This window comes from Quercus lobata, chromosome 2 (assembly GCF_001633185.2).
Source record: "Quercus lobata isolate SW786 chromosome 2, ValleyOak3.0 Primary Assembly, whole genome shotgun sequence".
NCBI classification, from domain to species: Eukaryota; Viridiplantae; Streptophyta; class Magnoliopsida; order Fagales; family Fagaceae; genus Quercus; species Quercus lobata.
Genome location: NC_044905.1, coordinates 68727261 through 68782656, shown reverse-complemented (window position 1 = coordinate 68782656; position 55396 = coordinate 68727261). Strand labels below are relative to the sequence as shown.

The 55396-nt window shown below is 38.2% G+C and overlaps 1 protein-coding gene, 1 long non-coding RNA gene and 1 other non-coding gene across 3 annotated transcripts; 2 read left to right on the top strand and 1 right to left on the bottom strand.

The window, feature by feature from the left end:
* Positions 1-3044: 3044 nt before the first annotated feature.
* LOC115969284 (ethylene-responsive transcription factor LEP) lies at positions 3045-3875 on the top strand. Its single transcript, XM_031088907.1, has one exon. The coding sequence runs from the start codon at positions 3045-3047 to the stop codon at positions 3873-3875; it is 831 nt and encodes a 276-aa protein (XP_030944767.1).
* Positions 3876-23487: 19612 nt separating this feature from the next.
* On the top strand, positions 23488-23594 carry LOC115978497. The gene has a single exon (XR_004088768.1). It is a non-coding gene; the product is annotated as a U6 spliceosomal RNA (small nuclear RNA).
* Positions 23595-39503: 15909 nt separating this feature from the next.
* On the bottom strand, positions 39504-41800 carry LOC115976322. The gene is made up of 2 exons (XR_004088292.1): positions 41564-41800; positions 39504-40628 (listed from the first exon to the last, which is right to left on the bottom strand). It is a non-coding gene; the product is annotated as an uncharacterized LOC115976322 (long non-coding RNA).
* Between the last annotated feature and the right edge of the window lie 13596 nt (positions 41801-55396).

The window sequence follows — 55396 nt, the reverse complement described above, 5'->3', positions numbered from 1 at the left end:
CTTTTAGTGTTTTTTTGGATGAGCTTATTTCTATAAGCTTATTTTGGTTGTTTTGTTTAGACATAAGATAATTCGACATTTATAAATAGGAGAGGTGATTTGAACTTTGGAAAATTATGTTAGAAATGCTAAAAAATGTCTTTGAATTACTTCAATACTCTTGGCTATTTAAGCATAATTGTACTTAGAATAATGTAAACTTCTTCTTTTCTTTTCTCTTTTTTGAGAAAAATAATAATGCGAGATTCTAAAAATTAAAGTAGTTGCTTTTCATCCCTAAAATATTTAAGTAATCGATTTTGTCCATAAAATACTTAAAGTGATTGCTTTTAGTCATTTTGGAGTGATGATGTATTAGTTTATAATTTGGTATGTAATCTAAGAAACTAAAAGTTATGATTTTAAATATTATGGACTAAAATGTCTCATGAGCTAAACTTTAGAGAACTACACTATATTTAGAATTAAAATTCTCTAAAGTTCTTAGAATAATTTCATCGTAAAGTTCATAAAATCTTACCTATTCCTTTGGAAATGAGCTCATTAGATTTTATCATATCATTAATATCTTTAAAAAAATGTTGATCACCATTATAGTATCTATTTAATCTATGAATCTTCTTCTCTAAATTATAGAACTTCCATAAGGGAACATGTATTGAGTGTTAAATTCATTAATCTATATATATTCTTACTAATTAAGATGTCAAAATTTCATCCAATAGCAGAGATACGATTTTGTTGTAGGAAACAAATGGTAGTAATAAAGAATATCAACTTGATTCAAACGATTTATGAAAAAAAAAAAAAAAAAAAAAAAACTAAAAAAAGATAAGTAATTCAATCAATAAGGTAAGCATTGATAGATGTATAAGAGATATGGGGTTCAATCTCCACCTACACTAAAAGCTGATTGATGTCTTAGTCTGATGATAAAGAGCTATCTTCAGGAGCACCAATAAGTTGAAACTTTCTATAAAAAAAAAGGTAAGCATTGATGGCTTTTTTTTTTTTTTTTTTAATATTGATAAACATTTTTCCCTTATGTGTGGAATTTTTTTTAGATAGTTTCAACTTATGACGTTTGCTTCTAATGATAGTTTTTTATCATTAGATCAAGACACCAATTGGCTTTTAATGTAGGTGGGAATTGAATCTCAAATCTCTTATTTAATTATCAGAGACTTTATCAATTGAATTAACTGAAACTCACCATTATGCGTAGGATTAATTTAAAGAAAGGTAGCTAGCTAGGATCAACTAATGAATGACCCTTCGCATGCGTGAGACTTAATGGGACCCCATTAATGTACATGGGTTATGGGTCCAAATCAGCATACCAAGCAACAACATGGAAAATAAACATTAAAACTACACTAAATTGGTGTTTTAGCCCATATTATTGGGTTTTAATTAATTTAATTAGTAAAAAAATTTGTCATCGAATAAAAGAGATTTGGAATTCAAACTTTGCTTATACCAAAACCGAATGGACCTCATAAGTTAAAATTCTACCATATTAAAAAATAAATAAAAAAACTAACTGCACTATTTTTTTTTTTTTTTTTTTTTTTTTTTGAGAATAAAAAACTACACTAGGTTGCTTCTTACCAATAAATACATACATTGCTGCAGCCTTATCTTATAGAAAGTCCATGCGATAAGTGGTAACATACATGTATTGTAAGTTTAGGGTCGCTATCCAAAACAAGATAGCCTCTCAGTGACATTGTTCTGTCTCTCCCATGAAGAGACATATTCCTTATTCCGTTAACTAATGGTTTTATTTTTTTTAAAAGTCAAATTATATACTAATATTTTATTTTCCAAAAAACATGCATTACAGCTGGTATTGATTATTTAATATTTCTTAACATGTATCCTTAAGACATTCATTAACAACTCCCTTGAATCTTTATTATATTTTAAATAGTGCCTAAATTCTTCTTTGACCATGATTATTATACAACACTTGGTAAGTAGATGGCTTACTTCCCCAATAATTTCGAGGGAACAAAGGTAGCTATTTGTGTGATTGTTGCGAGGATATTGCTGCGACGTATGTAGTGCCGCGCGTAAACAAGTCAAATATTAGAAGTTTAGGAATATTTATTTAATTTTATTTTGAAAATGAATCAAGCTTGAGTTAATCAACAAACTATATTACTTGTTTAAGATTGATTCATTTTTTTATTGAAAAAGTTCAAATTTACTCACAAACTACTGCATTGACTTGTTCTTTCCTCATATATAATAAATATTATGACTAAAATTTTTTACCCTTTCATTAGTTTATGATAATAATTAATAAATTAATTATATTTGAAATTATATTATTTGAGTTGATAATTAGATAGAATGATTTTTATAAACTTATAAAAAACTATATATAATTTTTATTATGAAACAAACTATTTTTATTATCAATAAATTATAAATAATAATTTCATATATCTTATGAATTAATTTATAAACATACACGATCCAATATATATATTGCATCATATTCATGAGTTTGTTCATTAAGAAATTATTATGTTTGAATTTAACTCAAATAATAGTCTAGCCAAAATTTAGACTTAAGCTTAATTCATTTGCTAAATAAACAAACATAAACAAATTCTTTTCCAAACCCAACCTAAACTGTTATAAATAATTCAATTTATTTACGGCCCTATACACACGGTTCACTCGTCTCCCATGTATCTGTACCTCCATGTTTGTTAAAGAGAGAAAATAATTGTAAAATATGGTGACTAGCAAACTATTGTTTTTTTTTTTTTTTTTTTTTGTCACCGGCATTAAAGGTGAACATTCCAAATTCCTACATGGAATCACATGAAAAAGTGCTGGAAATACGTGGGGATTAGATGATATATATATGCGCAATCACTGTTAAAGAACAAGGTATAATTGAAGAGCTCCATTATTTAAACGATTCACATTAGTCACAGCAACCCCAGACAACGCCTCTAAATTAGCAAATTGCAGACAACACCTGGGAAGAGAAAGAGAAGAGTACTGTCATATCATATTATTCTATCATGAACTCATCCACAACAACTCCAAAGAGCAAAAAGAAGCAAACACAAACGCAAGAAACAACTACTTCAGGGAGGTTTCTTGGTGTTAGAAGAAGGCCATGGGGAAGATATGCAGCTGAGATTAGAGACCCTTCAACCAAAGAAAGGCATTGGCTTGGCACCTTCGACACCGCGGAAGAAGCTGCCTTGGCCTATGACCGAGCTGCTCGGTCCATGCGAGGCTCGCGAGCCCGCACCAACTTTGTCTACTCAGACATGCCACCAGGCTCTTCTGTCACCTCCATTGTCTCTCCTGATGAACCTCAACAAAACTTCTTTGATGTCCCTCCACCTAGTAGTACTCCCACTCAACCTGACCCAACGCCCCAAACCTTTTCAAATCAAGAAACCAACACCGAATTCTCTTATTCTTCAATGTCAGATATTGGAGGAGACCAATTCTGGGCTTCTTCTTCTTCTGGTGTTTATTATGAACAACAACCAGCTCTCTTTGACTTTGACAATAATACTAGTGCTACTGCTTCTGTGTCCCATAACTATTCCAACCAAATGTGTGATCAGCTCCCTCCTTTTCCTTCTGACATTTCGGGAGGCATTGGCTCAAATATGAGTGTGGCAGATTCTAGTGAAGATATGGGACAGGCCGCTTGGAGTGACTCAACAAGTCTGACCACAGGGTTCGAACCAGAAGGGAACGGGTCATACTCATACATGGGCATGGGGTTCGATTCAAGTGAGTATGTGCATAGCCCACTTTTTAGCAGGATGCCACCAGTTTCAGATAATGTACCTGAGAGTTTTAATTTGGGGTCTTCTGCCTTTTTCTTCTGAACTGAAAAAAAACTATTCCAAGGTTCTCTTTTCTTCTGAACTGAGAAAAACTTTTCCGAGTGTTTGCCAATGGTCCGAGTGGAACTGTTCCTTACTTCAGTTTCAGGTTTTTATTACTATTTTTTTTTTTTTTTTGGGTCTCTTTTGAGTGTATTTGTTGCTGTAAGTCATGCATTGTAATTGCAAACGGACATTTCTTATCCATGAGTTTGGAGTTGCATTTCTTTTTTCTATTTGAGGAGAGAGAGAGAAAGTTTAACTCTGATAGTTTATGTATCAAATAAGTTACAAGACACTTTTTTTTTGGACTTTTGAGTTACACAAAGTAGATTTGTTTTCAATTTTCACAATTGATGTGGATTGGTTTGGAAGAGTCAAAGTTGAGCTTTTATTTGAAGCCCAGTCGGAGAGCTTTGGTTTCTGAGTACTTTAGAAAACGCGCAGAGAGCAATAAGAACTAAGAGACCTAAGTTCAGCCCATTTAGTACCTTTCTCTTACTGCTTTCGTACTAGTAAAAACACACTGGGCCACTGGCCCAAGCTTAGGCATGAATTTGTTTGCATGCAAAAAGCCTTTTTTTCTGCTTCATAAACCCAAAATATACATTGGGCGAATCTCAGTTTGGAGTAGAGCCCAAATTTTTTTTTTTTGATAGGGAGTGGAGCCCACTTTTCTTTTTTGATAGGGAGTAGAGCCCTCTTCATTCATATGTAGCATGGCCCAGGTTAAATAGGATAGTTTTAACTTTTAACTTTTTAAGTAATAAAAGAGTTATTCTTTCTTTGTTTCTTTCTTCTTCTTTTTTGGCAAAAATGCAAATTATACTATTTAAATTGATCTATTGTCATTTTGGTCATTTAAGTTTCATTTTTTTTTTTCCAGTTTAGTCTTCTAAGTTTGCATTTGTTACCGCTAGTCCTTCCATCCATAACTTAAGATTACTATTAAAAAATAAAATTTTAAATTAAAAAACAATAAATATTTTTCAAACAAATACAAAAATACAAATTACACTCTTTAAGTTTGATCAATTGTCATTTTGGTTCATTAAAGTTTCATTTTTTTTTTTGGGTCATTTTTGTCCTATAAATTTACATTTGTTATCATCAATAATCCTCCTTGATTTATTGGTAATTGGAATATTATTCATTGCCATTAAAAAAATTTGTTAATTTTTTTTTAATTTGTTTCCTAACCACGTTTAAATGTCTATTAGCCTTTCATAAGTCATAACACACAAATTTATATATATATATATATATATATATATTTACATTTACATTTGTTATCGTCAATAATCCTCCTTGATTTATTGGTAATTGGAAATTATTCATTGCCATTAAAAACATTTGTTAATTTTTTTTTTTTTAATTTGTTTCCTAACCACGTTGAAATGTCTATTAGATATATATATATATATATATATGAAAACTCAAAATCAAAGAACTGAAATTTAGAAAGAAAAGATTTCCACAAATCCTATGTCATAATACTCTTCACATTGAAAATCAACAACAAAAAAAAAAAAAAAAAAAAATCTTAAATAACAATAAGGGTTTTTTTTGGGGGGGGGGGGGGGGGTGGAAGGTGGTGGAATAGCAAATCTGAAGGCATTTCCATTTTCTTAGATGCTCCATGGATCAAAACTTATAGCGTTTACTCACTAATGATCTCAATCTTAATGTAATCGTCACATACAAAATTTGTGAAGTAAACCAAATAAAACCCAAGTTTTGAAGCCCAGGGCCGACCCAACATATTTGGAAGCCAAAGGTAATATATTCAAATGAAGTATTTCTTTTTCTTTTTCCTTTTTGATGAACAAATGGAGTGTTTCTATTATCATTTAAATCATATTTAACTAGTATTTAATATCATAATTAAAAAAAAATACATTCTTTTTATTTTTTAATATGTTTTTTTTTTAAGGAAAAATGCTAAATCTATAACAAATTTTACTACAAAAAAACTTACACAGTAATGAACGTGATTAATGACACTTCAAGAAAATAATAAACAACTTTTTTGTTTTTTTGGATACAAAATAGAAATTCTACTCTAGTTTAATCTAAGTGTAAATATATGTGAAACTTTCTCCTAGATACTTGAACCCCGACCCTTGCCACTAACACCTCACAAGCACATATTCTTGTGGAGTGACCATCGCGTCAAGGGTGCGCAGTGATGATAATAAACAAATATTTGAATGAATGATGCTAGGGAGTAGGAATATTTTACATTTTACAAGGAGATTAAATTCCATAATGATGTGGTGTAAAACCCAAGTTTTACACCCTTCAATCCTAACATGCCATATCTTTTTATCACATATTAAAGAATAAGCACAACCACATCCAATAAATTCTAATACCAATTTAAAAAACTAACCAAATTGAGAGTTTATTGAGATGTTATTAGGTGTGGTAAGACGTATTGAATTTTAAATAAAAATCTAATGTCTTATTGGATGTGTAAAACATGAATTTTACACCCCTTCCTTATAAATTTTACAAGATGTATCACTAATCATAAAAAGAAATTTAAAAATGCATTTAATAGGTTGTTGAAGTCCACAAATTATATTAATTATCACATCAATTTATAAAGACTATGAAGTAAAATTTATAGTATTTCTAGTATTTTTCTATTTGAATTAATTCTTATGATTAGTGACACATATTTGTCAGGCATGTATTTAAAGTTGCCTTATCTCCAGGGTTACTCAATTATTTGGAACTTCTTATAAGTAAAGGAAAAATGTAAAACTAAACCTTTTTTTTTTCTATATCTCCACAAATTTATATATATATATATATATATATATTATTTATTTATTTATTTATATTTAAAAATCAAATTTTGCTCCAAAATTTGGGGGCCTTTCTCTAGTAGGGAGCCTTAGGCGATGGCCTATATGGACTAGGCCTAGGGCCAACCTTGTTGAAGCCAACATAAAACATACTGACTTAACCAATACCCCCACCACTTGGGAACTCTAAAAAAAACCATTAATGGAAGAGAAAACACCATGAAGTCAAGACCTAATAGGTGGTAAGGGCCATCTGAGTTGTCAACCCCAACCAAGCTATCCTCTTGACGAGTATCAAGCCTTGGCACATAAGAGAAAAGGCAACAACCTCAGTGGAGCCCCATCAAACCAATCTAGAAAACTAGAGGGCATTATTTGTTGATCGGCAAAACATCTTGTTACGCCATCTAGTTCTCTACCTAGTTCCTAGGTCGGATTGTCCGATTCTATTGTTGTTGTTGTTGTTGGTGGTGGTGGTGGTGGTGTAGAGGGTTGCGATTGTTAGGGATTGGCTTTAGTATAGAATGTCGTGTCGCAAGCTGCAATATTCTTTGAATTAGGAGTTTTCATTTTTTTAAAATAATGTACATAATTTTTTTATATTGAATGCACAAAAAATTTTAAATAATGTACACAATTCTTTATATTTAATATACATAATTTTCCAAAAAACAATGGTCTTGTAGAGGGTTGCGATTTTTAGGGATTGGCTTTAGATTAAAATGTCACAGTGTTCTTTGAATTTTTCATTTTAAAAAATAATGAACACAATTCTATATATTTAATATACATAATTTTGCAAAAAAAAAAAAAAAAAAAAAAGAATATACACAATTTTATATTCTACATACACAAAATTTTAAAGAATTTATACTATTCTTTACATTTGTTATATACAACTTTTCAAAGAATGTGTACATAATTATGTATATTCAACATATACAATTTTTTTTTTTTTTTTATGTATAACCATTTTTCTTCATAAATTATCGAGATTGTAAGGTCTCTATATTTAATATTAAAATCTTCAATGAATTTACAGAATTGTAGTTTTTAAACCTTCAAGAAATGTATACAATTTTTTTAATGAATGTTCATAATTCTATATATTCAATGTACACAATTTTTTGTTGTGGTTGGACAATTTTATTCACAAATTATTGAGAGTGCAAATGTTATACATTCAATATCTAAACCTTCAAAAGCATGTTCACAATTTTGTATACTTAATATACAAAATTTTTCAAAAATGTAATGTGTATACAATTTTCTTCACAATTATTGAGGGTGTAAAGTCTATATCTCAAATATCTAAGTGTTCAAAAAATGTTCACAATTCTATAAATTCAACATACACAATTTTTCAAAGAACTTACACAATTCTTTATATTCAATATACATAATTTTTGAAATAATATACACAACCATGTATATTCAATGGTACACAATTGTTTGATATGTGGACATTTTTTTTCACAAAATACTGAAAATGCAAGATCTATAAATTTAATATCCAAATCTTTAAAAAATATACACAATTCTATATATGTAAAGTACACAACTTTTCAAATAATGTACACAATTTTATATATTCAACATACACAATTTTATGATTTGTGGACATTTTTCTTCACAAATTACTAAGAGTCTAAATGTACAAAATTTTGTATATTCATATAAATTTTTTTGCAAAGAATGTATATAAATCTGTATGTTCAATGTAAACAATGTTACACAATTTTGTATATTCAATGTACACAAATTTTTAAAAAATGTTTACAATTCTATAGATTAAACATTCAATTTTTTGAATTGTAGAAATTTTTCTTCACAAATTACTAAAAATATTAGATATGTACAATCAATATCCAAACCTTCAAAGAATATACAAATTCTGTATATTCAGCGTACAAATTTTTTCAAAGAATGTACACAAATTTTTATATTAAATGTACATCATTTTTTAAAGAATGTACACAATTCTATATATTCAAAGCACACTATTTTTTTTTTTAAAGAATGTGAAAAATTTTGTATATTTAATATGCACAATTTTTCAAAAAATGTACACAATTTTGTGTATTTAAAGTACATAATTTTATGATGTGTGGCAATTATTCTCCACAAATTACTGAGATTGTAAAGTATGTACATTAAATATCCAATTATTCAAAGAATTTATAAAATTTTGAATATTCAATGTATACAATGTTTCAAAGAATTTACACAATTCTATATATTTAATATACACAATTTTTTTTAAAATGTACATAATTTTTCAAAAAAAGTACAAAACTCTGTATATTCAATGTATACTGTTTTTTCAAAGAATTTACACAATTATGTATATTTAATGCACACAATTTTTTTAAAGAATTGACACAATTATGTATATTCAATGTACACTATTTTTCGAAAAAAAAATGTACACAAGAGATAAAGATGGAATGATACGAGGATGTTTGGATGAACGTTTTTTATGCATTTTCTACATGGGAAATAATTAGTTGAATATATGAAAAAAGAAAAAGAAAAAAGAGAGGCACTTAAGAGAAAACAAATGCTCACAACTCACATGAATTGAAAGTCTTTTGAATGCATATAAGATTCGTTGAAGCTAGTTATATCTATGCCAATAAATAAGTGCATAAAGTCATCCAAAAGGTTTTATGAGGCAGAAAGTATACTCAACGTATGTAACATTCTTGGATTGGATGTAGCTGTCCGCCATGGACGAATTACCTCTTTCCTTTTTTCTTTTTCTTTTTTTGATAAAACAAAGGATTTATTTATTAATTAAGGAGCACTGTCACAAATATTGTCTATTGGGCACTCGTGAGGAGTGCCTAGTTGCAAAATATCACATACATATTTTACATAAACAAAATTTGGACATTCATTATATTCTCTAACACTACAATATTGTTGCTCATGTCCCCTCTTTGCTAGTTCATCTGCCACACCATTTGCTTCACGAAAGACATGACGTGAAAGGACAGTCCATTTTTGGCCGAGCAGCATCCTGCAATCCAAAATCAAAACAAAAAGTTCTAGTGCCAGAACACCCTATGTTGTTAGCCAATTGAGTAGAATTTGAGAATCAATTTTTAGATTTATATGTTTATACCCTAATTCCCAAGCCATTTTTAAACCATATCTAACAGCCCATATTTCTGCAATATTATTTAAGGCAATGCCAATGTAAATTGAGAAACCTTTTATCCATCTTCCCTTACTATCTCTTAATACACTGCCACCTTCTGCTTTACTAGGATTATATTTAGAACTACCATATGTATTTAAAGTGACAAAAAGGGGTTGTGGAGGATGCCAATATATTATTTTAGTAACTTTTGTACCTTTTGTTTTTCTATGATATGCAAAATGATAAAATTCTGCAGCTAAATGTAAAGTTTTATGCATAAGCTGGTTAAGTGTTTTTGAAGAAGGATTGAATATCCTATTATTTCTAGAAAGCCAAAGTTGCCAAATTCCATAAGCAAATAAAAAATTACAAGGAATCATTTGAAAAAAGCTAGGAGATATATTAGTCAAATTTTCATGTAACCATTCTGACAACGATTTATGGAAAAAATATATTACTCGTTGTCCAGGAACAGCAATCTAGAATTCCTTTGCTCAAGGATAGTCTCGAATGATATGTAAAGTACTTTCAAGATTTAGACATCAAAGACACTCAGGGCCAATACCATGTTGGTGGTGAGCAATAAAAGAACATGTCAGTAATCTATTATGGGTGCATTTCCATATAAAAATTTGAATTTTTTGTGGACATGAGGTTTTCCAAATCCATTTCCATCTACTTTTATCAAATTGAATCCCTTCATGTGTGTATATGAATTTGGATGCTTCTTTCATAATGCACTGGCCCTTACTCTTTGGCCAAATCAATTTGTTTGGTTGGATATGGTATTGTGCCAAAGGAATACCTCTAATGAGTTCCTTGATTTCATTAGGTAGTGGAATGGTTAAAGATTCTAGAATCCATTCACCTACTTAATGCATGAATTCAACTTTAATTTCATCTTCTGAATGGGATAATGGGCCCTCAATACAATACCTGAGAGGTCCTCCTCGTATTCAATTATCATGCCATACATTTATAAGGCGTCCATCTCCTATTAACCATCTCATCTTTAAATAGCCATTTAACACCTATCTCAAAAGATTTCCAAACATGAGATGAATTTCTAGAGGAGTGGGTGTCCATTAGGGTGTTATTAGGAAAATACTTGGCTTTAAGGAGTTTGGCCCATAGAGAGTTTGGATTTGTCCATAAATGCCAGGCTTGATTCATAAGTAGAGCTAAGTTCCTATGTCTAGTGGTAACAATACCAAGACCTCCAGCCTCTTTGGGTTTTGTGATCACTTCCCAAGATATGGTATGACAATTGCGGTGATGGGTAGAGCTTGCCCAAAAAAAACTACGAGTTAACCTATCTATTTCTTTACAAGTTTTTTCAGGAAGTAATGGAATAAATAGGAATTTTATTTGTTATGGATTTAATCAACGTAACTCTCCCAGCTACAGATAAGTACCTAGTTTGCCAACCTTCAATCTTATTTCTAATTTTGTCAATAATAAATTGGTATGAACTCACTTTTCTTCTAGATGTAAAAATGGGGGTACCTAAGTAAGTTCCTATTTGCTTTATAGTAGATACACTTAAAATACCATATATACAATCTTTATCCTGGCACCTGAGATTAGATGAAAAGAATAATTTGGATTTAGGTGTGCTAATCAATTGGCCAGAACAACTACAAAATTTATCTAGAATGTCTTTGAGATGAAAACAACAAGAACAAGTTGCTTTAGTGAATAAAATTATATCATCTGCAAAAAACAAATGAGATATTTTTATTTGTCCTCAAAACGAAATAGGGATAATTAAACGATTTTGAGTAGCTTCTTCTAACATTATAGAGAGCCATTCAAGGCATAAAATAAAAAGATAGGGAGATAAAGGGTCACCTTTTCGAGTTCCCCTAGAGGGAACAAATTCTAGGAGATTAACTCCATTCCATGTTCCACTGAATTTAGTTGAGCGAACCATATTCATAATAAGCTTGCCTAGATGATTCCAAATTTGAAAGAAACTCAATGTATTTTCAATAAAATCTCATTCAAGTCTATCATAAGCTTTTTCAAGATCTAGTTTAATAGCTAAATACCTCTAATACCTTTCTCTTTCTGTAAAGTGCAAATAATTTCCTGAAGCATTATAATAATTACCTCTTTCCTTTTTCTTTTCTTTTTTTGGTAAACATGATACTATCATTAACTAAAAAACATCAAAAACAGAGCATTTATGCTCATACATAGTTTCGACAACATCAAGGTTGGGCGAAAGGGAAACATCAATAGTGGGGAATGGAAAATTACAAAATCATGGGAAAGTAAGGCTCCTCTTCTAGCAAGGGCATCAACGCACTTGTTTGCCTCTCTCTATAGCAATGCTGAACTCTAGTTCTTAGGATTTTTGAAGGCCTGCCTTGCAGTAAGCCATAATAATATTATTGCTATTTGATCTACCTTTATCATTCTGCAATAAGTCAACCACAAGCTTGGCATCAAGTTCGATTAAAACATTAGGCAAATTTAACTCAACACATAGGTTAATGCCATCCCTCAGCACCCAAAGTTCCACTGCCACACTAGTGGTGTGCCCAATGGCTCTAGCATATCCACACACCCATTCTCCATGATGATTGCAGATAATTTCACCTCCACCAGCTTTGCCTGGATTTCCCAATGAGGAGCCATTTGAATTTAGCATGAACCAATGTTCTGAAGGAGGCAGCCACTGAACTTGAATAACTGTCAGAGAGCGTCGATGCCTTTCATTCAAGCCAAGAAAAGCAAACTCAGAGGCTTTATAAACTGTTTCAACCATTAATGGCTTTTGGTTGTGCTGATTCTTAAACATAACTCTGTTACGCCTAAGCCAAAGGCACCAAACACCAAACGTGAAGAGAGTACTCCAAGGAATACCCACGGAGGATAGTTGAAGGGAAGTACAGTTAACCCATAGCCAAATTGTCAAATTTGCACCATAAAACAAATTTGACTGAATTGGAGGGGGAAGGGAATTCCAAAAAGCCCAAGTTTGGTGATAATCTCTTAATATATGAATGATAAATTATGCATCAAAGTTGCATAAGGGGCAGCAAGGTGGGATATTTAGCCCTCTCACATTCAGAACCTCTCTAGTTGGTATGCTTCAGTGAAAGCATTGCCATAGGAAGCATTTGATCTTAGGTAGCATAGAAGTTTTCTAGATCCAATTACCCATGAAAGGATCGCAATGGGAGTTGTTATGAGCCATACACACTAGCTTATAAGCTTCCTTAAGATCGAACTCCCAATTAGGAGAAGAAATCCAGGAGATTTTATCCACCCCAGCTGCTGTCATGGGAATGAGAGTGGCTTTGATTTTCTGACTTAAGGAGAATGGAAGAATAAAGGAGAGGCACCCCAAATTCCAAAAATTGTGCTAAGTAATATCCCTAAGCAGAATAGCTTCCTCATTCCTCTGAAGAGGGCCTACAAGGAGGCTTCTAATAGGCCCATCACTCAACCGTTTGTCGTGCTAGAAGGATAAGACACTATTTGTGCCCGCTATCCACTTAATGCCTTTCTTGAATATTGATTCGCCTTTTTTTAGTGCCATCCATGTGGTTGAGCAAGATCTAAGTTTGAATGAGGATTGCCTACATCTTCTAGTGTATTTATGAGCAAGAACTCTAACCCAAGGTGAATCTTTCTCCTGATGAAATCGCCAGTTGAGTTTGGCAAGTAAAGCCAAATTCTTTTCTTTGGCTGATTGAAGACCAATGCCACCATCCTTCTTTGGTTTAGTGATTTTCTTCCAACTGACTAGATGGAGCTTCTTTTTGTCATCCGTTGTACCCCAAATGAAGTTGCGGCTCAATCTATCAATACTTTGGGTAATCTTTGATGGGAGAGCAACACATTGCATTGAGTAATTTGGGATAGTGGATAAAGTAGCTTGTGTCAAAACAAATCTCCCAGCAAAAGATAGGAGGTGACCTTTCCATCCCGCTAATTTTCCTTGAACCCGCTCAATCACTGCCCTAAAATCTTGAGGAGTTGATGTGTGCTTTAAAGGAAAACGAAGATACTTTCCCAAGGACGGGGTGGAATGGAACTCTAATATATTGCGTAGCTCCTCTCTACAACTATGAGCCAGATTAGGGGAAAAAATACCCAAGATTTCCCAACATTTACCTTTTGGTCAGAAAGCTCACAGGAAGTATCTAGCATATCTCTTACAGCCCGACAATTTTTAACATTAGCTTTAGCAAATAGAACTAGATCATCCGCGAAGAATAGATGAGAAAAAGACATGCCACCTCTAGAGGTCGAGATTGGATCCCACAGTTTATCATCACATTTATCTGTTATGAATGCCCCGAGGATTTCCATGCAAAGGATGAAAATATAAGGGGAAAGGGGGTCTCCTTGCCTAATATCCCCTGAAGGCTAAAAGGAGTCCAGAGCTTTGCCATTAAAGAGGATCAAGATGGATGTGGATGAGACACAGCTCATAATAAGGGAGATGAGATGGCTAGGGAACTTGAACAGAGTAAGAGTATCCTTAATAAAGCTTCACTCAAGACGATCATAGGCTTTCTCCAAGTCGATTTTAATAGCCATGACTCCTTCTCTACCTCTCCTTTTGGATATTGAGTGAATTAGTTCCTGAACAATGATGGCATTATCAACACCCTTCCTCTTAGGCACAAATGCTACTTGTAGTGGCAAGACAAGGTAATCTAGTGTTGGTTGGAGGTGAGCTACAATAAGCTTAGTTATTACCTTGTACACTGTGTTACATAAGCGTATGGATCGGTAGTTATTAAGGGCTTTCGGACTATTGCACTTAGGAATGAGAGTAATTAATGTTTTGTTGAGATACTCAGGGACTTTCCTAGTACAAAAAGTTTGTTTGACTTCATTCTTAACCGAATTGCCAACGATTAGCCAGAACTGTTGAAAAATCCCGTATGAAGTCCGTCTGGACCCGAGGCTTTGTAAGGTTTAAGAGAATGTAAAGCAGCAAGAATCTCCTCATCAGTAATTGGGCTCTCTAGCTTGGATATATCTTCAACTTTTAAGCTACACCTCCAAAATGGTGGTTGCCACTCCTGCCTGGGGGCACTGCAATGGGAAGTAGTGAAGAGGTGGATAAAACCTTGTCTAATATAATCAACAATTTCTCGATCCCCATTTAGCCAATTACCCATACTCTCCTTCATACTAGAAATATGGTTTCTACGCCAATGGATCAAAGCTGAATTGTGAAAGAAAGTAGTGTTTCTATCACCCTCAACTACCCAAGTAATTCTCGACTTTATACTCTAGTATTCTACCTCCAAGTTTGCAAGTGATGATAGATCAACTAAGAGGGATTTTTCCAGATCAATTAGGAAATTATTGGGATTATTCACCAAAGCAATTTGCACTCCCTTGAGCCTTGCACGGATTCTTTTCTTTCTATGGAAAATATTCTCAAAATGATCTTTGTTCCAAATTTTGGCTTTTGTGGTAAAGGAGCATATGGCATTAGGTAGGTTTGGAGTGCCAGACCATGAATCTTTTACCAATCCAGGGAAGGATGGATGGGATAGCCACATTGGTTGATACCTAAAAGGCCGAGGAAATTGAACCTCTTGATCATTATGTAAGGAAAGAACAACAGGACTGTGGTTAGAGTGGGATCTTTCCAGATGTGTGACATGGGTTTTCGGATATAGCACATTCTAGTCAAATTTACGAAAACTCTGTCAATTCTCTCTTAAATGAGAGTGGATAAGGGTTGCTAGTTTGTCCACGTGTAACACAGGCTCGAAAAACCCTAATCAATCATCCCACAAATATTCAAACACTCCTGAAAATTGATAGCTCTAGAGATGTTGATTGGTCTACCACCGAATTTATCTTCACCCACTAAAACTTCATTAAAATCCCTTGCAATAATCCAAGGAAGGGTATGGAGCTTAGCAACCTTGGTTAGATTTTCCCACAACAAACGCTTTTTTGCATATCTAGGGCTAGTGTATATCGCAGACAATAACCACTAGTTATTTGAGGAGAGGTCATGCACCAAGGTATGTATCTCTTACTCCATGGATGAGAACTTAAAGACATCTACTTGAGTGGTGTCCCAAAGAACCTGTAGTCCATTGGTGAACCTGATATTATTGGCATGAATTTCCCTATCAAAAGGAAACCTATCTAAAATATCTTTGGCCCTTTGGCCACTAATTTTTGTCTCAGTGATGATCATAATAGTAGGGGAGTGATTCTGAACCATATCATGAACAAAACATTGAAAAAATGGGCTTAGAGCACCCCGACAATTCCAATTTATTATCTTCATTATTAATGGTAATAATGGAAAAAGGAAAAAAAAAACAAGATTACTTAGAGGCAGGGGACTCACCTCCTTCCTCAACTTGCATTCCATTCATGTCCACATTTTGATTTTCCTGTGGGTTGGCTTAAGGCTCAATCTCTTGAATCATAAGGTCCATGGCTAGATTAGAGTTTAATTTAAGCCCTCCTCAGTCCCTATCTTAGGCGGTCTCAGCTTGGGATCAATACGCTTTAAATTAGCTCTAGATATATTAAGAGCTGTCGAAGCCACAATAGTTCCCACAGGGCTTTAGAAAATGCCACCTCTAAATTTCCAACGTCAAGCACTGCCTCAACCCCCTTTTCAGCCCCATCATTTTTACCGGCCATTTCTACATCCACCTAAGGTGATGGTGTGTCGTCATCGGAGCTACCTGCTTTGAAAACCATCAGCTTGTCAGGTAGAGCTTCAAAATCATAACCTTGCTTTGATTCCTTTTCCTTAGCTAAATGTTTCAAGCCATTCCCTTTCAAACTCGAAGCCCCACAAAGTTCTTGATTGGTTCATGAATTTCGAGAGCGGTGTTTGGCAGATGTTTGAGCTGTAGGGAGGTAAGATCTGTCCTTATCCTTTACCTGGTTAGGGTGATTTGCCACAAGCGCACTATCTTCTGAAAGAGGCCTAGCAGCATGCTTACTCACCCTTTCTATAGGGCCTGATGGGTCAAACTTTTGAAAAGGTGAGCTTTCAGCTTGATTTGGGGGCCGGGCTCTTGAATGTTAAGCCAAGCTAAGTTGGGAAATATGGGATGAATCTTTATATCCCTTCTTGCTAGATTGCTTTTTTCATGAAACAATAACCCAAGGCCTATAAGTCTCCTCACTAGGGGTAGAACGGTCCAATACAGCTGGGTCGGCATTCTTGGTTCTGTCTTCTCCATCTCTCTTTGATGCCCTAGTTGTGTACAGACAACTCTCCACCTTATGACCCACACGACTACAGGAAAAACATAAGGAATTGATCCCCTCATAATGTACCGGTTGTTCAACACCTCCAATCTTAATAATCTTAATGAGGGGGTTAGAAAGGTTGACCTGAACACAAATCCTAGCAAACTGTTCCCTGGTCTCAGATGTCGCACATGTATCAATCCTTAAGACAGGGCCTATGACTTGCCCAAGATCATGCAGCACCAACAGCTCGTAGTATTCTCTAGGGAGCTCAGGGAACCGAACCCAAACAACTATTGAGGATACACTAGCTGTTGATGGCTTGAAGTTTGGTTCCCACTTCCTGATAGAAAGGTAGTGCCCACCAACGAACCAAGGACCATCTTTCAGCACTCTGTCATAGTCCTCTTTCAACGAGAAGCGGATTAGGAAAAAATCCCTCTCTAGATCAATGCAATCCAATCTACCACTAGGTCTCCACATGGTCATGATCTACGGGGTGAGGAACTGATACCCCACAGTCTTGCCAACCACTTTAACTATTAGCACATTTGTCCATAGGGCTTTGATACTTGCTTTCGTAGCACCAGAAAGGTTAAAAGCTGCTATACGTGTTGCGAGATCAAAGCTTTCATCATCGGAGTTGTCTACCATGTCCATTTCATCTTCAAACCTGAATGCTCATTCATAAGCTCCGGGAATCTTGCCAGTGAGCTTCTCCTTGTAGGAGCTTCTTTTCCCCTCTAAACAGGGAGAGGCGTCCTCTGAGTTGTTATCAACTCTATGAGTTTCCTTATATTTTTTGGTGCTGCGTTGTAGCTCCTCATCTTCCTCCCTTAACCTCATGGCATCCTCAATGGTCATTGCACCGAGTGAGAGAGAAAGAGAGAGAGAGCCCTTTTGTTTTCTGCTACTTACACAATGTGATTAACATCTACAAACCTCAACTTTACCTCTTTCCTTTAAACTAGAGTTTCCCAACTTTAACTATTCTTGTTATGATGGTAATTAAATAATATTATTCGCTTGATCAAGAAAGCGACTTGGAAAGTCATGGATGCAGTCATTTTTGGGAGTGATAAAGCAAGCACATGTAAATAACTATGTCACCCACTGATGTCTATTTGGTGTTGTATAATAGATGAGAGTTGACATGATGCAATTATTAATTAAAGCTGCATCATGCTGACTACGACAAATCGCCTGTACTATGGTGTGCTCATTTGAGAGTGTTAAGTAAATGAGGGTTTGATTATAGTATAACACAGTATAACCTCATGTACTTTATACCATGAAATGATGGTTTCTTTCACAATGGTTGCATTATTTGGAGAATGATTGTAAACCTTGAGAGAGAGACACACACACACGCACGCACACAATTCTTCTTAGGGTTATGACTTTTCATGAAAAGGTTCAAATACTTTTTATAAAATAGATCAATGGTGCTCATAATTATGTTTAGATTCATTCTAACTCTCGGCAAACTTTTTACCGTATACAAACACTTCTGAAGTTCAAAAAAATGGTGTTTGCTCCTTTCATATTTATGATAGATCGATCTCATCATGAATTTAATGAATAGATCCCATCATGAATATAAGAAAATGAAGCATCATCCTTCGTGTTCCAAAAATACTTAAGAATTACTCATAAACACCGCACTCAGATGATGACCATCCTTATCTGGGACCATATCAATCATATCATTCAGGGATGCCAGTTAGGCCTTGGCCATTCTAGGTGACAGCAAGCGAGCTTGGGACAAAGAACCCATATCTGACAGAAGCGAAATTGATTGACTATGTATTTTGATTTATGAGTGATGGGAAAGTAATATGCAAATGCCAAATGCTGAAATGCATGTGCTTATTCAGTAGGGCTTATTAGCTTAATAAGAAACGTATTTAGGATGTTGATAATTATGAACCACTACAAATGAGAAACATGCTACATCTAATTGATTGATATATAAGATAGAGCAGTGTAAAACTGTGTAAAACAGTCTCTGTGTGCAACATATATATTTAACCCTATAAAATATACACTTCATTCGTCTAACCTGTTTTTCAAATTACTTCACCGATCATCTACCAAACAGTCACTAATTTAAGATGCCAATACTCCTTTGTCTTGATATCATTCATCAACAATTGTAGGTTCTGTTCCTGGAAGTTTCCAACCACATCGAGACACCAGAGTCATTTAAACCCTAGATTCCGCTATAGTTATTGTCTCTGAATATTTTGGAGGCTTGGGACCATTGCTGAAACAAAAACAAGACTTCGTTTCACCTAGTTTAAGAAATGTCCCTACACAATTTGTAACCTATATTTAGGTGGTTTTTATGAGAGTAAAGCAGACGAGATTTTTCAACCAAAAAAAATAAGCAGGTGAGATCTAAAATTCTATATTCTAATATCTATAATTGTCTCTATAATATATCTCTTTGCAAATTTTGAGGGGTTTGACAGGCAACATAGTTCATAACTATAAGATGAACAAAAAATATAAGCCAGCTCAAAATTGAACAATTTTTTTTCTATATCTAGTTTGTCTAGAATTAGGTTATTGGAAGTTTGGAACTAGTTTTTAGTTAACATGCAGTTTCTATAAACTTAGTCTAAAACTTCTTCTTGTGGTTTATTTTTAGCTTTTGTAGACTATGTATATTAATTAAATTTTAACAGGCACATGTGTTTATTGTACATATGATGTGTGTTTGTGTCTATTTAATATATATATATATATATATATTAATGGTCAAAGCTTAGAGAAAATTCAACTAGATTTTAATTGGATTCTCAGTTTTGCGTCACATGTTTCATTTAATTTTTAATTTTGTGCCAAATGAATTATTAAGTGTAAAAATCAAAGCGTCCAAATCCAATTAGATTTTAAATTAAATTTTAATTGGAATCCAATTTTCCGTCACATGTCCATCTAAATTTTTAATTTTTATGGCAAGTAAATTATTGGGTAAAAAACCGAAAAGTCTATATATATATATATATATATATATATGAAAAACCATTACATATTTTTAGAAATGTATGGTTTAAAAAAAGTGTAAGTTAATAGCATGTATAATTTGAACCGTATAATTGTGATTATTTTTAATTGTACTCATGTATATGCATGTGGCTACACACTAGTTTATATAGTGAAATTGTAACCATCAAATTAAGTTTATATTTTATATTCGACAGAGTTTAACTGCAAAATTAGTTGTAGCCCTTACTCAATATATATATATATATATATATATATATTTTTTATATTAAAGGTGAACTTTGACAAATGCATCATTGAATTACATTTTCTTAATTTTTATATCCTCCATGCTTGCAAAATTTCTAGAAAATTAAAGATTAATAGCTATATCATCAATAAATTGTTTAAATTGCAAGTTTTTGTAATTTAAAATTATGCATAAAATATAAATTTATAGTAAATAATATAAGATTGACGCAAAATATGACATGTGTATTAAGAGCGTAAAGAATATGCAATTCAATAGTTAGATTTTCAAAATATGAAGTAATATTAATTTTTTTAAAAGAAGTTGTAGTCTTAAGTTACAACTAATTTTGAAACTAAATTTTGTCATTTTATATTTACTGAAATTTTTGAGGTGGGGACTGGGAAGAAAATTAAAACTAGATAGTTTTGGGCTTACCTAATTTTTAGAGGTACATAGAATTTCAATATATGACGTATGCTCCATGATTGCTCTTCATTATAAGATGAAAACACTAATCACTTTTTAGTATAGACAATAATTGAACTACATATATTCCTTATTTGATAATAAAAAATTTTATCAATTGAATTAACAAGAACCCACAAATTTTAGGCTCACCCAACTCTATGATATACCAAACACTTAAAATTGAAAATACCATTTTTTTTTAAAAAAAAAAATACCGAAACCTCTATGCCCTGTCCATCCTTTTTGTTTTTGTTTTGTTTTTTCTTGTTTCGTTAAAAAGTAGAGACAGCCGTGTCTGTTCCCAATTTATCTCAACTATGCCAAATATTTCTAAACTTGTGATACTAATAACATAGAATTTTAATGCATGGCTGTATTTAAGTATTAGCCTGAGATCGATAAGCTGTCAATTGGCTTTAAAATCACAGATGATATCCAGCCACGTCTATTTGTCCTAAATTTAATGTACGTCACCCCTATATAAGTATTATAGCTTGAGTGTATACACCAAAAAAATGCTACGTTCACAATATTTTTATAATTTCGATTAAAAAAAACAAAATTCACAATTAAATCAACAAATTTCATGAGGAAATTCTTCTCAAAAAACAAAAAAAGGTAATTTGTTACTGATTTTCATTTTATCTCACTAATGATATTACTTTTTTTTATCCACCATTAACATTTTGTCACCTGAGATTTTTTTATAAAAATGTTATGAAAATGTCATGAATGTAGCATTTTTCTATACACAGTAGTCTTTACAATTATTATTTTTATTTCATATTATTAACATGACTTGTAGAGACTGGTATACAACAAAAAAATTGGTAATGTCGGAGTTCAAGTGATAGCTAGTTCTTTTAAATTAAAAATAAATAAATAAAGAAATGAATTGGTTATAACTCGTAATAATAACATTCTTTATATAGTTTCTCATGTTTATAGTTTGAATTACTCCTCCTTTCCTTCTTATTTACCCATCTAAAAAAATTATTGTATCATATCAACAATTAATTGTGGAAAAATATAAAAATATAGAAGAATTACTCTAAACTTTCATTACCATTGACCATTAAATGAAAGTAGAATTTTTTTTTTTTTTTTTTAATGTTTTCTTTTGTTTATTTAAGTGAAAGTAGAAGTTTAAGGTTTAAGCTTTTCAAGTATACATTGGATTTCGGCTATTTATATATAGAACATGATAATGCTTTACTCATTTAATTAAAATGAAAAAGGTTTAAAATTTGAAATAAATGATGAAATGAATGGATAGGATATTTTTAACTTCTATTCAATTTCTATCTTCTAAAATTAAAATGTTCCCTTTTTCCATTTGATGGTATAGAAATGCTGGGTTTTTTGTTTTTAATAATTTAATGAGAGTGAAGAATACAAGTTAATTATGGAGGAGCAAGTTGAATAAAATCACAAACACATCTACAGCTTGAGAAGGTTGTCTTTTTATGGACTTGGTTCGCGGAATTGGGATTCGAAGGAGCCAAGAAATTACGTGGTATGAGACAAAAGAAGCTCCATCAAGATAGATTTGAGCTTGAAATATTAGTATTTTTTTAATAAAAAATTAGTTAAAGAAATTCAAATAATGAAGAAGGCACACGTCACCAATTGCCCCCATGAATCTTACGTGGCATTAACTCGCATAGATAAACATAAAACGTCAATAAAAAACGAACGCGAGGCGAGTTCGTGCCAAAAAAAAGCCCATAGAAAAAGCCACAACTCAGGTGAGTTGTGGTTTGTGGAGGAGTTGTGAGACTTTTTCTTTTTTTTTATTTTTTTTGGTGGCACAAGGTTTTTCCAACTATAAGAGAAAACTGATCTCAATCCCATGGACTGCCAATTCCACGCTCGATGAATGCGTCTGTAATCCACGCTCTTCTCCTGTAGAAGCCACCGAAATCCGGCGTCCAATACGTGGGAATTGGGAATTGCTCTACCACTCCCGTGAATATTAAAAGTCGTAGTGCTTCTTCCAACTGGAGTTCATTTTGGATAAGTAATGGTAACAATATTCTTTTTTCTTTTTTTTTTGTGGTAAAACAAAGATATATATATATATATATATATATATATTCATATTTATATTTCTTATTAATGGAACTAAGCTCTGGATTTTAATTTGTACTTCTTTTAATGTTGCTTTATTTTTTTATTTTTTTATTGAGATAAAATGTTGCTTTATTTAATAGAGCAGTTAAGTTCAAGCATGATTTTTGAGTCAATTATTAAGGGAGTCAAGTTCAAATATAATTAGGAAAAATTTTGACTACAAACCAATTTGAAACTATCTTGCTATAGAAGTTATTATGTGGCAATTAAAAAACCGGGTTTGGCTTACCTCTATTACTTTTTTAACTGAAATTTCCTTTTATTTTAATGAGAAATTATCACATCATTCACTAACTAAATAAAATGTAGAGATTAAAACCCACTACCATTTGTTATTGTATATTTAAAATAAAATGACACATTCAGTTAAAAAAACACTGGAGATAAACCAAACCCAAAAACCATCCATGTGTAGTTTAAGTTATATGATTTTTTTTAATGAGTCATGTGAATTATTTAAATAATATACAAGGATAGTTATATAATTTGCCGTGTAATGTGTTGGAAAAGATAGCTCCATATCGGTCTAGAGTAAAGCTTTTTTATATAGTTATGTGTTTGTGAACAAATATGTAATGTGACTAAGGGATTCCACTTAAGTATCTTTACTATTAACTAGACATCTAATAAAATTGGAACGATACAATGAAGATTAGCATGGCTCCTTTGCAAGGATGACACACATAAATCGAGAAATGGTCCAAATTTTTTCTTCGAAAAAAAAAAAGACTCATCACACATGCTTTGCACGTACAATAATACTCTTTTTTATTTATTTTTTTTTTGGTTTAATGTTATAATGTTTAAAATTGATATATAAATAACTGTTTGTATTTTTTTTTTTTTTTTTAAGAAAGAAGTAAGGTAACGTGAAATAATGTTTAAAAATAAAATAAAGATCTTTTCCAAAAAAAAAAAAAAACTAGAGATGGTGTCCTAAGTTTTAGGTTGAATAGAGAAAATAAAGGAAAAAATCTAAAACTTAGAAACAGTAAATTACTCTTTTAATCGGTTTGTATTTTTAAATTTAAAATTATTTAACTAAAAGATAAGGGTATTTTAGAGAGTTTAAGAATTTTCGTGGGGGATATTTTAGTTCGTAAAATGTTGAAACCCAAACAAAAAAATTTTTAAATATTATTTCACGTTACCTTACTTCTTCTTAAAACCAAAAAAAAAAAAAATACACACTATTATTCATATATCACTTTTAAAAATTATAACACTTAACCAAAAAAACAAATAAATAAAAAACAGAATTATTGCACGCACAAAGTGCGTGTGATGAGTCTAGTATATTATAATAGTATATAAATACATATATAAGATATATTTTTATAAACTTGATATTAGATTAATAATATAAATAGCCCGTTTGAAGGCAAAAATTATTAACAATATAATGTTGTTGAATCTAATTTTTAAAGGTTCAAAAACAATAATTATTCTATCTATTAGCTCAAATACTATATTTTATTTATATAAATGATGAAACTTCAATCTATGGCATCCACTCTATGATGATTGCTCTAGGGACAAGGGGACCAAAAGTATATGTTGGGCCTTGGGCTTGGCTGAGGAGGCTCAATAGTTCGAGGACAAATCAACAATAAGGAAGATGTAAGACTTTAAACTTCAAAAGCAAATTATGACTGTGAAAGATGGGGGAAGTAAGCCGAGGAGGAGTATTTATTCAGCTAACGAGATAGAGGTCAGAAAGTGTGTTCTATCATCCAGAATGACGTTCCAGGAAGTTCTATTGATAAGGATATGCACTGCAAACGTACAAGACAAATGGGAGCTAGAAAATATCTAAAGGAAAGCTGCTGCCACCATATTAAATGCTTTGCAGCTAACTCTCTGGCTGCATTAATAAGGAAATTATGTCTGAACAGTAACTTTCAGCCTTATAGCTACTCTCCAAAGACTTCAGGAGAGGGTTGATGTGACAGGGATCAGGATCAACAATCTGATTTACACGTGGAGGTCAGAGATAAAGAAAGGGGGAGAGTATAAAATAGGGAGGAACCCTTAAGAGAAAGGGATTGAGAAATTGAGAGAGAAACACTGTAACAATCCAGAATTGAACTTGTAATCAAATTTGAGAATCAATATATAAGAATTGATCTCGAACTGTGTCGAGGACAACTTTCTTTAGATTAAACCAGCCTATCTCTATTTTCTTGTCATCTGAATCCACTTTACTTGTTGTCTGATTCATTAAAACCCAGTTTTCCAATCCACTCTCTATAAATTCATTGTATTGGGTTTTTTGGGCCTAGGTTCATTTATCCTTTGAGCTAAGGACTCAAATTGCATCCTTACAATTGTTATTGTCATCAGGCTAAGACATCAATTAATTTTTTATTTTGGTTAAATGTGGGGTTCACTCTACACATCTTTTATTCAATAACAAAAGATTTCACTTATTGAACTAACTAGGATCCACATTTTATTTAAAATATATTATTAATCTTGATATAAATTTGTGAAGAGAGTCTTTTTGTTTACAAAATATGAGAAAAAAAATTAATAAAATATCTTGTGAACAAGCTTGAGCATGTTTGATAGGAAAACAAACAAAAGTTGAACAAGTAATCTAGTTCATTAATTATTTATGAGTTCAAATTCGACTTGAATTTGAAATAGAATTAAATGAATAATTTTTAATTTTTAATACATGGTTCAACTTGACTCGGCTCATTTGCAGTTTTATCTAAAGCCTTCTAAGGTATCACAACTAATAGGTTATGTTGTAAAGAGTCTTATACCTTAATTGGCACATCCCTATGCACAAAGCACTTGGGAGATTAAAGAGAAAAGGGTTTGAGATGCACAAAAGCTAAAGAGAAAAGTGTTTGAACTGCAGGGTTAGCAGTATATTACAACTATATCAAAAAATACATATATCATATGTTGTGGCGGCTCTAAGATTTTTGTTTAGATTAATACAATGAACATACTAATTATTGTTGTTAAAATTAAATCTTGGAAGTCATCTATTGTTTCTAAATATAATAAACATATTTGTAGTTGCACGATTTTCCTGGCCCAAGTTCTATTGATCAGGCCCTGGCCCAAAGCGCAACCCACAATAAATATTTGTAGAGGATGGGTCAAAGAACTTAGCTTCAGTGAGCCTATTCGGTCTGATACATGGACAGTATTGTTGCAGAAAACCCAAGCACAAGAATGGATCTCTCACGTATATTTCTATTTCTTTAGTTCCTCATACAGTCTCTTTTCTTTTCTTCTTTGAGGGACTCCACTACATTATATATTTCCCCTCCTCTCATCTCAACCTTACACCTGTTGATTATCTAAGCATCTACTTGAGTGCCTGTCCCATCAAACGCCCTCATCTCTCCCCATGTGAGTTGCAGAGGCCAAGGCGGTACTGTTCAGGGGTCATTTCCTCATTAATGCGGCCAAGAGGGTGGTTGGGGCGCAATTAATGTGGTGGTAGCTCTCCCTGTGATATTTTGGATTTTATTCATTTTATATGTTGAGAGGGTGAACTGAGTTGGTTGGGGAGAGTTCCCCGTCTGGACTTCGTGACGTCCGAGGAGGAGTTACTCCTCGGAAAGGTTACCTCCTCGTTATTGGGATTGAATAGTGCTTCATGTGTGGTTTCTCTTCGGGCAGGACGCTCCTCGGACGGGCCTGATTTTGGAATAGCCCATTATTTCTGGGCCGGGCCCCACAATAGCCCCTCAAAACTCCGGTTTCTATCTCATTCTGAGAAGGAGAAAATGGGGTTTTGATGTTTGGGAGAGGACGGAAATAAGGAGAGCGTGTGGCGCGCGTGTGGTCCGTTACTTTTGACGCGCTACAATTTACGAGGCGCGGCCATTAACTTCTGGAGGCGTTATGTTCCCTCATCCAACGATGTGGCGTAGATCGAACGGCCATCGTTTATTCTCGTGTTTTTAGGCAGGAGCGATCTTTTCTCTCACCTCCTGGCTATATAAGACGTCAGAGGGGTTCAGTTTCTTCTTTTTATCTGCATTTCGTAAACCTTAGAGGACTCCAGAGAACCCCATCGAATCCCAGAGATATACCAGCACTTGCGTCCGTTACGCCACCGTAGCCGTTTTCTGTGAAGCATTTCATCCACGAGAGATTTCTAGGCGTCCCGTCGAGCGTTTTGCGGAAGTACCGGTACGTTTTGTTCATCTCGCCGTTTCAATTCCCTCCTCGGACTCTACTTTTCTTCTTAGTTTTTACTTTCGTTTCCCCAGTTCAGTTCTGATGGGTAGATTTGAGAAATTAGTAAAAACTTCAGCCGCTATGGAAGCCTTTAGGGCAAAATACCACATTCCCCCGGGGGTTGGGCTGCGGTACTGTCCTCTTGAAGGAGTATTGACAGATAGGCGTGAGGGAGAAGTCGTTATCCCCATGATTGCTTTCATAGAGGGAGGGATGACACTTCCCATGCGTAGGATTACAAGAGAGTACTTGTTCAACCATAGGTTGACGCCATATCAGTGTGCCCCGAATATGTTCAAGATTCTAGGCTGTGTAGATGTCTTAAACGAGCGGATGAATCTGGGCCTTACTTGGCACGATGTGGCTTATCTGTACGAATGTCATCGCCTCGGGGATGAGGGGTATTATCTTAAATCCCGGAACGAGGACGTTAGGTTGATCTCTTGTCTCCCAATATCCAATAAGACAGTGAAGAATGATTTCCTTATTGCTTCTGGGGAGTGGTTCGACGGTATTCATTGTCCAACTCGGGCAGGAAACCCAGATGCGGCGTCTCTAAGATCGGTCCCTTTTGTGATAGGATTTAGCATTGAGGGGTTACATTTTTTGCTTTCCTTATAATTGGAAGATTTCGTGAACTAATCCCCTTTTCCTTGATTGTTTGCAGATAAAATTCACGTCGCCCCTCAGCTAAACTTTGTGAACGTGCCAGCGTTGAACTACCTTCTTAGGTCGGAGATCTACATTTCCGAGGATGGGCAGTTGCGTGCTGCCCATCTGGTTCTGGGCTATCAACCTCTGAGCAGCTCTTTCCAGGCTATTGGTCACGCCATAAGGGCTGGTAGTCCGAGGTTGGCTAGGATTGACGTGTCCAGGGACGGGTTCCTAGCTGAACACGATCTGCCACCAGTTGTGCTGCCCGGTGTTAGAGATCCCTACTTGGCAGAGCAGCTACCTCCGCCAAACGAGCCTGGTGCTGCCGTTCAGGTTGAAGAGGAAGCTGAATCATCTCGTCTTTCCCTTGAGGCAGAGATAAACGAGTTTTATTTTGAGGAGGAAGTTCAGCAGACCCCCCTGGTGGAACTTTCCGATCCCGAAGGAGAGCGGGACCGACATTCTGCAGTTGGTGTTCCTTCCATCGTTATCTGCTCGGACGATACTTCGGGCGAAGAGATAGAGCCCATGGCAGGAAAAGGAAAAACTCTGAAGGAACTGATGGCCTCCCGAGGGAAAGGCCAGTCGTCAAAAGGACAGTCATCGAAAGGGCAGTCCTCGAAGGCACCAACTCCACCACAGGGCAAGACCTTCCCTCCTGTGGCCCCTACGGACACTTCGGAGCTTGGCCTTAAAGTTAATCCCAACCTAAAGAAGAAAATGCCGGCCGACACTCCTGAGGAGGGCGAGGTGGTTGCCCAGCCGACCAAGCAGCAAAAGACCACTCGCGCGCCAAGGAGCAGAAGGGGCAACTCCTCGGAGAGTCGGGACGAGGAGAATCTTGCGGAGGTACGTGCTGCCCCGCGTGTATGGGGCCCCAGGTTGGAGCTGGATGGGGTGGCCATCCCCTACAATACTTCGATCCGAGAGTACAACCGAGGCCGGGCGGGATACGTGGCCGAGGCCTTAGAGCAGCCCCTACTCCTTCCTCGGGATATGGAGGCTTATAGGCGGTTCTCTCAGCCTGAGATTTTCCTATCCCTTAAAAGGGATCTCGCGATGGTAAGTAATCCTTTTACTGTTTCATTGATCTATTTGACCTTGTTAGATTAAAGCAATCTTGCTTCGTTTGTAGATTACTCAGCAGGTATTCGTGGCTGAGGAATTTTACCGCGGTAACAGTAGTCGGGCTGAGGTCGAGACTCAGGCGCGGGCGGAGGTGGAGAAAACCTTGGGGTCCCTCCAGCACGATTACGCTGAACTCATGGACAAGTTCAAGGAGTCGAAGAACCGGCGCAAATCTACAGATGCTGGTTTGAAGAATGCTGAGGCCCAGGCGGAGGACCAGCGCAAGGAGCTGTTCGCGACCCAGATCAACCTCGCCACTGAGAAACAGGCAGTGCAGGACCTCAAGACTGCTCTGCAAAAGGTCGAGGATGAGTTGCTGCGGGTCAAAGAGGAGGCCCAACTGATCCGAGAGGCCATAGAGGCTGAGAAGAGTGCCGCTCGCCAGCTCGGGGCCGAAGAGACGGAGGCTAGGCTATCCGAGGAGATCCCCGAGGTATGCAGGGATTACTGCAGTATTTCATGGGCTCATGCTCTCGATGCTGCAGGAGTTCCTGCGGATTCAGCGCTAAGACTGCCCGAGAACATCTTCTATCCTCAGGAGATCCGAGAGAGGCTTGATGACGCCCAAATGGCTTCAGAGTAGGATCTGGCGACGCCTGATGCTGTCCTTATGCCCGATATGGCGAAGGATCCTGTCGCAGACTCTACCATCGAGGTTCCGCCTCTTCAGCCCGAGCAGAAAGAAGATCCTCCTGCTGAGGCTTAGCCTTCTAGGCTTTTGATCTTTGTTTTTTTTTTTTTTTTTTTTTTTTTTTGACCGAGAGTCGTCCTATTTTCCCGTTCTTTTGTAAGGACCTCTCTTTCTAATGTACTCGGAATATTAATATAAAATGTTCGTTTTGCTCACTATGGATGCACGTCAGTAGCGCTCTTCTTTGAACATTTGCAACTATGTAGATACAGATAAACGGTCAAAATAAAATGGGTTTTTGGGCTGCGCATCTGAGAGTTGCGATGGTGCCAGACTGCGCGCACGTATTAAAATGATTTCCTTTAAGTAATAATCTCCCAATCTATCATAAGCAATAATTTCCCCCAAGTCTGTGGTCCGAGGAGCCATGCAGGACTTAGGTTCTGTTTAAAGCTATGAATAGTTGTCTTAAGTAATAATTTTCCCTAAGTCTGTGGTCCGAGGAACCATGTAGGAGTTAGGTTCTGTTTAAAACTTATATGAGTAATAATTTCCCCCAAGTCTGTGGTCCGAGGAGCCATGCAGGACTTGGGTTCTGTTTAAAACTATGAATAGTTGCCTTAAGTATTAATTTCCCCTTAGTCTGTGGTCCGTGGAGCCATGCAGGACTAGGTTCTGTTTAAAACTTATGAGTAATAATTTCCCCCAAGTCTGTGGTCCGAGGAGCCATGCAGGACTTGGGTTCTGTTTAAAATTATGAATAGTTGTCAGTAGCCCAGCAAGCAGCGGATAATCATGAAAGAAAACGTATGCTAAGCCATTCTCATTAATAATAATATCTTCTGAGGTTATTTACATTCCATGGTCGAGGTACAGCTTTTTCATCTAAATCTTCTAGGTAGTAGGCGCCTATTCCGGCCACGGATGTGACACGGTATGGTCCCTCCCAATTGGGCCCCAACTTGCCCCAAGAGGGGTTCTTTGCGCTGCCAAGAATCTTCCTCATTACGAGATCACCTGGCCCCAGAGGCCGTGGTTTGACGTTAGCATCATACCCTTGTCTCAGCTTCTGGTGATAATAGGCCACGTGAATCATCGCTTTTTCCCTTCTTTCTTCGGCTAGGTCCAGACTCCGTTCCAATAACTCGTTGTTATCGCTTAGGGTAAACGATCTAGACCTCAGTGTGGGAAAGTTGTTCTCTATCGGGAGCACGGCCTCAGCCCCGTAAGTCATCGAGAAGGGGGTTTCACCGGTCGATCGTCGCGGCGTCGTCCGATAAGTCCATAAGACACGGGAGAGTTCTTCTACCCATCTCCCCTTCGCCTCGTCCAACCTCTTCTTCAGTCCGTTCACTATGACCTTATTCACGGCTTCGACCTGTCCATTTCCCTGAGGGTAGGCGGGGGTGGAATATCAGTTGATGATTCCAAACTCGCGGCAATACTCCCTAAAGTTTTTACTGTCGAACTGCAGACCATTGTCGGAAATGAGGGTACGCGGAGTCCCGAAGCGGGTGATGATATTCTTCCAGATGAATTTTTGGGCGTCCACGTCCCTAATGTTGGCCAATGGTTCAGCCTCCACCCATTTAGTGAAGTAGTCTGTTCCGACTATTATGTATCGCTTGTTCCCTGCGGCCTTGGGGAAGGGTCCAACTAGATCAAGGCCCCATTGTGCGAACGGCCATGGACTCGAGAGGGGGTTGAGAACTCCTCCGGGTTGGTGGATATTCGGGGCGAATCTTTGGCACTGATCGCACTTCTTAGCGTATTCTTAGGCCTCTCTCTGCATGTTCGGCCACCAATACCCTTGGGTAAGTGCCCTGTGCGCCAGCGATCTCCCTCCGGTATGACTTCCACAAATCCCCTCGTGTAACTCCTCAAGTAGAGATTCGGATTCTTCTGGGTGTACGCAGAGTAGGTACGGTCCAGAATAGGAGCGCTGATATAGTTTGTGGTCCTCTGACAGCCAAAACCGAGGAGCATTCCTTCGTATCTTCTCGGTTTCCAATTTTTCTTCCGGCAAGACGTCGTTTTGAAGGAAGTTCTTTATGGGATCCATCCAGCTGTGACTCTTTCTGATCTGATGGACTCTGGCAGGGCCTCTGCTGATGGAACTTGCCTGGGCTAGATTTTCAACCAGGATCACTCGCGGCAGATTATGTGCCGAGGACGTGGCGAGAGTGGCCAGCGAGTCCGCATGAGTGTTGACACTCCTGGAAATGTGTGTCAGATTGAAGGACTCAAAATTCGTCTGCAGCCGCTTGACTTATCCCAGATACTCTTGCATCCTAGTATCTCGGGCTTCCAGCTCACCCATCACCTGTCCGACTACCAGTCTGGAGTCCGAGAACGCTTCTATTATTCTTCCGCCCAACTTTTGAACCATCGTCATCCCTTGAAGTAAGGCTTCGTATTCGGCTTCATTGTTCGTAGCCGAGAATCCGAGCCTTAATGATTTTTCAATGGCAGCACCGTCCGGGGATATTAAAACTATTCCAACTCCTGACCCTCTCTGGTTGGCTGCGCCATCTACGTAGACCTTCCAATGCGTGTTCCTCCCTATTGAAATCGCACCAACCGACTTTCCATCCATGTCCCTCTTCTCGGTTATTGTTTCTATGGAGGGCTCAGCAAACTCCGCTACCAAGTCTGCGAGGACCTGTCCTTTGATGGAGGATCTGGGCATATATTTTATATCAAAGGCTCCCAAGAGCGCACTCCACATGGCGATCCTTCCTGTATAGTCAGCACTTCGAACCACTACTCGGAGAGGAAGCTGAGTCAGAACGATGACCGTGTGCGCCTGAAAGTAATGAGGAAGTTTTCGGGTTGCATGCACTATTACCAGAATTGCCTTTTCTAAAGGTAGGTATCGCACCTCGGCCTCATGTAGTGATTTGCTCACATAGTACACCGGTCGCTGCACCCCATTATCATCCCGTATCAGTACCAGGCTTACAGCGTGGGGAGCTACGGCGATGTAGGCAAACAGCACCTCATCTGCCTCAGGGCTGGACATGATGGGTGGTCGGGACAGGTAGTCTTTAAGTTGCTGGAAAGCTTGAACGCAATCCTCCGACCATGCAAACTCTTTCCACTTGTTTATCAGGAGGTAGAAAGGCCGACATCGATCCGCCGATCTCGATGTGAACCGGTTCAACGCCGCAATCATACCAGTGAGCTTCTGTACTTCCTTCGGATTCCGAGGAGCCTGTAGGCTGTTAATGGCTTTGATTTAATCGGGACTTACTTCTATTCCCCTGTGGGTGACCATATACCCTAGGAATTTCCCAGACCCGACCCCGAATGAACATTTGGAGGCATTCAGCCGCAACCGGTGCTCCCTTAATATGGTGAAGATTGTTCCGAGGTCCTTCACGTGCTCAGACGCCCTTCTACTCTTGACGACCATATCGTCTATATAAACCTCAATGATCTTGCCCAGTTGTGGTTCAAACATCCGAGTCATCATTCTTTGGTAGGTTGAGCCTGCGTTCTTTAGCCCAAACGGCATCACCTTGTAATGATAGTTTCTGATGGGCGTCATGAAAGCCGTTTTCTCTTGGTCCTCTAGCACAAGGGGTATCTGATGATAGCCTTGGAAGGCGTCCAGGAAGCTTATTCGAGGGTGCCCCACGGTTGCATCCACCAATCGATCAATTCGGGGTAGGGGGAATGGGTCCTTTGGGCACGCCTTGTTCAGGTCCGTGAAGTCTACGCAGACCCTCCATTTCCCTGTCTTCTTCTTTACCACCACAGTGTTTGCCAGCCACTCTGGGTAGAAGACCTCTTTGATAGCCCGTGCTCTTTTTAGCTTTGCCACCTTGTCTTTTACGGCACTAGCATGTTCCTTTGAAGGGCGTCGGGGTGGCTGCTTCTTCGGAGTGGAAGAGGGGTTGACGTTCAGGTGGTGACAAATAAGGCTAGGATCGACGCCCGGGGCATCGTAGGCGTCCCATGCGAACACGTCGACATTTTCTCTAAGAAATCTGACCAGTTCCTCCTTTTCTTGAGAGGGCAATTCCGAGCCGACCAGAAAGAACTTCTCCGGGTCGTCGTTGACAGCGATTTTATCTAAACTTTCACACCCTATCTCCTCGGCCAGTCCGTCGTCTTGCTCTGCCGAGGCGGCTGATTGCTATAAACTTTCAGGGGCCGAGGACTCGGCATGGGGCCGATGTAAGACGGCGGCCACCATACACTGCCTGGATACGGCCTGATCTCCTCGGATCTCTTCCACTTGTCCTTTGGATGGGTATTTCACCTTCTGATGAAGTGTGGAGGTTACGGCTTCCAGGGCGTGGATCCATGGCTTGGCGACTATCGCGGTGTAGGGTGAGTAAGCGTCGACGACGATAAAATTCACCTCCACCACCTCCGCCCCAGTCTGTACGGGTAGTCGGATTTGTCCTTTTGGCGTAACCATTCTTCCCTCGAAGCTAAGTAGGGGGGAGTCATAAACTGCCAAATCTTCTGACTTCAGGTTCAGCCCCTTGTATAGATCAGGGTACATTATCTCTACTGCACTTCCCGAATCCACCAACACCCTTTTCACGTCAAAGCCCCCAATCCTCAGAGTGACCACCAAGGCATCATCGTGAGGTTGAATAGTTCCTCTCTTATCCTCATCCGAGAACCCCAGTATCAAAGAGCTTCCCTTTTTTGACCTTTTGTGTTCCCTCTGCCTGCTCCCGGAGGGAAGCCGATCAACAGCTAACACCCTGGGGATGGGTGGTCCCGTTCTTCCTGGTGCGGCGAGGATGACATGTATCGTCCCGGTGGGTGGTCTTAAGGTCACGTCCTTTCGAGGCTCTTGTGTTGCTTGGCTGGTGTGGCCACTTGACGAGTGCAGTAGGTGACGTAACTTTCCTTCTCGGACCAACTGATTCAGATGATTCCACAGATTCCTGCAGTCCTCAGTAGTGTGCCCATGGTCTTGATGATAGTGGCAGTACAGGTTCTGGTTACGTTTGGAAGGTTCTCCAGCCATCTTTCCCGGCCACCTGAAATAGGGCTCATCTCTTACTTTCTCCAGTACCTGTTGTACGGGCTCTCTGAATATGGCATTCACTGTTTGCGGGTTACTCTGCCCAGCTTGTCGTGAAAAATCTCTCCTCGACTGACCATGGTTGTGCCGTTCCGACCTGAAATCATTTGCTTTGGGGTGGATAACCTTCTCCTTCCCCCTCCCTTGCAGCTGATCTTCCTCCACTCTTTTGTACTTGTCTATCCTATCCCTCAACTGATCAACGTTGGCAACTGGTTTACCAGTGAGGGATTTCCTTAAGCCATGGTCGGTGGGGAGGCCGCTTTTGAATGTGCTGATAGCGACAGCGTCGTGGTTATCATCCAGGTCATTATATACTTCCCAGTATCTATCGGAGTATGCTTTCAGAGTCTCTCCCTCGTGCATGGACAAGGACAATAGCGAACCGAGGGGCTTGGGGACTCTGATGTTGGTGATAAAGCGAGAGCAGAAATCCCGAGTGAGCTGCTTGTAAGAGCTTATGGAATTTGTCTTTAGGCCGTTGAACCACCTCATCGCCATTGATCCCAAGCTGGACGGGAAGATTTTACACATAAGGGCCTCATTTTGCGAGTAGATCGCCATCTTTTGGTTAAATTGACTCACATGCTCTACCGGGTCTGATCGACCGCTATAGATGGCGAATGCTGGTTGGTTGAACCGTCGAGGCAGCTCAGCCCCTTCAATTCTATACGTGAAGGGGGACCTTGAAACCTGATCCAACGCCTTTTTCATGGCGTCGTTTCCCGAACCCTTACTAGATGTGCTCTCATACTTCCGCATAGGGCGTGGTTCCTTTTCGTAGGTAAAGGTTTCACTTGGGGGGGTCCTTGACCTCCGTCGGTAACTCACATCCTCCGCATTAGAGGACTTGTCTGAGTCTGAAGGAGATCGCCTTCGCTGTGCTCATCGTAGCTTCCTCTTCAGATCATCTATCTCTCGCTGCATGGCCTGGTGACTATTTCGCTTCTGGGACACGTGACTACCTATCTGAGTGTGACTCTGGCTTGTCCGGATAGTATGCGCACTTCCCTCACGATTTCCCCTGTAGCCTGGGTTGACGGGATTATTTTGCCTCTGGGACTCGGCGGGTTGTGTCTGTTGGGAGTCAGCCTGGTGAGGATTCTCCTGGTGCGGACCTAGTTCTGCCATGCTTGACCGTTGTGCTAGCTGATGCTCTAGTTCTCCCCACAGACGGCGCCAATTGTAGTTGCACGATTTTCCTGGCCCAAGTTCTATTAATCAGGCCCTGGCCCAAAGCGCAACCCACAATAAATATTTGTAGAGGATGGGTCAAAGAACTTAGCTTCAGTGAGCCTATTCGGTCTGATACATGGACAGTATTGTTGCAGAAAACCCAAGCACAAGAATGGATCTCTCACGTATATTTCTATTTCTTTAGTTCCTCATACAGTCTCTTTTCTTTTCTTCTTTGAGGGACTCCACTACATTATATAGTTCCCCTCCTCTCATCTCAACCTTACACCTGTTGATTATCTAAGCATCTACTTGAGTGCCTGTCCCATCAGACGCCCTCATCTCTCCCCATGTGAGTTGCAGAGGCCAAGGCGGTACTGTTCAGGGGTCATTTCCTCATTAATGCGGCCAAGAGGGTGGTTGGGGCGCAATTAATGTGGTGGTAGCTCTCCCTGGGATATTTTGGATTTTATTCATTTTATATGTTGAGAGGGTGAACTGAGTTGGTTGGGGAGAGTTCCCCGTCTGGACTTCGTGATGTCCGAGGAGGAGTTACTCCTCGGAAAGGTTACCTCCTCGTTATTGGGATTGAATAGTGCTTCATGTGTGGTTTCTCTTCGGGCAGGACGCTCCTCGGACGGGCCTGATTTTGGAATAGCCCATTATTTCTGGGCCGGGCCCCACAATATTAATTATTATTGTTAAATGAACTGCAAGCGAGATATAAATACAGTAAACTTTTATCTATTGATTATTTCAAATTTGTTAAGATCTAAATGAGTTTTTATAAGGTTTAAGATGAACAAATTTTTACTTTTATTGCTGGGCTTACTATTTTTCCCCAAATTTAGATCAAATTAGTTTCTTTTTGGCCCTTTTTTGTGTTTAGAAAGACAAAAATATTGTTGAGAGGATCATATTTAAGCTTATTTCATCTAGGCTTAAAAAATATATATATAGGTTCAAACTGTTCAAAATTTTATTTTAGAAAGGTCACATAAAAAAAATTATATTGTCCAATTTATTTATTTATTTTTGCTGAGCTCAGGGGGTTCATTTGAAATTTTGAACGCTTAAACTATACCTAAAGCTGCTCATGATTATATGATTATCAGTAAAAAGCTAAAAATATTGTGGTATCTTTTTTTTTTTAAGATATATATAATTTTTTTGAACTTAAGGGAATTCACGAAATTGAAAACATATAGATTTCTATTCTCAAAAAAGAAAACATATAGATTTCCATTTTTATTAAGTACAAATATACGTGAGGATGTTTCCAAAAGGAAAGTAAGTTTGAATTGGGAGTGCTTCGGAGTACTGTTTGTTAATTTTGTTCCCTTTGCTAGAAGTTTAAGACTTATAATTGATTCTGGTCCTTCTGGGACCCGTGGCTTAATAAGCTTCTAATGCCCTTGGTTGAGGGGTCTTCTTCTTATGAAATCTTGAAATAATGAAAGTAGGAATCAGTGATAATGAAATAATATGATTTTAATTTTTGAGTTGTACTTCAAACACTATATTTAAGATGATAAATTGATAATTACTCTCAATCAAAACAGTTTGTTGCCGGGTTATAGATAATTCACCAACTACAGGCAATAATTATGAAATTTCCTTCTAAAAGAATTTTTTGTAAAATTTTGTATTTGTCCTTGTTTCGTACCCTAAATATATATAATGAAGAGTCATTTGAAATTGTACATTTCTAAAAATCATGACTTTTCATATTGATTCATCATCCTTCAAATAGTAATCTTTTAAAAAGTTAGTTACTTATGTATTAGAAAATAACTTGTATGTATTATGATCCAATATATCTCATCTAATTCCAATAAAAAAAATGGAAATTACTATCCAATCTTTGATCACACGTTACACATGCACTACAGCGTCACATAGGGATAGGGTACTCATGCCTGTTGTAGTACCATATGTCTCGATTTTCTTAATAGTTTTATGGGATTTAAACCCTAGTTCTTCTAATAAAGAAGAGTGAGTTATGTCATTGAGCTATAAGACTCTTAGGGCCCATTTGGTTTCCCCATCACTCAGTTTTCTTAACTTAGTTTTCAATACTCATATTTCAAATTCAAAACCCATAACTCATAACTCACTATCACTCAAAAACTCCAAAATTTTTGTTTGTTAACAAAACCCAGTCATATATTTCAACTTTTAAGTCCACATTTTGTCAAAATGGTGGAGCCCACCGATCAGTTTTTTTCAACTGTCTTCTTCCCTTACCCACGTGACTTACATGAAGAACATGAAATCCACACCCAAACCCAGTTTCATCATCACCACCAACGACAAACCCAGATTCCACTACCACCAACACCACCAACAACCACACAAAAAATCCAAAAGAATGCACAGGAAACCCACAACCAAATCCCACATCGACGACGAAGAAGAAGAACAACGTAGAGTAAAAAAAAAAAATTGAAGCCAAAAAATGGAGCTCCAACCCAAAACAATGAAACGACGGCCTTTGCTACTGCAGTTGTTGCTGCTATGCGACAGTGAACGTGAAGTACAAGCTGATGTTGCCGGCAAAGCTTCCGATCTCGAGGTCCACGTGCATAGCAAACCCAAACCACAAACATATCAAACCCAAACTTCTGATCTGGGCTGAGCTTGAACAGATCTCGTGGTTCCGATCTGGGCTGAGCTTGAATCGATTCGGTGGTTCCGATCTTCAGTTTTGCTTGAACCGATCTTCAGTTTTTCTTTAACCGATCTTCAGTTTTCAAATCTGGGCTAAGCTTGAACCGATCTAATGGTTGCTCGTGATGGTGATGACTGGGGTGGTGGTGGCGGCTTGTGGAGGAGTAATGAACGATCAGTGAGAAGAGAGAGCTCTGGGTAAAAGAAAAAAAAAATGAAGAAGGAGAGGTGACAGAGAACGGGTTGGAGAGAGACGTTACTTGATGAGACAAGTCATATGGGTGGGTCCCATTCTTTACTTAATTTTATAAAAATGCCACTTAAACTCAATTCTTAAAAACTAAAAACACCTATTTCTTGTTTTGTGTTTCCATCACTCTAACTCAAAATTTGTGAGTTTTGAGTGATGAAAACACAATGTGAAAATCAAGCCAAACAAAAAAATTTGTGTGGGTCCCATGTGTTTTGATAACTCAGTTATGAGTTTTGAATCATATCTGTCACACCCCAAACCCGGTTACCCGGATTTGTGACCATGACCGGTATGCTAATATCAAGCCTAAACCTGATATTAACAAGAACCAACTTAACTTTTACAAAACTTTTGCAAAAGCTTCTCTTTTTCATTTCAGAATAATTTTCTTGTTTCTTTACTTCTTGATATCATTTTTCACTTGGTAGTCAGAGCATCTATACTGTACTCAAAATATAACATAATCCACCAATCATTTAATTTCCACACTTTCACATAATGCATCTCTTAATACTTTAAGGTACACAACTTTCTTTAGATCCTAAAATACACAATACAAAAAAACTAAACATCAAATTGCTAATTTAGGATCTATGCATATAAAACTAAAACCAGCTCCTTCCCAAAACTCGACTAAGGCTCCCTCTGCTCCAAAATAAACCTGCTAACTGAAAGAGTGAAAGGGGTGAGCTACACAGCTCAGTAAAGGTAAGATATATGAGAATTCAATAAGGATGCATGTAAATCAAATCATTTCATTCTATGCATAATCAAATAGGAGAACAACTTTCCATGCATAGTATTTTATACTATTCAGAATAATAACTTATACGCTTTTCATAGGAAAATAATTGTTCTCCTTTTTCTTATCAGCTTGATATTACCAAAACCTTTCGGATTAAACTTCTATCATTTTCTACAAAGTCACCACATATATTCTCATTACAAAATCATCATTTTAACGTAAATCAATTATTCGGCAACTTTGTATTAAACTAGAAACATCTTGACCCAATAAGAAAACCTTTCTTTATAAACCTCTTCTCATAGAATACTATAACTTTCATGATCAGAAAACTTAACGTTTCATAAAAACAGATATCTGATACTTTTAAACATAAACTTGTACTTTTATCAGAAACTTTACTTTTATAGCATAACAGAACTTCAGAAACTTTTATCTTTAATGAACAGCTTTTCTTTTCATTAGAAACTTCTTCTTGCCATGAGAGCTTTCACTTTTCACAATGCATTTAAACAAAATAATTCTCTCATGATTAATAACATGACATAGCTGTTCATAACATATTGGTTAGTCCATGTCTGATAAGCTGTACAGAGAAGGCCTCATCACATTTGGAAAACCTCATGTGCATGATATTGTCCCCTTTGAGAGGCCTGATGGCACATCTCCTCTAGGTTTTGTTCCTCCCCGCCGTCCGTACACATTGGGGAGAAGGCCTTAGTCAGATTAGAGTTACAGGCAACCCCATTTCCTCTACTTTAAATGGCCTAGAGTTATGGGCAGCCCCATTTCCTCTACTTTAAATGGCCAAACAGATAACATATTTCCATGGAAAGCCAATAATTAACCCCTACTGGCTGAGTTCAAATTATCAGAGGACATAACCCGAAAACATTTCATACTTTACATCATACTGAAATTTCTTATTTTGCATAACATTTCATAATAATAGCATTTCCATTCTTTTCATTAAACATCATGTTCATGGAATCAATAATAGCATCAATATGCTTAAATCATATGCATAAGTTTTTCGAAAGCTCACGAACATATCATTGTCAGAATAATGATTACATGTCATACCTCTAATCAAAAACATTTTAATGCATAACATACTTTAAAATAACCTCATGACTTACCAAATGCTCATATAACTTATCCCTTACCTGAAAGCAGAGGAACCGAGAGCCTACAGTCGACGGAGCTTAAACTTGGATACTGGTAACACCTAAACCATAAATCAAAGCTTATTACTATCTATAATTTCCTTATCATAGACTTACACATTCATCTCAAAGCCTATCTCTTAGAATCAAGGAAGTCCTAATCCCACCTCAAAGAGGTTCCCACAAACACAAAATGCATTCATCAAACCACATGATGTACTAAATCATAGAGAAACCAATTCATAAAATTTATATATGATTCTAACATACCAAAGGATGAGCATATAAAATTATAGCTCAAAAAATTCATCTTAACTTTAGAATTTAAATCCTCAAAGTTAGGCATGTCCCTTACTGTTCACTGTGCTATTCCAGCAGCATATGCCCCATTTGTAAAATACAAACGGGCTGTCCAAACACATCCAATTGTCATGAAATTTTACATAACTACTCCTCTGTATGTCCAGTATATACCATAAAATTTTCGGAGTCAAAGCATAAACTCATGATTTACTAAAAATCACACAAGACAGCATACTCAAATCTGTCCTGTCAGAAATTCATGCAACTTATAAATTAAACCATTATTTTTATGTTCATCTAAATGCTGTGAGACCAATTCAATAACAACCAAAAGTGTCTTAAGTTTCATAGGAATTATCCCTAGCATCCAAATTCACTATATAAAATTTAATACATAATTTACCATGCATAAACACAGAATCTGTCACAGTGACAGCTTCAGAACATATTCTTACAAAATCATCAACAAATAGCAATAAGCCTTAATTTCATTTGGGTATTTTTATACCTATAATTAACATACTAAAATATGTTATTAAACATTAAATAAACCATAATGTCATTAAACCTTCAAATCACTAAAACAGAATCACCAATTCAACTTCCAAAAACAGAGCAGAGAACAAAGAGGGAAAATAAGCAAACAATTATACTATCCAAATACACAAAATCAGATGAGGTTTAACTTACTTACCCACACAATTTGAAGATGAAACCTTAGGGTTTATTGTTTAATTTCTTCTTTAAAGAAACTAAAATTTTTGGTGAGAGAGGAAGGGAGAGATGTTGCCGTGTAAGGAAGGAAGAAGAAAGAAGAACAAAGAAAGGGGAAATAGAGAAAGAAGAAAAGCAGCTGCTGGACTTCAGAAGCAGCCAAAAAAATCAGAAAAGTAAGAAGTCTTTTGGGGCTTGGATACGTGTATGGCTAGGGAAAAACAAATATCACACCCACTTTTTCCAAACTTTCTTGCATTCACACTTTTATATATATATATATATATATATATATATATATATATATATATAATATTTGCATTCACACTTACTTTTCTACCAAAATAATTCCTTGCATTCACACTTACTTTTCTACAAAAAAAATAACATCACTTTGCATATATATATATACCTCACAACTTAACCGCCTAATATAGTTTTGTACATGCTAAATATATATTTACAATACAAAATAGTCATTTCAATTATTTATAATCTTTAAAATTCACATTCAATGGCATTATAAAATAATATGCTTATTAAATACTCTTATATTAATTTTTTTGTAAGTAAGTGGCTTAAAATATTAATAATACTTAACCACTTAAACACATAGTTTAATTATAAAAATTGGGTCGGGGTGTTACAATATCACTCAAAACTCCTCTAAACCAAACAAGCCCTTAATAATTCTCTTTATGATTTATTTGTTAGTATTTGTGTTACTATATAAACCAACCAAAAGCTTTGTGAGTTTTTTTTTATATGAGAGACGTCTGTTTTAAAATATATACCTACTTCCCTCCAATTTCATATCACATTTTTACACAAGATTTCTTAACATGAAATTTATATCTGCGGTGAAATCAAATTGAGAATAAAGCATGTGTCAAGAAGTTAGAATAGTCACTTGGTATTTATTTTTGTAGCAAACGTTCACGCCCTTTTGTGTTTAGGGAACTTTGTGGTCCTTGGTTAAGCTTTATTTTTTTTTTTTTTTTTGGAAACCAAACTCAAACTTCATTCATTCATGAATAGAAAGAGAATCCAAATACAATGCCTCCAATGCTAGAGGAGGTGACTCTTCCAACCATACAGTATCCTCATCTACCTGCCTAGCATAACGAGCTAAAAAGTGTGCAACTGAATTCACATTTCAGCGAACACAGCGATTAAGCTTGATTGTTGAAACTTTTTTTTTTGAAGCTGGAACCAATATCATTAATTTAGAAAACTAGAATCCAAATACAAAGCATCTGCAGCTGGCGGAGGATCCTCCTCCAGCCAAACAATTTCATTGTCAAGTAATCTAGCAAACCTAGCCAAAGAATGAGCAACACTATTAGCACTACGCCTAATACAATTATAAGAAATGGACTTGAAACCTGCAGCCAAGCACCAGATGTCTTCGTAGATTAAACCAAGTCGTGATAGGTCTGGTTGGGCCTGAGAAATCATCTTCATCACCAAAGCATTATTGCCTTCCAGTATTATCTCTGTGAAGCCCGCATCAATGGCAAACTCAAGCGCTTTACGGCACGCCATCACTTCCACCTCCTCACTGTCACGCACAGCTCCTCCCCGTACCGCTAAAGCAGCCATGACTTCACCCTTTTCATTCCTAATCACTGCCCCATAACCCGACGCAGCACCCTCATCAAAACAAGCACCGTCGAAGTTCAGCTTGAATAACGTTTCTGGTAGAGGCTGCCATGTCTGCTGTACTGGAACATGATCCGGAATAGGCACACTCAAAGAATATTGTGCAACCGTATACTCCTTCAAATAGTCAACTGCACGTTGGGCTAATCTTGAAGGATGCTGGAAAACACCTCCATGAATGACCGTATTCCTCTGGTGCCATATCAGCCAACAAGAAATCCAGAATAGATTCCATTCCTCCTCAGAAAGCTTCACCAGAAGACCTGTGACCAACTGCAAAAAATCATTCTGTGCTGTACAAGATTTTTGAAGTCTACCTAAGCTCCCAGCCTAAACATCTTGTGCCGCCCCACAACTCCAAAGAACATGCAGAATTGTTTCAGTCTCTTGTTGACAAAGACAACAACGTGTATTCTCCATCACCCTTCTTCGAATAAGATTATCTTGTGTGGGCAGAATATTAAGACAAGCCCTCCATGAAAAAATCTTTATCTTGCTTGGAACAACTGCTTTCCACAGACGTGACCAAAGGAACCCAAGTGCTCTGTGCTTTGAAGACTCCCTATCATTTAACTCATCCTTCCTTAATTGCTTTGCCACAAAATACCCAGACCGGACTGTATATCTGCCTTTTTTTGCAAAAGACCATACAAGCACATCCTAAACAACCCGCCTACTCAAAGGAACTTGAAGTATAGCTTCCGCATCAAATTGGTGAAACATGGCCATAATTCTTTCTCTATCCCACTAATGAGTCTGCCAATCAACTAAATTAGAGACCCTTCATTCCCAAATTTCCTCCTCCGGTTGAAACAATATTTTTTTTGTTGGATGGTTTGGCAGCCAGCAATCCTTAAGCACACGAATTGAAGCCCCATTTCCTACTCTCCAAAAACACCCTTTCTTCAATATTGGTTGAGCCGCTAACAAAATTTTCCATACGTAAGAACTATTTTGGCAATCCGTAGCTTCAAGAAAATCACACCGTGGGAAATATTTGGCTTTAAAACAACTGTACAACAAAGAGCCTTTATCCTGTAACAACCTCCAACCCTGTTTTGCTAACATAGCTAAATTAAAAGATTTTAAATCTTTGAAGCCCATTCCACCCTCTTTCTTTGGCAGCGTTAAAAAACTCCAATTTTTCCAGTGTATTTTCCTTTCCTCCCCAACATGGCCCCACCAAAATCTAGCACACATAGAGTCCAACTCATCACATAATTTCCCCGACAACTGAAAAACCCCCATGGTATACGTGGGGATGGATTGAGCCACTGCTTTTATAAGAACTTCCTTGCCAGCCTTAGAAAGCAATTTCCCCTTCCAACCCTGCAATTTCCTCAAAACCCTCTCCTTCAGGAAAGCAAAAATCTCATATTTTCTTCGTCCTATCAAAGTAGGTAGCCCCAAATAAGTATCAAACCTTGCCACTTCCTTAACCTTTAATTTGTCAATTATCCATGTTTTCTACTCCACAGACACATTATTACTGAAATAAGCAGAAGACTTCTCAAGATTTATGCATTGGCCCGAGGCTTCAACATACAACTGTAGGGTATCAGAAACCACCTGCACTTCATCTTTATTAGCTTGACAAAAAATCAAAGAATCATCAACAAAGAGCAAATTAGAAATAGACGGCTTATTTCGACATAAAGCCACCCCATGTAGTCGCCCTTCAAGCTCTTCTCTAGCAAGAAGCGAAGTAAAACCTTCAGCACATATCAGAAACAGATAAGGGGATAGCGGATCACCTTGACGAATACCCCTAGAAGGAGTGATATTCCCATAAGCTTTCCCATTTATTCGGACAGAAAAGGAGGGTGTAGAGACACAACTTATGACCCTATCAACCCAAATCTCCGGAAACCCCAATTTAAGCATCATGCCTTTAAGGAAACCCCACTCCAGCCCCCTTCTTTCCCTTCTTTCGAATATGCATGGCATGCAATGTCTCATAGGCAACTAGCACATTATCAGTGATAAGGCGTCCAGGTACAAAAGCATTCTGAGTAGGGGAAATTAACTGTGGCAATATCAGTTTCAACCTGTTTGCCAAAACTTTAGAAATAATTTTATATATCACGTTGCAAAGGCTAATAGGTCTGAAATCTGCCATTTTCTCCGGTTTCTTAACTTTAGGAATTAAAACTATATGAGTATAGTTAATATCAGGCACCATATGACCAGTATGCAAAAAATATAACACAGCTTCAGTCACCCTAGGACCAACAATATGCCAAAATTTTTTTATAGAAAATGGCATTCATGCCATCGGGTCCAGGAGCCTTTATTGGTCCCATCTGGAACAACGTTGTTCTAACTTCCTCACTGCTGTACGGCCTGGATAGCACCTCCAACATATCAGCCGACATCCTCTAGTGAACTGCATCAAGGCATTCCTCCATTTTGTCACAAGTACCTGCTTTAAAAATATTCATGAAATAGTTAGAAGCTACCTCTGCTACCTCACCCACCTCTTCCACCCAATCCCCATCAGCATTCTTTATTCCCTCAATAAAGTTCCTACGCCTTCGTTGAGAAGCCTTGGAGTGAAAAAATTTAGTATTCATGTCTCCATACTTTAACCATGACACCCTGGATCTTTGACGCCAAAAAACCTCTTGCTTCAGTAATAAATCATCCAAACGTTTACTCAGCAAAAGAAAATCATTCCTGCTTTCCTCAGTCATCTCACTAGCATTCAAAAGCTCCAGCTTCTTCTGTAATCTTTTAATCTCCTCTGTTTCAGGTTTAGTTTTAGAAGAACCCCATGCATGCAACTCAACCCCACAACTTTGGATTTGGTCCCTCAAACCACTCAAACCCAAGTTACCATGCCCTCCTTTTGTCCATGCCTCCAAAACGGCCTCCTCACAATCATCCCACATCAACCAGCACTCCTCAAACTTGAAACCACTAACCACCCTACCCCTTAGCCGCCTATCATTCATGGTTGTTAACAGAATAGGAATGTGATCAGAAACATGGCTGAATAAATGGGAAACCAAACTTGCGGGAAACTTTTCAGACCAACCTTCATTAGCCATAGCTCTATCCAACCTTTGCTTTGTATGAGCTGAACCTGACCATCTGTTTGTCCAAGTGAACTTATGCCCAGTGAAACCCAAATCTTTCAACTCACAATTTTCCAAAGCAACTCGAAAATCTTCCATCTGATTAAAGTAAGGTGCATTGACACTCTATTTCTCCAAGGCATGAAGTATCACATTGAAATCCCCAATGCAACACCAAGGACCCTCAACAATAGTCTTTAAATGAGATAAAGTGCCCACGACTTCCTCTTTTCATTCGCCTCAGGCCACCCATAAAATCCAGTCAGATGCCACACAAAACCATCAGATTCCACCACTTTAGCCAAAATATGATTGTCAGTAAAATTAATCATGTCCAAATTCACTTCCTCCTTCCACATCAAGGCCAACCCTCCACCCGAATTTGGCTTTTTCACTATCAACTTATTTTTAAAAGGCACGTCACCACAATGTTTCTCAAAACCACTTCGATCCAACCTTGTTTCCATTAAGAAACAAACATCGGGAGCTTGTGCCCTCACTAATTTGTGAAGGCTTTGAACTGTCCAAAGGTTCCTAAGCCCTTGGCAGTTCCAGCTTAAAATCCTCATTGCTCTCGGCAAGGGTGTTGCAACACCCCCGCCGCTTCAACAATTTCAGAATCATCCCAAACCTTTGCTTTCTTCTCTGCATGCTCATCACTTTTGTCATGCATATCCAGCTACATTCCCTGGCTGCCTCTATTCCCCAAGATAGTCTTTGCCCCTTCTTTGAATAAATCCACAGGGCCAAAATCCATACGTGTAAGCCTTGTCCATCTGCTTTGTTTCTCCACTCTTTGAGGCCCACTAGCTTCAATCTGCTGCCGATTTCCTTGAGCATCAACCTGATCCATAGGCCCCTTAACATCAAGCTAGTTCGTAGGCCCAATGAAAGCCCCAAGCCCATCCTTACTTGGGCTTTGATCTTCACCCCCATACGTAGGCCCAGCCATCCCTTCCAGCTCCATGATCTCTATAATCTTCTCTCCCTAAAACACGGAATTGGGCAGCGAACTTTTTGGAAGAATCCTGTGTTTCCCGGCCATACTAGCATCCAGTTGTGTCATGCGAACCCTGCCACCAGTGACCCCGCCGCCGCCGTCATCCTCATCCGATGCCTTACCACTCCCCAGCTGTTAACTGACTGGCTCACTCTAAGTAGCACGTTCAATTTCGTCCCGATACCATCCTCGACTATTTGGTGATCGTGCTCTACTCCCAGTAGCCTTCATCCAGTCCCCATATTGACAATCTGCCTCCTCGCCATTCTTAGTTGCACCAAAATATTGGGCACAATGTCGAAGGTCATGCCCAAGCAAGCCGCAGTAATGGCAAAACAGAGCAAGTCACTCATATTTGAATGTAACCCAGTACTTCTGCCCATTCGAATCTGCTAAAAAGGCCCCTCTCTAAAGAGGTTTTGATAACGAAAGAGCAACCTTCACACGCATGAAAAAGTTTGGGATGTCCTGTTTCCATCACTTTTCCACGTCCTCTACAACACCTAGCCGTCCACCCACTGCCTCGGCCACTGATGGAGAAACCATGTCAAATGGCACCCCCCATATTTGCACCAAAAAGGAGGCCGTCTCAAACCTCACGTTAGCAGCAGTCATCCCTGGTTTCCACCGGACAAGTAATAACACTTGGTTGTCAAAGGTCCATGGCCCTCCTTTTAGAACCCTATTCATGTCAAACTCTGAGTTAAACCTGAACTGAAAGAGATTTGCCCCAACCTCTATCACTTGTACTCGATTCTCCAAACCCCAAGCCCGTTTAATAGTTCCTTGAGCAGCCCTTTTATTAAAAAACCTACACGTGAGGAACTTCCTTAACAAACTCTGAGAGCAACTTTCAATTTCCGCTATCCGTCCTTCATCCGAGATAGAGATAACCTCTTCCTCGTCAGTGGTCAGCTTCATGTTTTCCAGAATACTACTCACATCGTCCTCCATGATTCAAAAGTAGATGGCACCGAAAAAGAAATAAAGAAAAAATCAAACCCTTAGAGGAACTAAGGGAGGGAGAACCTCGTATGGGAACGAGAGGAAGCGCTCCTACCCTAGAGGAGAGTACCAAAAACTCTAAGTGATTTTTGAATATTTGTGATAATATCATTTAGGTTTAAATAAAATAAGTGTTTTAAGCCCCAAAAAAAGTTTTTTTATTTTTTTATTTTTTTTATTGTTATTGTTATCATTACTTATGAATATTACCATTGAAATTAGACTTGAACTCCAGCCTTTGCTTCCCTCTCCCCACCCCCACAATAAATTTATATTTTTAGAATGACCATCACATTAAAGGTACGCAATGGTAATATTTGAGTAATTAACTTCCTAAACTTTATGTTAATGACAAATCTACAAATCAAATCTTCTGTTAATATTTTTTGTTAAAAAATTAATAGATTTCATTACGTGACTTGCACATAGTTCTATTCATCATTAATAATTTTGAAATGTCATTATTACTATCATACTATGTGTACATCATTTAAAATGTTAGAGTGGGTTCCAGTTAGCTCAACTGATAAAGTCTCTGATAGTTGAATAAGAAATCTGAGATTCAATCTCCGCCTACACCAAAAACTGATTGGTGTCTTAGTCTAATGATAAAAAACTACATTCATGAATGGACGCTGTGGGGCCCAATAATTTAAGGACCAAGCCCGATTGCTCCTGGAAAATCCGAAGGCCCAGTCCGAGGAGAGCTGTGGCCCAAGCTCTACAGTACAGAGCACAAAACAATTTTGGAAGGCAGCCGAGGACAGTTTGGTCCTCGGCAGATCCTGAATCCCACCGAAATAAAGGGGTAAAACTGGTATAGGGACGAATTTGTAAGGAGATCCAAAATATCTTGGGGAAGTTATCCTTACTACCCTTCCAGATAAGACCCAACACATGACAGAGCCGTACTCTGCAGCCTTATCAACCATACCCAACAATTCTGGGATTAGACTGATGGGACAAATATCAGTCTTGTAAAGATTGACCCTACACGTGGACGAAGGACAATTAACGCAGACGAGTATAAAAGAAGAAAGCAAGTAAATCTAAAGGGGATCCCATCCCACCTCCGAAAAAGGAGGATCACATGGGAGAGAACATCTCAACAACACCGGACTTCACTGAAGAAAGTCCGTCTTTGGATAACCGGGGTTAGGCCTCAATGGTCCTCGGATCAACTCCGAGGAGTCCCATCCCATATGGTGCGACGTCTTAGGGCTTAAATGTTCAGGCCCAACACCTTTTTCTACCTGAATTCCTCTAAAACCAGGATCGGACATCACCCCGCGACCAGCGGCTAGCTTTTTAAGCCCACTCTCTACAAATTATATTGTGAGGGATCTTCCGTGCGCGAGCCCAACATCCTTATTGGGCCGCCAGAGAATCGTGTCCTTACAATTGGCGCCGTCTGTGGGAAAGCTTGGGCGTTGGCGCAGGTGGCGGTGGAATCAACTCATTGGCAAGCAGAAATTTCTGGGATCTCCTCCGTCTCTGGCGACATATAGTTGTTGCTCCGACGTAAACTTCTGCTAGGGGCTACGCCTCGCAGTGCTAAGGGCGCGGGCGTCTCTAGGGGCTTCCAGCCCCAGGCCAACTGTCCCCGCCTTGGTGTAGGGGCTGGTGGTTGAAAAATAAAACAAATAAAAAGATCGTAAGTTTTGGACAGAACCAAGGCCTTGCATGGTCCTCGGACTCAAGCCAAATAAAAAGATCGTAAGTTTAAAAAGAACATAAGTTTTGGACAGAAAGGCCTTGCATGGTCCTCGGACTCAAGCCTATGGGGAAACCAAGTACATAAAAGGATCATAAGTTTTGGACAGAACCAAGGCCTTGCATGGTCCTCGGACTCAAGCCTATGGGGAAACCAAGTACATTAAAAGATCATAAGTTTTGGACAGAACCAAGGCCTTGCATGGTCCTCGGACTCAAGCCTATGGGGAAACCAAGTACATAAAAGGATCATAAGTTTTGGACAGAACCAAGGCCTTGCATGGTCCTCGGACTCAAGCCTATGGGGAAACCAAGTACATTAAAAATCATAAGTTTTGGACAGAACCAAGGCCTTGCATGGTCCTCGGACTCAAGCCTATGGGGAAACCAAGTACATTAAAAGATCATAAGTTTTGGACAGAACCAAGGCCTTGCATGGTCCTCGGACTCAAGCCTATGGGGAAACCAAGTACATAAAAAGATCATAAGTTTTGGACAGAACCAAGGCCTTGCATGGTCCTCGGACTCAAGCCTATGGGGAAACCAAGTACATTAAAAGATCATAAGTTTTGGACAGAACCAAGGCCTTGCATGGTCCTCGGACTCAAGCCTATGGGGAAACCAAGTACATTAAAAGATCATAAGTTTTGGACAGAACCAAGGCCTTGCATGGTCCTCGGACTCAAGCCTATGGGGAAACCAAGTACATTAAAAAGATCATAAGTTTTGGACAGAACCAAGGCCTTGCATGGTCCTCGGACTCAAGCCTATGGGGAAACCAAGTACATTAAAAGATCATAAGTTTTGGACAGAACCAAGGCCTTGCATGGTCCTCGGACTCAAGCCTATGGGGAAACCAAGTACATTAAAAGATCATAAGTTTTGGACAGAACCAAGGCCTTGCATGGTCCACAGACTCAAGCCTATGGGGAAACCAAGTACATAAAAAAGACCACAAGTTTTGGACAGAACCAAGGCCTCGTATGGTCCACAGACTCAAGCCTATGGGGAAACCAACTAAAAAAAAAAAAAGAGAAACAAACTACTATGGCATATAAACCTCAAAATCCATCCGAAGAGAACTTCTCGTTAACAGTTGGGTCAATCTTTAATTGCACGGGTTCCCCGGTCTACCCTCAGATCCCCAGTGCCAAAGGGGCTAATACGATACGGCACAGTATGTTACCCCAAGGGCACGATCCAAATCCATCGCTGCTCGGCTGCCCTCTCGGATATTCGTCTAGCGTGCATCACGTAGCGCTCAGCAGCTATCTCGGTTAGTTCCATGAATTCAATCTATTGAGGATTGCCATTGTTATACTTGATAATATTTGCGAGTTTAAACTAATAAGGGTTTGTATTAAAGTGTTCTTCCGTCCAGAATATTGTTAAAGGCAGGCTTAGACTTAATATTCAGACCCCAAGTGGTAGTTGCAAAAAAAAAGTATGTATAAAGAAATAGACACATCTTTTATTAAGACAAAAGAACAGTGCAGTGTACAATAAAAGCTGAAACCAGCTTACATTAGAGTTAACTGCGTAAGCAAAAGAAAAGTACAAAAGAGTGAAGATGGTGCCGAGGAGATATCTCAGAGGAGAGGTTGGCTACTGTTCCAAGATGTCGTCTAAGGAAACTATTCCTCGACGCTTCTACATGCCCATAACTCAAGCAGCCAAAGAACCTGACCTCAGGCTAACACCATCTACGGAAAAGATGCAGGGAGCCGGAAGTTGGGAAGCCCTCGCAGAAATTTGCCTGCTACAAGGCAGACGGCGCTGATGGTGGAAATTCCTTCTTCGGGCATACCAAAAATCTGGCATGACCAGAACCTGCTTCGGATTTTGACTAAAAGAGGGAGAAACATCATTTCCCCTCTCTCGAACTGAAATATTCTATTGAGTCTACGCCTCCCTGGCCCGCACCTCACTATCTGGAGTCGCAGGAAGACACGACGCTTTCGTGGCGGAGAGAGCTCCTTTGCCCCAATCCTCGCCTCAAACATGATGTACTAAGAGGGGAGACTGAAGAATTCGTGTGAAAGTAAAGCAACCTTCTCTCCTATTTATTTAAAAGATGAGGTGATGGCATTTAATTCACGCAGCGTCCCAAGGAACGCTACAGAAAAAATGTCTCCGGCTCGATTTCCAATGCCGTCTGCAACCCTGAGATTAAAGGAGCCTCGTGAAGACGCACCTCGAATACTGGGACGCCAAAAAGTACCGCGTAACCAAAGACTACGGAAATGCCTCTAAATCTGTGGGCCTAATAAATTCGCGGCCCAGGCTCGTTCTGCATGGAAGCCCGCGGACTATGGCCCACACCAAGGAATAACCGTTACCGAGGACAACTTCCTGCTCAGCAACTTATGAGACACCTGAGGAAAGACAGGTGCAAAGAGAAAAAGGGAAGGGCATAAAGTTTTGGACAGAACCAAGGCCTTGTATGGTCCTCGGACTCAAGCCTATGGGGAAACCAAATACAAAAAATTATTATTATTACAAGTTTTGGACAGAACCAAGGCCTTGTATGGTCCTCGGACTCAAACCTATGGGGAAACCAAGTACAAAAATTATTATTATTACAATTTCTGGACATAACCGAGGCCTTGTATGGTCCTCGGACCCAAGCCAAGGTGGTAAGTACTACTTTTTATTGGTCTGCCCTATTGTGCCAAGCACTCCTATTAAGATTATGGCAACACCTTTTTATTATTAAGTATTTTGGTCTTAGTCGTCATTGATTTAGATGCGGTATTATTGAGCCGAGCAGCACTTGCAATTTATAAAAACAAAGAGACAGAACATGTAAAGTGAAATAGAAACAACTTTTATTAATATGAAAAATTATTACAATGTACAAAAAGAGGCTTCAACAAGCCTATACAAAAGAGGGGCTGCCGAAGCAATACTAACATCCACAGTACAGATAAGCAAACGATCAAGCGCCTTTTTGAACTTGTCTTCAAAGTCTCTCCAATCTCTGCCTCAGTGTTGCTCATACTAAAAGAAGAACTCACTTCAAAAAAAAAAAGAGAACGAAGAAGAAGGAAATAATAAGGAAGAAATCAATGAAGAAGATGGAGGACATGAGTAAGAGAAGGAGGAGAAGAAGAGTGGGAGAAATGAAAAGACAAAGAGATGAGCAAAAGAGGGAGAAGGACAGCACCAAGGCGGAACTGGTGCTGGGAAGACTATAAGAGGAAGACGGAGGAGGGCACCAGTGAGCAAGGAAAGGGAGAAGCAGAAGCACTTCGCCCCTGCCTCAACCCTGACTCCTAACACACTGGTGCCATGTTAGGTACGCTCGTGAGGAGCCGAGTGGTGCTGATATTGGGTGTTCTCGACTCAGTCACGCCAAGAGTTTGACATGACGAGCCCTTGCTTCGGATTTTGGCTGAAAGAGAGGCGGGACAGATCTTAAGTCTACGCCACCCTTGCCCCGATCGAGCCATTTCAAGCTTTATCGGAACATGGTGTTTTGAGGAAGGGCATGGTTCCTTCATCGTTCGTTATGGTAGGCGTGTACTGATATGGCGTATAACAAACGGGCTAAGCAGGCGCTAAAGGAGGCTACGGGTTTCAGATCTCAGAGGGAAGGAGAGGAGTCTGCACGAAAGTGATGGCCTCCTGCTTGCCTTCTTATAGGAAGGGCAGAACGGAGGGTATTAAATGCATTCAAGTTTCCCAAAGGAATCTGAAGAAAAAAGAGGCGTCCGTTCCACTTCCCCACCTTATCAAATGAGCCGCCGGAGATAAATGAGCCTCGTAAAGGGGATTCATTAAGGGCGCGTCTGGGACAGCCAAGCGGTAGGAGTAGATCACGAGCAAATTAAACGGAATCCCTAGAAAACCGGCTAACCTCCTAGACAGGTGGAAAACCGCTCGCATAAATGTGGGGTTGAACTAAACAAACCGTATTAAGGGCCCGGGTTTGCCAAAACCCTCCCTTCCAACCCGGAAGTCGGATAGAAGGGTTTTGAGGGGCTATTGTGGGGCCCAATAATTTAAGGACCAAGCCCGATTGCTCCTGGAAAATCCGAAGGCCCAGTCCGAGGAGAGCTGTGGCCCAAGCTCTACAGTACAGAGCACAAAACAATTTTGGAAGGCAGCCGAGGACAGTTTGGTCCTCGGCAGATCCTGAATCTCACCGAAATAAAGGGGTAAAACTGGTATAGGGACGAATTTGTAAGGAGATCCAAAATATCTTGGGGAAGTTATCCTTACTACCCTTCCAGATAAGACCCAACACATGACAGAGCCGTACTCTGCAGCCTTATCAACCATACCCAACAATTCTGGGATTAGACTGATGGGACAAATATCAGTCTTGTAAAGATTGACCCTACACGTGGACGAAGGACAATTAACGCAGACGAGTATAAAAGAAGAAAGCAAGTAAATCTAAAGGGGATCCCATCCCACCTCCGAAAAAGGAGGATCACATGGGAGAGAACATCTCAACAACACCGGACTTCACTGAAGAAAGTCCGTCTTTGGATAACCGGGGTTAGGCCTCAATGGTCCTCGGATCAACTCCGAGGAGTCCCATCCCATATGGTGCGACGTCTTAGGGCTTAAATGTTCAGGCCCAACACCTTTTTCTACCTGAATTCCTCTAAAACCAGGATCGGACATCGCCCCGCGACTAGCGGCTAGCTTTTTAAGCCCACTCTCTACAAATTATATTGTGAGGGATCTTCCGTGCGTGAGCCCAACATCCTTATTGGGCCGCCAGAGAATCGTGTCCTTACAGACGCCATAGGTTGAAACTGTCTCAAAAAAAAATTAGGCTTTAAAATAAAATATTAACATAATGTTTAATTTATTACAAACCTAAAGATAAGGATTAATTGTTCATATCGAAAATCCAAATACTAAATTGGCACCCATGTCAAAGTCCAAAAATCCAAAAGTGATATTTATAAAAGAGAAATGCTAACGATGGCCTTTAGGATATTGGTTAAGAATCCAGTTAAAGAAAGTTTTTATGGGAAAAAAAAAAAAAAACAATTAATGTTTTGACAGCTTTTTTAATTTTCCATAAAAGTAATGTCAAAACTTTCTTAAAATTGATTGTTAATGAGTGCCCTTAGGGCACTCGTTAGCAGTACCCTTTATAAAAATCTATAATTAACTTAGAGCATTTGTGGGTTCTAGTTAGCTCAACTGGTAAAATCTCTAATGATTGAATAAGAAATTTGAGGTTCAATCCTCACCTATACCAAAAACCGATTGATATATTGATGCGATAATAAGTCAATTGAACACATGATATATTGATTACATGACATGAGGTGGATAAATCTACACCAAAGATCCTGCCCCATTTTCATTAAATTAAAAAAAAAAAAAAAAA

What these genes read in the sequence shown, in the direction of transcription:
- LOC115969284 (XM_031088907.1), top strand. Translation starts at nt 3,045, where the DNA reads ATGAACTCATCCACAACAACTCCAAAGAGCAAAAAGAAGCAAACACAA.